At 37.7% G+C, this 64,632-nt stretch overlaps 4 protein-coding genes across 7 annotated transcripts; 3 read left to right on the forward strand and 1 right to left on the reverse strand.

Annotated features, from left to right (window-relative positions):
* The first annotated feature begins 2,802 nt into the window (after positions 1-2,802).
* On the forward strand, positions 2,803-4,972 carry LOC141607242 (uncharacterized). Its single transcript, XM_074426603.1, has 2 exons — positions 2,803-2,983; positions 3,432-4,972. Exons 1-2 carry the CDS (start codon positions 2,803-2,805, stop codon positions 4,970-4,972), a joined length of 1,722 nt encoding a protein of 573 aa, XP_074282704.1.
* An 11,189-nt stretch (positions 4,973-16,161) lies between these two features.
* On the forward strand, positions 16,162-17,560 carry LOC141605312 (putative clathrin assembly protein At4g40080). Its single transcript, XM_074424020.1, has one exon. The coding sequence runs from the start codon at positions 16,400-16,402 to the stop codon at positions 17,342-17,344; it is 945 nt and encodes a 314-aa protein (XP_074280121.1). The 5' UTR covers positions 16,162-16,399; the 3' UTR covers positions 17,345-17,560.
* Positions 17,561-21,770: 4,210 nt separating this feature from the next.
* LOC141605313 (uncharacterized) lies at positions 21,771-29,875 on the forward strand. Of its 3 annotated transcripts, none has more exons than XR_012526319.1 (8): positions 21,836-22,344; positions 25,058-25,200; positions 25,340-25,611; positions 26,442-26,596; positions 27,099-27,361; positions 28,485-28,547; positions 29,141-29,450; positions 29,789-29,875. XR_012526319.1 is itself a non-coding variant. In XM_074424022.1 (8 exons), the coding sequence occupies exons 3-8, from the start codon at positions 25,075-25,077 to the stop codon at positions 29,390-29,392; spliced, it is 1,131 nt and encodes a 376-aa protein (XP_074280123.1). In that variant the 5' UTR covers positions 21,851-22,412; positions 22,457-22,710; positions 22,923-25,074; the 3' UTR covers positions 29,393-29,655. The 3 variants fall into 3 exon arrangements, 2 of the variants coding, with proteins under 2 accessions (XP_074280122.1, XP_074280123.1); XM_074424022.1 differs by lacking the exon at positions 29,789-29,875 and adding an exon at positions 22,457-22,710 and having other exon boundaries at positions 21,851-22,412; positions 22,923-25,200; positions 29,141-29,655; XM_074424021.1 differs by lacking the exon at positions 29,789-29,875 and having other exon boundaries at positions 21,771-22,344; positions 29,141-29,655.
* A 728-nt stretch (positions 29,876-30,603) lies between these two features.
* LOC141605314 (uncharacterized) lies at positions 30,604-37,774 on the reverse strand. 2 transcript variants are annotated; one of them, XM_074424023.1, is made up of 5 exons: positions 37,393-37,752; positions 34,470-34,873; positions 32,034-32,065; positions 30,993-31,917; positions 30,604-30,902 (listed from the first exon to the last, which is right to left on the reverse strand). In XM_074424023.1, the coding sequence occupies exons 2-4, from the start codon at positions 34,795-34,797 to the stop codon at positions 31,012-31,014; spliced, it is 1,266 nt and encodes a 421-aa protein (XP_074280124.1). In that variant the 5' UTR covers positions 34,798-34,873; positions 37,393-37,752; the 3' UTR covers positions 30,604-30,902; positions 30,993-31,011. The 2 variants fall into 2 exon arrangements, with proteins under 2 accessions (XP_074280124.1, XP_074280125.1); XM_074424024.1 differs by having other exon boundaries at positions 30,604-31,917; positions 37,393-37,774.
* Positions 37,775-64,632: the final 26,858 nt, after the last annotated feature.

Below are 64,632 nucleotides of genomic sequence, written 5' to 3' on the forward strand. Positions count from 1 at the left end.
CTATTGTTCATGGAGTACAAGAAAATTAACTTTATCGTCCAATCAAATTCCAAAGAAAATAATGATCGTGGTCGAGCTAAAATGAAATCCTCACTTCTTTATGCATATTAATACCTAGATAGCTATATAATCAATGATTTGAATCAACTCTTACGAATAATGCAATACTATAAAAAGTTACTATGGATTAAGAAAGTATATGAGTCATGATAGTTAAGTAATACTCCGTATATGAGAAATTACTCCCTTTTAATTTGAACATAAACCTAATTCAAATAGTTCATGGCAGTGTCATAAACTTATGAGTCTTTGAAGTTTATTATGGAAAACTTTAAGATGACAGGTAGGAAATGATAGTAGAATTAATATTAGGTCTGATAATTGAATTTTTCCTTATCTTCTTTACCTCTTTTACTATTAATAATATATTGATGTTTATTGTATCCATGCATGATCATCTTTTTGTTGGAGATTTCATGACCCTGATAAGCAGTCGGATGTTTGTTAGCAGTCGGATGTTTGTAAATTATCCACCATAGTGAATAGTGATATGGTCAATCAGATAACTAATATTTATTTGATCGTGACCGAAAAATTTAAGAAAGCTTATAAATTGAAATTATTGGCTTTGTCATGTAAAAATTATATTCAATAAAATACAATTTTAGTTCCACCCCTTCTCTCAAAGCAAAATATAATGATAAAAAATGCGAATAATTAACGAGTTAGCAATTTTACATAAGTAATACTCCCTCCAAGTCTCTCATTTCTTCCCAATTTTATTTTATTTTTCATTCAAGTCAAATTTTCTTCCCCCATCCCTTTTTTATTTAGAGAAACTATATTAAAAATAAAAACTTGCATTGCACGAGATTTAAACTTGTGTTTTTTTTTTTTTACAAAGTAAAACCTAAACTAGTTTTGATAGTGTGGATTAAACCTGTCAAACGACTCGGACGGGTCGGGTTATACGGGTCAGATTAGATTACGGGTCGGGTCGAATACGGGTCGGGTTAGGGTTAGAATACAAGTCAAGAAATAATTTCTAACGCCTTTTTTTAACAATTTTTTAGTCAAAAAAATATTTTTAAAAATGTAGAACATATTTAAAATTAAATTTTTAATAATTTTAATGTTCACATTAGTTATATTGACGTAATTATTAAAATAAAGTTTTTTAATAATTATTTTATTATTAAATATTATAAAAGATATACATTTAACTTTTTAATTGTATTTGTATTTTGAATAATAAAAATAATAATTTTTTAAATATAATATATAAATAATATTAATATTTTAATAAAATTCTTACTTGACCTTTGATCCAACGGATTAACCTGTTTGGGATGGGTTTGATCCTAAAATAACGGGTTATTTTGGGTTTGGGTCAAATATGTCGCCGGATCGAAAATTTCGAATCTTAACCCCTATAAAACGAGTTGGGTTGGGTCGTGTTTTTGAGTTGGGCCAGAATTTGACAGGTCTAGACTATGGATTGCATAGTGTTGCTGACCTGCTGCAAACTTGACAGTTGAGTAGTGGACACATTAAGCGGGCCAATGGTGTCATGCTATGGGCTCACGAGCTTGATATGACACCTGCTCTTTAGTAGTAACTCTTGTGATAATTTACCCCAGTTATTTATGGGTCCTGCTATACGTCGTCGACAAATTACTAAATATCGTCGACAATTAACGTAAAATTCCAAGTTTGCCCTCCATATCATGACTCCATATCGGTCTCACCAAAATGCAATTTCCGTCTCAAAACAGAAATGAAATTACCGTCTCACTAAAACACAAGTCACCGTCTCACTAAAATATTTCAAACAAAAAAAAAAAGTCGGGTTTTGTAATTAACAACATGAACGGGAACGATTTTAACAACGATTTCAACAATGAAGATAGTAACGAGGTTAGTTTACGATTTAGTTTTGTTAAAAATTTATGTTTTATTATCGTTTGAATCCCGAATTAGGATAGATGCCATGAATGTAGACGGAATTATGATAGAATTTGTGACGGATTTATATGAAAAAGCAATTAAAAAAAAAAAAAAAAAAAGAAAGAACACGGAACTGGGCTGAGACGATGGAATTCTTCGTCCCTGCACCCAGCCACATTTAATGGGTCATTGTTCGTCTCATATGGCCCATGGACGAAGGATTCCTTCGTGCCTGGGCTTGTGTTGACGAAGGATTCCTTCGTCTCCCCATGTTGTTGTTTTTTTTTTCTTTTTGTTTTAGAGTTTCTCGTTACTTTTTTTTTTTTTTTTTTTTTTTTTTGTTTCCGACTGCTTTTGTATAAAATAATTAATTTCCGTCTTTGTATTAAAAATTTTTATTTTTTATAGTTTCCGACAATTCAAATAATTATAATTAATTTCCGTTATTTCCGACTCGTTGTGTACAATTCAAAAAATAACTTATTACCGTGTTTGTATTAATTTTATATTATTTTATATTTACTTCGACTAGTCCCGTAGCAAATAATTGAATTAATAACTAACTTGTTGAAATGCGTGCGCAGTGATTAACGATGGAGACGGTGTTGATTACTCGAGATCATTTTACGACAACCGATTTTTGCATCTAGTATTGAAGCGTTTAATTGGGCATATGAGATCGGGCTCCGACTCGGGTTTGGTATAAAAAAGCAAGCAACAAGAAAGTTGGTCGTAACACGAATTTGAGACAACGTTATTTTGTTTGTCGGATGGGTGGAAAAGGTCCCGTAAATAAGGATGCCGATTCTTTAATGAGGGTAACACGCTACCGCGTGGTGCAATTGCAAATTTTCAATGAAAGTTGTTGAATTAGAAGAGAATAAGTGGCAGCTTGTGATGAGATCCGGGTTTCATAATCATGGTTTAACGTTGTATTGTGACGGCGACAGATACTTTGCAAAGCTTGATGACGAGGAGTTGGCTTATATCGATGCCCAAGTTAGAGCTCACGTTAGACCGGCAATTATTAGTGCGGGTTTGCATCAGCGGAATCCGGAAAAGTCAAGACCTAATCGGCGACAAATCTACAACCGTTCTCGAAAGTAAGGGCCGAGGAAAGAGAAGGGAGAAACCCGGCACAACAGATGTTAGCACTTGCGGTTCAAAGATAAGTACGTTCATTATTGGGTCACGATCGGAGACCGACGAGCTAACCCACGTGTTCATGTCTCATCCCGAAGCCGTTAAGATGTTTCGATCATACTATTATGTGGTACAGATCGATTCCACGTACAAGACAAATGAATACCGTCTTCCGCTTGTTGAGATGGTTGGAGTCACACCCGTCGGGAAGAGCTTTGTCATCGCATATGCTCTTGTGACGCATGAGTCCGAGGAGAAATATTTGTGGGTCCTACGGAAACCGAAGGCCCCGCTAAATGATGCCGTTCAACCTAATGTTATTGTTACTTGATTGCGAGGAGGGTTGTTGAACGCGATTCCCATTGTTTTTCTGGATTCGTCTCACTTGCTATGTCTTTGGCATATATATTCTAACGTGGAGACGAAAGCACTTGATATCACGGGTCGGGATGGTTGGGCTAAGCACGTAACCTTTACTTTGTTTACTGCGGTTGTCGAGGCGGAAACCGAAGAAAAGTTTAATGTTGCGTGGGGCAAATTGGCAAGGGAATGGGCGGGAGTGGCGGCTTATATTGAGAGGCAATGGTTCCCGCACTTGGAAAAATGGGTCAAGTATAGAACGAACAAGATAAGTCATTTTGGGAATACTTCTACATCCCGGGTTGAGTCGGCTCATGCGAATTTGAAGAGATGGCTGAATAGCGCGAAACTGGCAGTTGATAGCATCTGGATTCGGTTTCATTCTTTGATGGAAACGCAACATGTTGAGATCCGACACTTGTTGGAGTTATCTAGAACGAAGCGGTTGACGGGGATTCAGAGATTATTTTCCAGGCTTTCCTATAAAATATCAAAGAATGCCATCATTGAATTGCGTGAAGAATTCGAAAGGGGTGCCAAGATGACGGAAGATGCCTTGATGATCGATTGCGGTTGTGTAAAGGCTACTACACTTGGTTTGTTATGTGCTTGTTCACTTCATCGCATTGCTAGAAACGGATCTCGGGTTCCTGTTGATGTTTTACATGCATTTTGGAGGAAGTTAGAGTACGATGGTTCGGAGGCAATGCCGACTTGTGACGATGATCGATTGGAGGAGTTATTCGATGAAATTCGGAATGCAGATCCGAGTATGAGATCATCCATGTTCGATGCCCTTTACTCTCAGATACATCCGCAAGAGGAGGATGTAAACGAGCCTCGGGTGAACGAGAACCCTAGAGGACGTCCGAGTAGGGGAACTCGTAGAGATCCGTCCGCCGTTGAGCATGCGCGTGCACGGGTTCGAGTACGTACTCCGTCTTCCCAACGTACTCCGTCTAGTACCCCCCGTTCTACTCCGACGGTTCCTGTTACTCCGTCGTCTACTCCCCGTTCTACTCCGTCGGTTCGTTTTACTCCGTATAGAACCCCCCGGTCCACTCAAACGGGCCCCGGTACACCGTCTACCACTGCTACCACGACTACGGGGAGTTTCGGCACAACGTATTGCGCACCTCTTGAGGTCGACTACACCATTGGTGATTTGAGGTATTTTCCTTATCGTGACTTCCTGCCTTCATTTTTTCACGAGTATGTAGAAGCATGGTTTAATCCTTACGGAGACGGTCATTGTGGTTTTCGAGTTATCTCACATGCTGTTCGGGGTGACCAATCTCATTTCACGATGGCTAGAACAGATTTACTTAGGGAAATTCGTAGTCCCGATTACCGTGATCATATCTATGGCCCAGCGAGATTTGATGCGGAGGTAGCTAGAATTACATTTATGGATCAGATACCGTGTGGCTCGGGTAATTGGATGGACAGTTTCGATCTATATGGTTATGCTACGATGTACAATTGGGTGATATGTTGTATTTACGCATTTGACGATCCGTAAGGTCGGCGACATTGGAATGGTAGTTTTACTTATTTGCCTTTACGAGCCCCCCCCCCGGAGTACGTACCCCATATGGTGTCTTATGGGTATTACATGCGGGAAACCACTATTTGCGGCTCCGGGTACGCCCCTTGTCACCTATGCCTCCATTAGCCCATTGTTGGGTACATGATGCAAGCGTAGATCATTATAATAGCCTGTATCGACATCAGTTTGGTGTATGGCGCGAATTTGCGAGTTCATCTTAGCTTTTATTGTATCTTTTATATTATATATCCGAATATTGTACCTTATATTTTATTTTATTTATCCGATTATTGTAGTTTATTATCTTCTGCATCCGATTAAATGACTTAAAACGTAATTTAATTAAAACATTCCTTAAAACGCGTTTTGACATAATTAAAACATATACCAATAAAAACATAATTAAAACATACCAAACCCTAAATAGCAAACCCTAAACCCTAAACCCCAAACCCTAAATAGCAAACCCTAAACCCTAAACCCCAAATCCCAAACCCTAAACCCTAAACCCCAAACCCTAAACCCTAAACCCTAAACCCCAAACCCCAAACCCCGGACTTAATTATCTTCCGATGATGAAGATGACGATTCCTTATCTTCTTCATGATCTTGAATCTCAATTTCTTCAGGTTGGGTAGACATATATTGAGTCAACAAATCATTCAAGTAGAGATAAAGAATTCCTTGCCCCTGACTCTACCAAAGACATAAGTCCGATAGTCTTGGGTAATCGATCACGGTGAGAATGCGCTCAAAATATGTAAAGATATCACTTTTCAACCTACGAAACTCCCACATCTTCTCGTTTAGTACTTCATCGAAACAACCTCATCTCAGAATCGCTGGAGTTAGAACATGATCCGGGTTTCCTTGTAAAATTATACAAAGGGTCCCAATTGGAGGTTCTTCAAGCATGTGCCATACAGTGTCACTGGGAACCACTGATTCAAGACGCTCAATTAGAATTGGTAAATTTTGAACAATTAAATCGATTCTTATTTGATAAACTCTGGTTTTTTGAGCATTTGTGAGAACCATTTTGGAATTGGATGTTGTGAGTTAATAATTAGTATTGTAGTGAGTGAAGATGATTTGGATGTTGTGATTGAAATTGACATAGAATGGCCTATTTATAACCTATTAATTATAACGGTTAAATTTGAATTATAACGGTAAAATTTGAATTATAACGGCTGTTTTTGAATTGTAACGGTTAAATTTGAATTATAACGGTAAAATTTGAATTATAACGGCTGTTTTTGAATTGTAACGGTTATTTTGAATTATAACGGTAAAATTTGAATTATAACGGCTGTTTTTGAATTGTAACGGTTATTTTGAATTATAACGGTAACATTTGAATTATAACGGTAACATTTGAATTATAACTGTAACATTTGAATTATAACGGCTATTTTGAATTATAACGGTCACATTTTTCCCTATATAAACATCTACATAATGTTGTAATTTTGCACTCATCTTCAACCTTTTCTATTTTCCAATCATCTTCATCATCTTCCATTTTCTTTTTCAAATCTTTACTTATGTCAACATCATCCTCAATGTGGGGAACCCGACCAATTGAAGGCCTTGATTTTAAGAATCAAATTTGCAATCGTTGTAAAAGAAACGCTATCATCATGATTTCCGGACACTACTAATCCGAAGAAAGCTTTTTTTAAGTGCGTACCTTGCGATCGTTTTGTGTCGTGGTTGATCAAGATCATTTAACAATAACAAAAAAGTTGAATATAGCATGTCAAGATGAAGGTGATGATGCATCAAGTGGAAATGTCATGAAAGAGCAAGTGATAGGTATAAAAAAGGAGATTTCGGAAATGACAAGGATGATGAAGTTTTATTTCAAGTGTATCTTGTATTTGTTTGTTTTCATTATGTTGGCCATTGTCATGAAGTAGTTACTATTTCCGAAAATGTATGAATTTGCATCGCTTGTTATGTATTCAAGAAATTTAAGAAATTTCGAAATTTCAATTTAAAACCGTCATGTTTTTTGAAATAAACAACGTTCAAATAGTCAACTAACATAATCATCCAACATAAAAAATGTCTTCAAAACCGTACAACATAAATGAAAACAAACACAAACTAGTTATCATCCTCTTGGTCGCTATCGGTGTACACACCATCCGATCTACGCCGAACAACATCACCGGGTGTTTGACGAGTTTCTCGGCGACGTATGATATCCCCAATCCTCTCAATCAATGGGTCGACGTTCTTCATCATCTTGCGGAGGAAGGCAAGTTGTTTCTTGTCATCCTTAATTTTTTTGGCCTCGTAAAACTGAAACATTACAGCACGTGCAGTCTGCAAATTGACAAGAACAACTAGAACATTATAAACATTATCGAGGAACAGTAAGAAAATTATATCGATTATTACAACAACTGTAAGTAATATTATTACCTCAAAGGGAATATCAAAATCCTCATGTGGCAGGGGGGCATCATGGTGGTCGGGATCAATGATGAACGGGTGAGAATTCCCATTAAACCAAGCCTCATACTGCTCCGTCTCACCCGGAAGCTAATCGGTCTCGATTTACGAGAAAGCCAACCACGTGATCCTGCCAAAGAATCCCAAAGATGATCAGTCTCCCCAACCCCAACACTAACCTCGTACCCTAAACCCGGCGACGATGCGCTGTCAATCTCATAATGGGATTGGGTATGATCTCGCACATACCCAAACCGTCGTAAACACCGATCAGCCGGTACGGCTCCGCTATGTCCATGAAACGAATACAACCGGTATACAAAGTACGAGGATGATACTCCTCCTGACGCAGCCCGTACGGATCCCACCTAATGGAAGCACAAGTAAGCCCATCTAACAACCTCCGATACTCCAACAATTTCTCCGCATTTTGAGCGAAAGGACCAACGGATCTCCAAGAACACGACCGAGGCTGAGTAGGGTCAATTGCCGAAGGTGGACCAGGTCTGAACATAGGAAAATACTCATAGATCCACGATTGCAACAAGGTCAAGCAACCACCAATAGTCTTCACACCAAAGACGTGAAGCCACCCCAACTGTCGGTACATGAAGGCAAGTACACCGGCTCCCCAAGCGTAGTCGTGTACACCATCGATCATACACTAAAGGAAACAACCGAGGACGTAACCTATCACCCGATTTGTCGACAAAAAGTGTCGACCCCAACACCACACCCAAAAACCCCGAGCAAAAACAACATCACAATTAGCTCTCGCCGTTTCACAAACTGCATCTACCAATATACCCCCACTCTTGTAAATAGGGACCTTCTTAGTAGAGTTTAACGGCAACCTCAACTTCTCTGATGAAATCCCAAAGAAGCCACATACATACATAAGGGGATCCGCCAACGTCCCGTCATTACTCTCCACCTTACAACAATTACAAGAACCCGAACGCCTAAGATCTGCGCAACATCGTGAAGGAGTATGGACATCTCCCCAAAAGGCATGTGAAAACTGTTGGTGTCGGGTTGCCATCTCTCAACAAAAGCAGAAATAAGGGGCATGTTATAATTCTCGGCCATGGAATCTAATAGGTGAGAAAGACCAAGATCACATCATAAATAGTCTTAACGGCCGGAGGGAGTGGCCAACAACTCAACAACCTCGTCTTACCAAACCGGTGGTAACCCGTCAAAACTGGTCGACCAACCTCATTAGGAGTCGCCCATATGGTGTTGGCAATGTGGCCCCCGAAGCTAGGAATCACGTGGGGAAAGTCAGGACCACCAGGAACACGATGATCGATCAACCAAGAGACATCCTTACCCGACTTCTTCTTCGGAGCCACCACACTACTAGAACTACCATCCGACCTCCGCTCGAAACGCCCCTCCTCAGTCCGTCTACGTGGCACCCTACGCACTCGCTCAATACCCGCCTCCTCCTCACCTATCACATCACCAGACCGAACTAGCTCCTCCTCCACCCGCTCATCAGTCCACGAATCGGTACTACCATCTCCAACCTCAGACTCAAACTGGAGCCCCTTTCGAGCTCGAACTTGACGGTCATTTCCTCCACCGGCCATCTATTCAAAAAATAAAACAAAGAATTTATAAATATAAGTTTAAGTAAATTAAAAATTTAAAAAAAAAACAAAATAACCCGGAACGGGGTTTATTAATAATAATTAATTAATATTTTACGTAAACTAAACGAGACGCAACAAAAACATATTTACAACAACTTGATTACTTAAATTAATAAAACAAAGAATTTATAAATATAAGTTTATGTAAATTAAAAAATAAATAAAAAAACAAAATATCCCCAAAAGAAGTTTATTAGTGATAATTAATTTATATTTTACATCGACAAAACGAGACGGAAAAAATATATATTTACAACGACTTCGCCACGAACGACAATTATTATTAATAATTTATTACTTTATAACGATAACAAAACAAGACGGAACAAAATTTATTTTAAAAAAAAAAAAAAAAAAAAAAGTAACGACAATTTCTAAAACAAAAAAAAAAAAAAAAAAAAAAAAAAAAAAAACACGTGAAAATGGGCCAGACGTGGGGATTCTTCGTCCACCACCAAGCCCAAACGAAAGGAACTTTCGTCCACAAATATATCGACGAGAAAACCTTCCGTCTGGGCCTGGTCTTGGACGAAGAGGTTCCTCGTCCCAGCCCAGAAACCGTGTTTTTTTTTTTTTTTTTTTTCAATTAATTGTTTCGATTATTCCGTTTGATTTTCGCGTAACACGACTAAATCCGATTGAAATCAAAGCATCTATCCTAATTCCGTCACAACTTTGGCATCTATCCTAATTCCGTCACACATTTACAAACTAAGCAAAATATTACAAAAAAATTTGAATACTAATCACATACCTTGTTGAATGTTTGAATTCGTGACGGAAATGATGCGATCGATACGTTTTTTTGTTGTTATTTGAGTCGGGTTATTTTTTTTCAAAAATTCGAAAGTGAAAGGAAGTTTTTGAATAAAAAGGAAAATATTAGGGGGAGTGTGAGGGAGGGGCAATTTTGGAAGTTCACTAAAATTGTCGACGATATTTAGTAATTTGTCGACGACCTTTAGCAGGCAGGTTATTTATTTATTTTGAAAGTAAATAACAATTCACTAGTTTATGACCCGTGTAAAGTTGTACGGGTATATATAGATAAAATATAAAATTAAGTTTTAGAATTTGTTATACTTAAAACATTGTATATTAATGATTAATGATTAATAATTACCATCGTATCATGAAGACATGCTCAAACTTTTGTCACTTATCATCCGTATACCCATGTTTCATAATTTTGATTTGAGCTTCTACAAACCATAATTTTATCCTATGTGTCATAGCGTATTAATAATTTTAAATGCAAGTAAATTCTACTTATAAATTATACGTATTGAAATGTTTATACATAATTAAAGTTGAAAATAAGCAAATTCTACAAACCATAATCCTTACCCTATGTGTCATACGTATTGAAATGTTACATTCCAAAATGCTAGCCATGATTAATTGAAAAGCAAATTCTCATTTAAGAAGGGTATATACCCATGTGGGAGGAATAAGACAAAATGCATAATACATTGAGAAAACAAAAGATTTGTCTTATATGACCATGTGGGACGATATTTGACCCATTTTGTTTTTAAGACATACTCCATCATAAGGAAGGCTAATTGCATTTCAAGGCAATGAGACGGGGCAAAACAAAATAGATCTTTGGTTAGTAGCTTATCTTGTTAATGGGAAAAATAGATAAAGAATAAGAAGATAAATTAAAATGGGTAAACTCATATTTTGAGAGTCGCAACATAGAAATGTCATCAAAACTCATTCATTTGATAATGTATTTAAGAATAAAAAAATTATTAACAGAGTATAATTTCTCCATTAAATTCAAATTATAATGTTTTAATCACAATAAAATAAAAGTGGTACGCAATTATACGGAGTACAAATACTAACACTTTATGATAAAAAAAAATTCATTAAAATACAGATTTCATGATATACTCAACTTTTTTTATTAGTTTTGTAGTTTAATTTTTTTTTTCTCATATTAAAATATTGAGTTGAAATATAAAAAATTAAGGTATAAATTTAGAATGAATAAATAATACACACTAAAAAGTAAAAACTCTAAAAATACTGCGGATTTATTGCGCGGGATCTATACACACTAAAGAGTAAAAACTCTAATTATTTATGAAGAAGAATAGATAATTAAAACTTGGAAACAATGGAAAATGTAATGAATGATCTAATAATAATGTTACGATCCCAATTAGATGATATTTTATACTTCCTCCGTTCTAAAATAATTGACGTTTTCAATTTACGAGGTGAGCCTTTGAATTCAATTTATACAAAAATATATTGGTCGGAAAATTATAAAAATTACACAATAAAATTCCTTACGAATAGAGCTTTAATATGAGTGTACATTTCAACATATTTAGTCATATATTTTGAGAGATATTGAAGAGAGAAGTGAATGTCTCGAAAAGTGAGAATGACAATTAAAAAAAAACAGAGGGAGTATGAGAAAATATATAAAAAAAAGATGTTAGAAAGAAAATGAAAAAGATTTCATACATGTTTTAGAAAGACGGAGGTCGTATAAAAGGTGATGACGGAAAATGTTATTAAAGTATTAGTATCAGTTTAGGGTTTAAGTTGGCGGAATTTTTTTTAATGTGAGAGTGACATGTGTCATAGGATGATGTCATCAGTTACTCTTTTATAGTTTTAATATAGATATAGATTGACAGAAAGGCATACGACAATTACAAAGGATAGGTATAATCAAAACCAATTTAATGAAAACCGAAGAAAAATAACTTCCTTAACTAGGAATCTCAAAATATGTTCTGACAATTTACAAAGGATAGTTTTAATATAGATATAGATTTGGTGGGTACGACTGCGGTCCCCCACTGGCAGGGTTGGTCCAGTGGACAGTCGGTGACGGAGATTGGTTGGAGTGGGTGTGATTGTGTGTGTGACTGATTGTGCTATGTTGTGTTGATAGATGTTGTTGGTATTGTCATGTCTTATCTCAGTACTGACCTTGTGTGGTTGTCTTATTGTTTTATGTGTCTGCCGTGATCCCTTATGGTGAGCAGTCTGTCTTAGCACGTGTTGATGTCGTTGATAGCTGGAGTCCGGCCGGGGATGAGTCTTCACGAGATTTGATAGTAATAGAGTGTAGCCAATGAGTTGTACCTTTATTTTGTTAAGTTGGTTGTAACGCTTTTAATATAACTATAAATGTTCTTTTATCGACTTTTGATGATTACTTACCTCGGGCAACCGAGATGGTAACGCCCTTATATGCTAAGGAAGGCCTAGTTAAGGCTCCTCTGAATATGGGGGTGTTACAAATGGGTTGAAACTCGAAAGGTTGTCCCTTGAAGGGAGCCCATTTTCTCTCCATTTTTTCAAAAAAAATGGAGAGGCAAGTACCTATTAATGGCCCGGATCGTATATTGACAACATCTAACGATTCTAAATTTACGTATAAAAATAAAGGAAAATGAGGGTGTAAGAGGAAATTATTATTTAAAGAGATTGTGAGAGGAAATGGAGAGCTTGTGAAGTTGTGATGATATTTGAATTGAATTCATCATATGATGAATTGATAATGTGAGACATCAAATTTTTTTTTTTTTTTTTTTTTTTTTTTTTTTTTTTTTTGACAACAATGAACTGCATATATATAAACGTAACCAGAGAGTATACAACTTAGCCAGTGGCCAGACTAACTGACCAGTGAACGTACAAACGAAGGAAACTACGAATTGTGCTCAACGTGTGGCACAATTCGACTGGTACTGGCGTTGTGGAGGCCAGAACTGAGGATAATTTTTTTGATGTAACTCTGAAAGAAACAGAAGTTTGTGAAGTTGAGTGAGCTCTGTACATGGTAAGAAGAAGGCCTTTTGTTGAGGCTGCAAACGCCGTGGGAGCCCTCACATTCCGGACAACTGGATTGCCTGCCATTGTATCCAAGGAAGAAACAGTGTAGCAATCCCTTAGAGTTGACCTGTGAACTGGAATAAAGTATGTTATTACAGGAGAAAACCGAGCACAGTTTAAGACTGGTATTGAAATCTTGATAGAAGATCTAGTAAAGGAAGGCCAAAACACCGACAAACTGAATGAGATGCAAAAAGATAGTCCGACAAATGTAGAACCTGAACCGGATCAAGACTACAGTTATCAAAGACTACCGAATTTCGAACCATCCAAATAGCCTTTATAGTACAAAGAAAACGAAGCAGGCAGCGATCAGCATGCGCAGTGTTTCTGTGGAAAAAAAACAACAAAATCTGCAAGCCATTTTTGCAAACATACCCCTGGGTTAGCAACCGAATCAATACCAAGAGGTGAAGAAAGCCAAACAGAGACATCAAATTTAATGATATAAAAGATTCGCAAAATTGTTTTATCTTATGTTCTAGTGATAGTTATTTCTCAGTTACTCATGGGTCAATGTGTTTATCTTGTGCCACTAAAATACAAATTATGGAAGTTAACATTTGGCATTGGATTGGATCTCTTAATAACAAAGAAAAGCTTAACAAAGGAGCAAGGTCGGCACTCGGCAACATTGAATTTGAATGGGTCCTAGGCGCGGCAGATGAATTTGTCATTTTAACTTGACAAAGCTTCGCATCAATGATAGAGACAGCAAAACAATTCGATTATCGTCGGCCCGTACTAACTATCACATCTCGCAAATTCTCATTTAGAAAGACATATCCGTTATATAATAAAAAAGACCAAGTATTACACCTAAAACAAAAATAAAGTATATTGAGATTAACAAAAGATCAACATATTCCTTTTTAATTTTAAAAAAAGACACATTTGTCTTAAAGAATTGCTATTGCATACATTTGATACATATTTTATCTCACATCAAAAACATTCTAGCCACAATTTATCGTCTGTTCTCCAATTAATTAACACACCCTCCAATAAAGTAGTACCGAGTATGTGAGATTTATGTTTTTTATTTTATTTTAGAGGAGGTTAATTTAATTATCTAAGATAAATTGTGGTTATATTTTTAGAATTAAATAATTGTTTTTTTGTTCAAATGATCAACAATTAAATAATTTTTTAGCAAACCTTTCCACATCATATAAAAACAATACACATGCGCTTATTCTAAAAATATATACTTCATACTAATTAAAATCACGATCAACAATTAAATAATTGTTTTTTTTGTTCAAATGAGGCCGCATGTGAGAATCGAGCCCTCAATTTCATGGTTGGGTACTCTTACCACTTGAGCTAACTCTTGTTATCAACAATAAAATAATTGTGAAAAACACATAAATAGTTTTTCTCATAATATATTTCTTTAATTCTTTCTCAATAAAATAAAGAAAGAATCAAAAAAATATTTCACTAAATATGGAATAAATGTGTTAATACTTTATATTTCTCATGTTATATTTCTTTGATTCTTTATTTATTTAGGTATGTAACATGTATCGATTTTTCTAACTTATGTATCCTAAAGGCACACCTTAAAAGCCTTGACCAAATTTATCATCTTTCCATTGATTTTTACCTCTAAAAGAAATGGGGACCCATCTATGTTAATCTAGTGAATGTAAGGATTTCGATGAAATGGCGCATCGATATCATATGTTCAAATCCTATGATTGATCCACCATGGTTTGGGAGTTGGGTGTCGGAATTATGACATATAGAAAAAGTCATCAAATTAACCCTAAAAAAGTGGGACTAAAGCAATTGAAACGGCTATATATTATCAATATTATCACACTCACCATTGTTTTTTCTCTTTGATCCAACTTTTTCTCGAATCACAAACACACATTTCCCAAACTATTCCTTTGCCCTACTATTCTCTTACTCTTTGGCTATAATTTAATCCCTTTTCATCTCGCTACAAAAATTTCTTAATTATTGTGCAGGGGCGGATCTAGGAATTCAAAGTACAGTGGGCTAGAAAATAAAATGTAAATAAGTCTCTTACAAAAAAAAAAATACAAACTAAGAATCTACGTTGCTAACTAAACTTTACTCTACGAGACCCACTCAATTCAAATTCAACAATCACCTCATTGGTCTCAATATTATCGGCATGTTTTCTTTCAATATAAAGCACCATCAAATCGTTTAGAAACTCGTCGCTCATCTTATTTTGAAGTCTGCTTTTTGTGATCTTCATCGATGAGAACGCTCTTTCCGTTGTCGCGGTGGAAACTGGGAGAGTTAGAATAAGACAAATCAATCGATAAATCATAGGATAGAGTGTTGTGTTACCAACGTCAACCATGCGTCAACACAATTCTGATGCTGAAGGTGTATTTTCTAATCTTGAATGTTTTTGGACATCTTGTGCAAAAAACGTATACTCTAATTCTAGAGCACTCATATCGTGTGATGAAAAGTCTGAAGGATAATACTTCAAAGCAAGGTCGCACACATCTCTACCTTTGAATGCTCGAAAATTATGACGCGGATCAAATGAAGCACTTAGTCGAAGAATCTCAACCGAAGTTTCCGTCCCTTAGGAATATCTTATTTCACTTTCATTTCATATTTAGAATTTGCAATCAATAGAAAAAACAGTTCATATTATTCTAAAACTTTTTTCCTTAAATTTTCAGTTTACTCTTAACCTTTACTACCTACAATTTCACAAACCAAAGAATCTCCGTGTATAAGGTATACATCCCCTTTATTTGAGTTTACATTTACTACCTTCCTTCCAATGATTCTTTAACTTTCTAAAGTGAAATTTGCAAATTTAATATATAAAAAATATACAAACAATCAAGATTATATATAATATTATATCAACAATTTCTATACATTTACATTTATTATTAGAAAAAATCTTTCATAATTTTTCACAAAATATAATAAGGATATATAAATAACAAAAATATATGGTTAAAATCATTACTTTTTTTTTGGTGTTATAATAAGTTTTCCTTTTCAACCGTTGAGATAATCTTCTTCGGGATAAGATGAAGGAATATATACTCGTATATGATAATGGCCAACAAGCGAGTACAAATAAAACCCGAAAATGATATGAAAAATCTTGCCCTCTTTCTACTCAAGACAAAGTAAAGAAGGTGCTCTAGTCTAATCCAACATTTAATTAAAAAAAGAAATAAAACCCCCAATATACAAGTCGACCAAAAATCCCAAATATAAATACCCAAAAATAACCAAAACTTTAACAAACTCTCCCTCACATTCATATTTGAGAGCTTCGTTCCCTCTCTTCTCTATCCCTTCATTCTTTCAATTCCTTAATTAAATTTCCGTCTTTGGAGATCGAAGGAGTTTGTCGAATCTTGGTGGCCTCGAGATCATTCCTTAATTTAATTTTATGGCAAAATCAAAGAGAACGAAAAGCTTATTAGTAGGCATCTTAAAAGACAAAATCTCTCTACTCAAAGCCACTCTCCGTCTCACCACCCCTTCTCTCCACGTCGCCGTCCTACGCGCCACCTCTCATATCCCTGACCACGCGCCGACTCTCACCCTCTCTAACAACGCGCACCTCCCTACTTTACTCCACGCGCTTCTCCACCGCGTCAATCACACCTCCGACGCTTACGTGGCTCTCAAGTCTCTCCTCCTTATCCACCACCTCATCTCCCGCAACCCTGACTCCCTGGGCCCCACCTCCGGCTCTCCTCCTCTGTTCGCACGCCTCTCCACGTTTAGAGACCAATCAGATGATGACACGTGGGAGATTTCGAACTGGATACGGTGGTATGCGGCGGTGCTTGATCAGATAATTTCGCTTTTTTCGAGGAAGACGAAATCTTTGGATATGTTGATTGGTGTGGTTGAGAGTATTTGTTCGTCGCCGGATTCTCTTCATTATCAGAAAATTAGTTTAATTTACGAAGTGATTAAGCTAATCGGAGAGGATTATCGATTAATCATACGAGAAATTTACGCGAAAGTCGAGGAATTGAGTACGAGGATAGAGTCGTTCACGGACGATTCTTTGGATAATTTCTTGGATGATTTGAAAAGAATTGAGAATTGTAAAGAAAAGTTGTTATTAATGTTCTTGAATAAAAAGAAAAATGACGGATTTTGGGAGTTGGTTGAGAAAGTAAAGGGAGATGTTGAAGGAGAGAAACAGAGAAGAGAGAGTATGAAAATTGTGGAGTTTCAGGGGAGCGAGTCGACTCGGAGGAACAAGAACAACCGAGTTGAGAGAGACGAGTCGATGGCTCTGACCGTTATGCCAGTGCCACGTGTGAAAAGGTGGTTGGATGTTGAATGGAATACGTTGGTTGTTTCTACTAATGCGTAAGTGAAATGGAATGTATATTTTCTACCATTTGAAACGGTCATATACTCGTATAGTCGTATGTGATACTGTGTATTCTGCGTATATAGTAGTGGACTTTAGTGGTGGATGCGATTATTTCAGAGTATGTAAGATGTATATTATTGAGAGTATTCATAAGTGTTTTTCATACATACATTAGTCTAATACGAGTAATAAAGGAGTAATAATCAATAAGACGGACTCTACATTGTTTTGTCGGATTATTTTCTTGTCACTTTTCCTTCGTCAAGAAGTTTCGTATTGGAATTGGTCTTACATTCCGTATTTTTATTCTTACTTATGCTGTTTTTTCTTTTCTACTACGAGTATATGAATTAGACAAGGTCATAAGAAGTATATGTAAGACTCAGTTTATCGGGGTCTGAGGAAAAGTATGAGGGCAAGTCGCTACAAGTCTCAACTTGAGACTTGCAGCTTTATCAATAGTTTGAGGGATAAAGTAGCCAGTTGAGTTAGCGTTCGTCTTTGATTTTGAAAACTCTGCTTGAGACTCATAAATAGTAACTGTGTATTATTTTATAAATGGTAACCGTGTATTATTTTATTAGTATCAAATTGTAGATTTTTTTGATAGAATATATATTTGTGATAGTAGATTATGTATTGTTTTTATCAATATAGATAAGATAAAAATCTACTTAATTAATCAATTGAAATGTAGGAAAATAAATCTAATTATAAAATTCCAGGAGCAGGAGAAAAAGAAGGATCTCCGGAACAACCGAAAGAAGTCTTACCAGACAGGGCGGTTTCTAATGATAATGAGGTTGAGGATGAAGCCGCAGATGATGGTGGAGCTTTAGCGGATGTTGGGGAAGAAGGGTCCTTTTCTATATACATAGCATAGACCTGGAAGTGGAAGATTAAACTTATCCTTTCCTTTCGAATAGGGCACCTTATAGCGAAGGTAAAAAAAAAAATTGACTTGTAAAAAAAGTTTATAAATAGCTTTTTATCTTGTATGCTAGTCACATGTATTTCTCAACTTATAGTATAGAACTCTTAATTATCACTACTTAAAGTATTATAGACTTGTAATAATGTAATATTTCTCTCGCAAAATAAAGTAAATAAAAACAATTGACTGAGATAGAGAGAGAGTATAAGCTTATGAAGCCAATAAGTCATAAGCCCAACACAATTTTGTAAACACTAAATTTCTTATTATAATGTTGACAAATTCATGAAATTTGCTTATTGACACTTTAAATTCTAAAATTGCATTTTATGGCTTCATATTTCAATAACGACCTAGCTAGGATGCATCTTGCATGGCATATAATATGATTCATGATGTGGTAAGTGGTAACGGAAAATGATTCTCTAACTAGTGTCTAATAGACGACCATGAGAACAAATATACAAATAAGCAACTATGCTAAATATTATGCATATGTAGTCAATTTTTCCGCGTCTCTGTAATCGTTAGTTCATTAAAATAATAAGTTGACAAAATGCGTATGGTATGTAGAATATTTCACTTTCAAATGTAGAAATTGTTGAATAATAAAGTTTTATGCCTACATTGTTTGGAAGGGGTGCACTCAAACTAAGGTAGAATAATTTTGCTTAAAATTTGGCCCCTACTAGCCTTAGGTAAATTTGTCAGTGTTATAGAAGAGTTTGTATAAAAATGAACTTATTTAACTAAATATAATATTTGTTGCACTCTTTATTTGAGGGGCTAATGTCATTATAATAAAATGCTCTCTTACATAATATTATTATAAACTTCTTACAAAAAAAAAAAAAAACCCACCAATTCCTTTCTTAAATCGTAAATTTGATCAGTCAACATTCAACGCCCAAACTCAAGAAGATTAATAACTCGATAATGTAAGGTCTTTTTTACTTCCAAGTTGCGATTTTAACAGGGTAACAAAATTGTGATTTAATATAAAAGGGTTCAATTGGTGGAACACCCTTTACAATAAGGCCATATTACATTTCATATATACTCATTAAGTCATCGGTTAGCCTTGACTGAACAAATAGTGGAGTTTGCATTGACTTTTTCATATTGACCCAATCAGGGGTGTCTAAGGCCACGGGCAATCACGGGCGTGGGAATCGGGCCTCCGCTTTTGATCACCGTATTATAAGCTTTAATTAATGAAATTCAATACAAATATCGAAGTGTAATATACTTGTGCATTTATTTTGGGGTCTCATTTATCCATGTTGCACTAGGCCTCCATTTTTTTAAGACGCCCCTAAACCAATCATATTCATATTATTGGTTCCTTGGCCTATAATACATGCATCAACTAGCATAAGAATTAAGTAGAGCTGATCAAGTGCGGGCCGACCCGTTCGGCCCGCTAAAATAGCGGGCTTGGTTAAGAAAAATCAAAAATTAAACGGGTAACGGACAAGAAAATTCGGCCCGCTAGAATAAATGGACGGGCTTGGACTAAACAAAATTGCTCATGGGCGGCCCGCTAGGCCCGCTATTATTAGTAACCTCATAAAAGTCCTGAAACCCTCAATCTCAGGCGTTCTCTGCTCATTTCATTTGCAATTTGTACACTCTAAATCAATTAGGTAGCGCAAATGAATACTTATGCCTTACGTATAAATGGAAGATTGTCGGTATTTACACTTGTCGTATAAAGATTCTCTGAGATTGGACATGCTAACGGGATTGTCGTATAAAGATAATACCTTTCAAGTATTTACACGAGAGTGTATGTAACCGCTAACAGTGCCGCACAAATACCGAGACAAAAATGAACTTTTGATATTTGTAGTAGAACATTGCCAAACTTGTGTTTTTTCCAAAATTAGTAAACTTATCTTTTGAAAATTAGTATACTTTTTTAAGAGTAAGCTTTTAAAGATAATTGTTAAGATTTAGGGGGATGTAGTTATAACAAACTCGTGTTTTAATAGAAACACTAACTTTTGTATTTTATTTTAGTCAGGCCCACGGGCCGGCCCGCTCTCTTGAAGTGGGCGGGTACGGACAGTGGAAAATGGCCCACTTAGCGGGCTCGGGCAATTAAATACGGCCCGCCGGGCACTTTTTTAGTAGCTAGGCCCGACCCATGTCTGGCCCAAGCCCGCTTTTGATCAGCTCTAGAATTAAGAGCACTAACACTCAAGTTGCAAGGTTCATTTGGGCAGATAGTTGTAATAAAAAAAACAGCTGATTGGTCAAAGAAAGTGATATTATATAAAAATTGAATAATAATTAGGGTAAATTATCAATTACTACCTTTTAAAATATACTTTTTCAAACTTACTCCCTTTTATAATTTGTTTTAAAAATTACACCCAAAAAATTGTCAAAATTTGTAAATTGCTCCCAAATCTCTATTTTGGTGTTTTTATGACTAAAATACCCCTGATTTCTTTAATTTTCCTATTACTCCTTAACTCAATCCGAATGCCCACGCTTTATCTACCAACCACTACACGACTCCACCACAAACCACCCCAATATATACCTTTCCCAAACTCGAGCACGAAACTCGCCGGAATGCAACAAATTATGGCCTTACTAATAATTGATTACCTCATCTTTCTTTGTTCTATGTGTCAAAACCAAAAACAAACAAATAAACAGAACGGAGGTTAGTTTGTTGGTGAGCAAAATGAACTAACATGAATTAAAACGTTCATGTCCATCTGCAGCCCAATGTAATTAAGGTCTAACTCACGAACTCATTTTACAAAAATTAATTGTTCAAGCCCATAAACTTTAAGGACCCGATAAGCTGTGCTTATCAGACAATATTACCTAGAATTAGCTTTAGTACAACTACTCCGTATATGACTCGATATGGAGAATAGGTAAAAGAAAAGGCCGATGTAATAGATAAAGACGGTTTTTGTTTCCAAAATACTTCCAAAAAAAGTTGCGAAGTGGGGTGGGAAGAAAAAATTCGCGACCAGTAAAATAACATCCACGTCAAATTACATTTTTGGAAAATTATAGAAGAGATTGAATCGTTACAACAAATGAAATTTTAAATGCGAACTATAGTTTCTAGTAACAGTTTTTAGACCTGACAAACAATTCTGATTACCAATTGTTGGTTGGCGTAGTGGTAGCATGGGGCTGCGCTTGGTAGGGAGGTCTGTGGATCGATCCCCCACAACTGCGATTGGGAGGGGTTTAAATACCGTAATCCTTGGACACGCCCCGAAATCCGGATTAGTCGGCCCAATGTGGTTCGGATTACCGGATGGTTTAGACCAAAAAAAAACAAACAATTCTGATTGTTTTGGGTTCGTGTGTGTCACATACTCACATGTAAACGGGTCATGACTCATGAGTCCTTAATCCCAAACCGACCCAATTAAGTTTCGTGTTGTGTTTTCAAATTGTGTTATTTGTTTGCCGACTCTAATCTGAAGCGATTAAGCCGTTTGCGAGGTTATTTCCAATTGGTGTCCTAGTAATGGAAACACAGACGAATGATTGAATGAACACAAGGAGATGAAAACATAAAATCAATAATTGATGACACACTACGAGTAGCGGACGAGCAAAAGAAGCCGAGTAGAAGAAGACACTTTCATTCTCCTTAAAAATCCCCAATTTCCCCAATCAATTTCCAGCACTAAACCCTAGAAAATGAAATCATCCCACTATTCTCCCAATCCCCCAAATCACCACACCTTCTAACAACGATCACTCAAATTCATCTTCATCGAAGCTCCATCAATGGCGAAACAACACTCACATCAGCACACATCAAGCTTTTCAACAATGTCGATCAACCTACAGAAGAAGCAGAAATGGGTTTTAATAATGGTGGCATTACTCTCAATATCAACCCTAATTGTGTTTCTAATGCGCTCCACCATTCCCGATTCTTCATCTTCGTCTTCGCGCTCGGATCGTCTACTCGATCAGCGTAATCAGATTGTTCGCAGTTCTTCGCCTTCGTCACCTCTGTCTTTCATGAAGTCTAAGCTTGTTCTTCTTGTCTCTCATGAACTTTCACTCTCTGGTATGCTATCATTTTCCCCCTTTTTTACTGTTTCTTATGAAACTATGAAACTGTCCTTTGTAGTAATAGTGTTAGAAAGGTTGAGATGTTGTGTTGAAGGAAAAATTCTTAGTGGTTTACCATGTTATGGTACGCCTAACCAATGAGAATGCTTCATTTTTACTTCACTTAGATTCTGCTTTAGCCTTTAGGAGTATTATTTGTAACGGGAGGTGTTAAAAGTTCTAGTTTTTCGCTTGGAATGTACGATGATGTGGTACACACTGGGTGTAACTAAGGATTTATGGGGTTGAGGTATAAATATCTGATCTTTGAATGTGTATAAATTGTGGAAGTAATGCCTATCAGCCTATGTATCATAGCTTTGTTACTCCCTCTGTCCCGATCATTTGTTGTCCTATTCCATTTTTGGGTGTCTCAGTCAATTGTTGTCCTTTCTATTTTAAGAATGAACTTGATGAGCAATTTGATCATTCACACTCAATTTGATCCACTTGTCATTTAGTAATTGACCCCCTCCTCTTTCCTTGGTCTTTGTGCCAAAACCATAGGACAACAATTGACCGGGACGGAGGGAGTATATCGTATGAAATTGTCCTTTTTAGGATTAATGGTCTTATTAGGAATGTTCTGTTAAGTTATATACGAAAGTATTGATGTAAAATAGATTAGTGAGGTTTTTGTTGAAGTATGAATATCTGATTTTTTTCGAGGGATTGTATTAGTTACATGGGTTTAAAGGTCCAGAAATGGACATATTGGGAAATAATAATCTAAGGAAATGTTGGAATATTAAGTCACTTTGACAATTTCACATGAGAATATATTATTGTATCCTAATATATTCATTTTTGCATATTGTAATTTGTGGAAGTTAATGTCTATGTATGTTAGTTTTGTTATATTGTAATCTTTTTTTAGAAGAGAATTGTTTGCCGAGTTTAAGTTGCATAACTAGGAGGGGGTTTAAGTGAGAGGATGATGAATGAATAATTGTTTACCCTCTTTGTTGATTTACACATTTGAAGTTTAAACTTGCGAAGTCCTGCTAAAGTAACACAGCTATACTAGCAAGATATAATGACATTTTTGGTAAATTAGAAGGCGGGGAGTTCATATTTTATTTTAGTTTTTGAATTACGGGAAATATTTCGTGGTATGGAATTTTGGCTGCCCCATTCTGTTTCTTCGATATAGTGGAGTAGTCATTAATGGCTAGATATGCTTTAAATTTGGTTGCGAGGGGGGCATCCTTATGATCGATGGTAAGTGTTCTGAAACTAATTTGTGGCATTCTTTTAATTTGCTAGAGACGCAAATTATCTTGGTAAAATTTATCTTTGAATAAGAAGACGCCTTTTATGGGCTGTGGTATGGGCCTATGGAGTAAAGTGGGGATAAGTAAAATGTATCCAAAGTAGTGTGATAGCTGTAGGCTCTGCTTAGGGAGATTGAGTAAGGTGCTTAAAGTGGTATCCACGATAGGCGTTGTGTATTGATTCCTAGGCTTTTTAGTGAATCCAGTAATTGTGTGATTTCCACCGTCTTGATCAGCTTGACTAGTTCTACTTGTATGACTTGTAAGGGAAAGTGACATCTCATGTGATGGTTCGTATATTTGTGTTATGATGCTGGATATAGTGTTATCATTGTGATCACAATAGTGTATGCTGAACTGCTTAAGCTTGCTGAATCAGTTGAATTTTAAACTCCATTGAGATTCACTATCACGGATCAAATTATCTAAGTTGGTTCTGTTAGTCCTCTTATAATTAATACACCACAAATTCTTTCCTTTAAATTTGGTGATCTTTCTCTATTTTTTTCCCGGTTATTATCAAGCCTAAGACAGAGACTCAATATGGCCAAAGAAATGATTCAGTAGCTTCTCTTATGTGCAGTTAGAATTTTCAGGTCAATCGTTGTTGTGAGACTTGTGATGAGGACTGTGGTTCTATGATTCATTTGAACCTTTTTCCCTGTGGAAGTGTCAAGGGCATATTTTTGGTGTTACCTCAATGATTTTACCCCCCAGAAGTTGTATTTGTGTTTAGGCTTAGGCACAAAGGTTCCTTTTGAGGTCATCAAAAAAGGTGTGCAGGAGCAAATAATTCAGAATTTAGAAGCTTTGATCCATTAATTTTGTTGGAGATCATGTTTACAATGCATATATGAATCTTATGTACCTGGATATTATTCGGGTCTTTTGGGTGCTTGCAGTGATTTTGAAAAGGAAGCAATGTACAATAGGTAATAGTTCGGGTTAGATGTTCCTACTTCTCAAGGACCCGGAGTGTGTATTGGTCTTAAGTTGGTATTTTGTGGCTTTGTTCTTGATCAAATCTTCATATGATTTGGGAGATGATTGTCTATCCTGATAAATTCTTTGTCTTCAAGTATCTATGAATACTTAAGTTTGTGAAACAACCAAATAGTAGAAAATGGAAGGTACTTCTAAGACGGGGGAGTGGATGGTAAAATAAGGAACGTCTTTAAATATTGGATAATTGACGACACGCTCAAAGCTACTACTATGAGTGTATGACAGAGTGTTTCCAGGGCTAAATCTGTTTCTTTTAACATGCTAAACTATTGAAGAAACTATGTTCTCTTGAGCTGCTCCTCAACGGACTCATGAGTCATAACTAGTTATTCCAGCTCCTGCCCATTATCTCTCCTGGGATTCAATTGCATTGCATTTGTTGTGTGCCAGGTGGGCCTTTGTTACTGATGGAGCTGGCATTTCTTTTGAGGGGTGTTGGTGCTGATGTTGTGTGGATTACGTTCCAAAAACCATTAGAAACCGATGAGGTTGTGTACAGCTTGGAGAACAAGATGCTAGACAGAGGTGTACAGGTCAGACATCTCTAGCTCACCCCTCCATCAATGTTCATTAATTTACTTCAATTCTAGCATTACTATTGTGCGCTGTAGATAGAGGTGTACCGTTGAGACATCTCTCCCTCACACCTGCTTTTTAACTTATATGATGCAGGTCTTTTCAGCTAAGGGTCAAAAGGCTATTGATATTGCTCTTAAAGCTGATTTAGTTGTTTTAAACACCGCTGTTGCTGGGAAATGGCTGGATGCAGTACTAAAAGATAATGTTCCTCATGTTCTTCCAAAGATTTTGTGGTGGATTCACGAAATGCGGGGCCATTACTTCAAATTGGATTTTATGAAGCATTTACCATATGTTGCAGGCGCAATGATTGATTCTCACACAACGGCAGAATATTGGAAGAACAGAACAAGAGAACGTTTGGGGTATGTTTCATGGTGGTTACCTTTTTTTTCTATTTTTTTTCAAAGATCTTGTAATTACTTGAATTCCTACTTCCTATTTTTTAATGTTCAATGCCTGATGTTTGTGGGAGTTTATGGAGTAGAAACTATAATCCTGTAGTGTCATGACACAGTATTGTTGGATTTGCTGCTTTACCGTGGAAAATTGGCTTGTACTTCATATGTAATTCTTTGGTTCATATATATCCATCACGGCAGATACAATATTCTTGTGGTCAAACAAAATGCATTAGCTGACAATGAGCATGTGAAAACCCTTGTGAGATGGTTTTACGGTAGTCAAGATCTGACATTTTGTTTAAAGTATGATTTGATGAGAAAACCGGTGAAGAATTGGTCTAATCGAGCTTGATTCCTGATCATTTTTCTTTTGTTTTTCTTTCTTCATCTTTTGATTTTTCTGGAATCGCTTTTGTACTTGCTTCATCATGGTTGTTCATTTATGATACTCTCTTAAACAGCAGTGCCATTTTTATAAACCCAGTAAACCTATGTTGACGTACTCTTTGTTTGGATTGTTGGCAATCTGATCATAAATTGTCAGAAGTTTGTTGGGTGAGGGGAAGTGAAAAGGTGGAGGCTGCCTATGTGGTTAAATTCGAGCTACTAATTACATAGTTGCTCCTTTTATATTTTCAAATTTTAGTGCATTGAAATACAATCACATGTGACTTCAAACTATCAAAGACTTGTTCTCGGCTTCTTGTCTTGGACTATTCACTTTATAAATTTGCTTCTCAGTTATGTCTTTAGCTACTTCTAACTTTTGAAGATGAACACAAATCCTGCAGTATCAATATGCCAGACACTTTTGTTGTACACCTTGGGAATAGCAAAGACCTAATGGAAGTAGCTGAGAACAGCGTAGCCAAACGAGTTCTACGTGAGCATGTTCGAGAAGCACTTGGTGTGCGGAATGACGATCTACTTTTTGCAATTATCAACAGTATGTTTCAAGTTTCATTAAATATATAACCTCGGTTGTTTGTTCCTTTTTTTTGGTTGTGCTGGAGAAGGACAAGAAAGTTTAAGTCATGAGTAGCTCGGGTTATTTGCTAAAAATCCGTGTGTCAGAAGTTTTCACTGTTTGTGATGTAGTGCACGAGAGTTTGTGAGTGCAAAGGTCATCAAAAAGAGAAAGAAGACAGTAGGATTAAACTCAAACGGTCAATGGATCTCAGAATGATGAGGCAACTGTTGTTTTCTGTTTCATGTTCTGTTTCTCTTTTGTTTAGCTTCGTAGCTTGTAGCAACCAACAAAGTGCAATAAATTGGAGTGGAAGATGTAGTACTGAGCTTGTTTGCTTCGTTTGTCCCTTTACTGATTTGGAAAACTAAACCTATGATCTGATAAATTGATCCTTTGTTTTATAGTTTTATGGAGTAGTAATCAAGTGAATACAAAAGGACACATTTTGTTTATAACCAGGACCCGTCTTTGGCTGCAGGTGTTTCTCGTGGCAAAGGACAAGATTTGTTTTTACGCTCGTTCCATGAAAGCCTTCAGATTGTGAAAGAGAAAAAACTCCAGGTGCCTCCAATGCATGCAGTGGTTGTAGGAAGCGATATGAGTGCCCAAACTAAGTTTGAAACAGAACTCCGGAATTTTGTTATAGAGAAGAAGATTCAGGATCGTGTTCATTTTATTAATAAAACCCTAACTGTCGCTCCATACCTTGCCGCAATCGATGTCCTAGTCCAAAACTCACAGGTACTTGTAGTTGATGATTGCTTCTACTTCCTCTGTTCCATTTGATTGTAAACGTATTTCAGAATATGCGAGAAAATATTTGAAATATTTATATTCAAATGGAAGAGGAAGTATCTTTTAATCACATAACTACATGAGTTCAGTTAATTATGTAGTTGCTATGAACATCTTTGTTTTTTCTTATTCTCTGGAGCGTAGTCAAAACTGACACAAACTATCAGCTTAGCCTTATATTCAAAGAATTTTGAGGTTGTCCCATGAAAATATAATGTTTTTTGAATGTTTATTGTCCTGTGTGAGCCATAGTAATTTACATAATTATGTAGCTAAGTCAAAGTAGTATCTTATCCGGGGATCATCGCCGTGTTTCTGATAATGGGTGTCCCATTGTAATTAATTTTCATGACTGCCATTGTTAGTTCTGCATGTTTGTCATGTTATTTTGTATGTCGTGTGTTTGCCTAAATTGTGATACGATGTACTCAGGTTGTTGTTCCTGCCCAGATAGTGTACATTATCTTTTTGAGTCATTTCAACTTTCAACTGGTTAAATATGTTCACTTTCTTACCAAATTAATTTGGCTTACAGTTGGAACCTGGGGGATCCTTTTGTCATACAATAAGTCTCCCTTAAGCGTAAGGCGGAGTACATGTGACCAATTTACAATAAAATGTAACCATTTTTTGATAAAAAGTTACCAGAACAAATTTCTTTCTAAGCTGTAACATTTTGTCGTTAAAATGGTCACATTTTTATCGTTAAAATGGCGACATTTTGCCCCGTCTACAATGAGAATTTGCGCTTGTTATAATACGTAGATCAATTTTGAAACCCTCTCAATTGGAGGATATTTGAAGGGGTTTTTGTTTCCTTTTTTTTTTTTGTGGACTCAATATCCTCTTGTAAACATAGTTTGCTTGTAAACATTATTAACATAGTTTGTTTTCCTTCTCTCAAATTCTGTTATTGTACCGTACTAGTCTCCTGTTCCTCTCCTGTATTGTGCATATGTTCATCTTTATTATCTATTTATATGCTACTCTTGAACGGAGTAGTTGATCATACCCTTAAACTATGTATACTTCTTTTAGTTTGACATGTTATCTTAATTTTTGCATATAGACGCGTGGGGAATGTTTTGGAAGGATAACTATTGAAGCCATGGCCTTCCAGTTACCTGTGCTGGTAAGTATCTACTGGTTTTAGTCTTTGCTTTTTATTGTTCACACTTCACAGTATCTATAACGGTACTGGTACTTATGAGTTATTCCCCAGTCACAGGCAAATGTTACGCTCATTAAATATTTGGTATGTAAAGTTTAATTTAAACATTTTCTTAAGCTTTTGCTAAACAAACCATTTAACCCCCATTGTTTAATAAACTACCATATAAACTTTAATTGTCTACATGTTCCGAGTTGTTTGACCAGAAGTAATGGTAAAACGCCCCTAACAATTTTTTGCTCAGACATGCTATGTCATAGATCGAATATTGTAAAACGGCCCTAACAAATTCAGACGCGAGTGATCAAATATTGCTTATCCTTGATTCTTCACTGATAATTGCATTTATTTGGCCTTTAGTCACAACGGTTCGCTATACTGATTGTGGCATTGTGCTTCTTTTAATGGCTCAGTAAGCTAGCTGCCCAAAAACTTGAATTCATCCTTCATCTAATGAGTCAAGGAGCTGAATGATTTTTACCGTGCTACTTATATTATTGATAATTTTTTCATTCTATATCGTGTTTAATTCGCCTGCCCTTTATCAACATCAGGGGACAGCAGCTGGAGGCACCATGGAGATAGTCGTGAACGAGACAACAGGTTTGTTGCATCCTGTTGGAAAAGAAGGTGTGACCCCTCTTGCAAGGAACATAGTGAAACTAGCAACCCATGTCGAGAGAAGATTAACAATGGGTAAAAAAGGTTACGGAAGGGTGAAAGAGAGGTTTCTTGAGTACCATATGGCTGAGCGAATTGCGTTTGTCCTAAAAGAAGTGTTGAAGAAAGCCAAAAACCATAGTTGATTTGCCAAACAACAACGTTATTGACAGAATGCTAACATAGAAGATGTTCCCGGATCAGGTTTTTGTCATCCTATTTATCTTGAAAAACCTTGTATAATATTTAGGCGAGTATTTTCTAACGTAGAAAGTGTCAGAAATCAGAATGCAGAACTCAAAACTGAGGAGTGATTTTCCAGAAATCAAAATTGTAACTTGTATATGTTGGATTTTTGATATTTTTTCGGTCCAAGGAAATGAAAGGGATATGTTGGTACTTGGTGCAACCTGGAAGCCTAGGAATTTTGTACACACTGATCATACTGAACCATCTGACTGACTGTCACAACATGCCTAGTTCTGGTGAGTTTATTTTCAGAGAGAACTGGCTTTTATACAATTCACGTGTTTTTGTTTCAGATGTGTGTACGACAAATGACCGTACCGGACCATCTAACATGAGATTGTCACAATGTGCCCAATTTGTGAGCAGAGGCAATGTTCTGGTGAAGCACTGGACTTAAGCGCGACTTGTCACAATGTGTCTTCAGACTCTTAACGCATCCGCAGTGGAGCTTCCATGGGTCTACATCTAGTTTATATTACATGCACCAAAGACTAGTAGAGTAGGACTCGCGCAAATGACTGACCGAGTATTATGATTCCTCAGACAAGTTCCTTCCCGATCTTCACTTGATATAGTAGATTATCAGATACATATATGCTCCCTCCGATCCCTTATATGCATTTGTTTTTGGCACAATGCTTCGGGGAAAAAAAACACTGTGAATCTTGTGTGTATTCTTAGGACTTGTGAGTATTTAATCACCGACTAATTTGCTAAATTATGGGAGAAAAGGATATTGCCTTGTCGGTAATGTATAATTAATTAACTAATTATACACTTGTTAAAATAGTAAATGTAAAATACAAAATTAAATTGAGCAAAATAGACCATATAACACGATCTTATGGATAGGAGGAAGTATGTTTTAAAGAAACAAGTGAAAACCCGAAAATATACACAATTACAAATACACGCGACTGCTTTGTGATTCATAGGAAATGCAGTAAATTTGGCATCCCAGTTTTATCCTCAGTTTCCCCAAGTTCCTTCGGAGCGTTCCTCTATTGTCTAATAATTCAACAATTAATATCAAAATAGGAAATTACTAACTTTGTGTGCGTGTCAGAAGTGGCTTGATTTTGTCTAACCATCTAGAAGAACATACACATTTAGTACACCGATTATAATCCGCATCAGAATAGCCAGGAGAACCGCCCCCAAAAAACAAGCGGTACAATTAGAACTATGTAAATATTACAAACCTTGCTATTCTATCACTCCTAAGTGAGCAGATACATAATAGTTGTCCGTAAACAGAATTCACGTCAACAAATAAAACTTAACACGGAAATAAGGAGATTTTTTTGGTTTTCTCTCCTTTGGACTTCAACGCCTTCTCCTGTCAGTGTTGATGAAGATTCTCGACAAAAGCGAGACCAGATTCTATCATTGCACGCCAATCACAATCTAATGAAAGACCAACTCAGAGTAAGAGTAAGAGTAAGACAGCTACAAGATGAACAAAGTAAATCTACTGCATATAATTTATGCACTTACATCGACGATATGAACAATGTCAATCTCTGCGATATCTTGTCCAAAACCCTTTTTTCTTATCCGGCTGATTTTCAGAACTGGATTTACTACGCTTTGATCCAAGTGGAAAATGACGCTTTAAGAAAGGTTTAGCAAAGGAAGTCCTAGAACTGGAACACGACTCCATCTTAGGGAGCTTCCCTTTCGCAGAAGTTTTTTGAAGTTCCGAGTCACCCAATTTACCATCAGCATAGCTATCTACAACACGATTTCTAGATATTTTCAGGAATTTCATTTTCAGATCAGCTTCTGCTTTTAAAGATTCTCTCGACATTTTTGACACTTGCTTCTGCCCAACAGTGCAAATAGGGCAAACTGGATCGTACTTCTCTGCTTCATTAGTCATGGTTTCTAAGCATTCAGAGTGATACACATGGCCACAGACTAGAACAGCAACTACTGAAAATTCGGGCATGACCCTCAAGCAGGCCCCACATGTTTGGAGTTCAAGAGAAGGGGAGTACGAGAATCTGCTGCTTGACCCAGTAAGCTTGTGACGACCAGAACCGAAACGTTCACTGTCAAAAGACCACCTTTCTCTCTGCGAGGAAGCCACAAGTTCAGAAAATGTGCGTAGTGACCATCCATCAGAGGACCCACCTGCTAGGTCATTGCTTAAAGTCGAGAGCACGAAAGAAGGCCTTCCCTCAGAAATTGAATTGCTATTAGGGGACTTCAAACCGAGGATTCTACTATCCGAAATCTGCCTAAGAAGTTGGTGCCCAGGTGAACGCCGTGCCCGTCTTGATGGGGTTGAACAAGGTGGAAGCAGTTGACGCTGCGGTCCCAAGTGCTCACCTGGTGGTGAAAATGTTGAACTTGAAGGCATTGAAAATTGACGACTCACGGGAGCAGCTGAAGTTTCAGGCTTTTCTGCAGTATTCATCTGTTAAACAATGACGCCACCATGTTAAACTACTAACTGAGAAATTGCTGGCATAAGAGGGAAAAATGAAACACATCTTGTTTTCATTTGTTTGAATAATATATGGTATTGTTCACCTTTGAGAAGCGGCTGCTCGCTATAGACATTTCTGAAACAAAAATTGCAAAAGACACATCAGAAAATGCAGCAATCATATAAATTGCGATGAAGATACAAACACAAAGGCCAACTTTCCAGAAAAAGAACCTGTGTTTGTTAAATACATTAACCCTTTGATTGAATGAAAAAGAGGGGAAGGGAGGAGAGGGGGAGTGAGGGGAGGGGGAATGAAGCAAAGGTATTTTCCATCCAAGTCTTTCTTATGTTGGATATATTTGGATTTATAGTACGAGCAAATATAGATCTATCCACTTTCCTCTTACCAATATGCAAGCATCACACTACACATGAAGGAGATGTTCGTTCAAATGAAAAGATCTCGTACGACATTATGAGAGAATGTCAAAGCGATTATATGCTCTTGGGAGGTATGGATGACGTCAATCTCAAGCAAGCATATCTAAATTCCCTTTTCCAAAACCTTTGGGAAATGAGACATCCATACAGTTCTCTCTCAAGAACATATCTCTCAGCACAGCAACCTTAGGAGAGAGAGATCAAACAAGGGAAATTGTATTCCTCCCTCGCCCCCGAAAGCCCTCTATCCAAAGTTCCAAACAATGGGTAAATGATTATTATTAACTACTTCCAGATCGTATCCCATATTCCCATGGCAAAATTGATAGCCGAAGTGTTCAGTGACTTCAATAGTCACATAGCAGACTTTGATGACAGTGGCATTAAATACTGGCGGACTTGTGATGATTCTAAGCTTGCTGAGGCCAATTTATTTCGGATGCATAAAGAATGGTTAACATAGTTCAATATTTTGCCAATACGGTCGATATTTAACTGATACAGCCGATACTTAGCAGAGACATGGCCAATAAAGAAGATATGCTCCTCCCTCCTCCCCCTTTCAAGCGATTTTACCTACCCACTTTACTTATTCGGCTACTTACCCAGCCAAATCTAGCCACTTTTTTTGGGCAAAAACTTAGATCAACTAGTCATGTTGTTAGGATTTAGGATTTCATAATCACATCAAAAATATCGTCAATTAAAATTCACTTAACATTATAATCTACACGATTAACCGAATTATAATGGCCCAATTACTTTACCCCCATCACGCTCTCTTCACCTCATTCGTTACTCTGTAGCCTTCCAAGTCCCACCCAATCAATCATTCACAAATAAGTAAATAATCAAGTCCTTCACTTCAGCAACCCCTCTCCATATGCTGACCACCGTGAAATATTCTGACTGTCGTCTAACTCCAGCTCTCACGACTTTCTCCTCCCCTCTTTTGCAAATCACAACTGACCTCCCCTCCCCTCTTGCTCCGATCAAACCCGACCGACCTCAACCATACCAAACACAGTCCCTCACGCTGCTCCTTCAAAGTCTCTTCTCTTTTCACAGATTTGTTTTTAAATCTTAGATTTCATAGTAAATGTTAAAATCTAGAAAACAAAATAAAGGCATTTGAACCAAAGACTCAGTTTTTCGACGAGATGACTTCGTTGGTGATGCCGGGCAGTGGTGTTGTTAGTTTCAGAGGTTGTTAGTGGTGAAGGATTACTTGGCCAAGCAAAAGTTAAAAAAGTATTCCGCATTTGGGACTAAATGTCTTCCCTTCGTTAAATTTTACAGGTGTTTAATAGTTTCCCTTAAACCCTTGCATTCGTGTAATAGTTTTCATCTCTGATAGGTAATCGTGAATGATCAAGATTTAAAGCCACGATATAATGAAGGTCCATTTTCATTTTAGACGATTAGGAAGACTCATTAGCAAATCATGGCCCATAAGAACAGATTTTTGAATCAAACATGTCCCATCAAATCATGCACATAGACACAGAGGACAGAGAGGTGATGCTCAGGCTACAGGACATAGATTTCGACAGAGCAAAACAGTACTATACAACATTTGAGAAGTTCCCCCTAAAATTTACTTTCTAAAACCGCAAAAAATGATAGCTTGGATCACAAAATCACCAAATACGAAAGTACCAGAGGAAGAGGAAGAGGAAGAGGGAGAGGGAGAGGGATCTATAGCTTGACTGCGCAAGGCACAAGTTTCTTTCTGGAATCATCATTGAGTTGAAATAAAGATTAAACGCAGAAAGCTAATTCATAAAAGCAAAAGGAGAACTTTAGCTAAACATATAATCATACTACTGAGAAACTCGCAAGAAATTAATTTTCAAAAAATAATGATATCAGCTGTTTGCTATCTGATCTCACAACAAAATACTGTTTACGTGAGCAACCCCCTAACCCACTTGGTTAAGGAACCTCTTTGGAGACACAAAGTAAATCATAATAATGACAACGAAGGATATCTGCTAATGAAACAAAATCATATGGTACTGTCTTCAAGTATTGGGTGTACATTACACCCCCATGCTGAAAAGTATGAAGGCTAGTCGGTTATTTAGAAGTTTTACCTGATGGAGACATGCAATTCATGTCAGAGCCTTCATAAGGAGGAGACTTGTGAGAGACGTGTGTACCAAGATTCTCTAAAGGACTACTCCCATCAGAAATAACACCTCCATTTAGACCCACACCATCTTTCACCCCAATCCTAACATCTGTGATTGTTCTGTCACTAAATTGTAATGATGAATTATCAATTTCACCGGCGACACGTCTATAGTTGTCCCACCGACAGCTCCACGGTGGAGAACACCTGTCAGTCCTTTGTGATTCTCCATTTCTACTTTTGATGGACAAAGTTGTATTTCTTGCAGCAACACAACAGGCCGAACCCATGACCAGTTATGAGCAAGTATTAGATAACTTTTCTCAGAAGTGTCAATAGATCCACAACATAATGGTTTTCCACTTCCTGAAATAAGGAATAAGAATTCAGCAGATGAGTCAACGAAGAAAATTAAAGGCCAACATTATAGCAGGTCATTCGAAGGTCTTTGACAGGTATAGGTAGGATTAAGCTCCAACAAATTAATCTTTCAAGGATCCACAAACAGCGATATAGGCAGATAATGTTTACTTTAACAAAAAAAAATAACTCCAAAAACGCAGTGACAGGGTATACTTACTGAAGTCTATTGGACCAAAAAGGTGCTGATAGACTGATCCCAACATGTACAACATTTATTCTCTCTAACTAGGAGAAGAAACAGTGGCAATTGTCGAAGCTAGATTATGCAACTCAGACTGACTCTTTTACTTCAGTCATTTATGTGTTGCCGTGTCTAATACTTGGACACAACTTCATACTTCAATGTAAGCCCAGGAAGAAGAAGAACAAAACACAAATACTGCTTTGCATTTCAACTGCAAGGCTTTCACCACTAATCCACTATGTATTTGATTAGGTTCACAATCCACTCACAAATATGCGAAAAACTGGGAACTAGATAAATAGCTTCTGCAAAGTTACAACCCGTATGTAGAAGCCATAATTACACTGGATCTTATAATACAACTGAGTTTGGAAAAAAACTTTCAAATCAATAAAAAAAATATATTTTGAGACTCCCTCTTTGCTCGTGTAGTCGTGTCTACTGCCAATGTATATCATCCGAGCTCAACTCTAAAAGACCTAATAAAAAAATCAAGACTCCACGCCAACAATTCGATCAGCGTAATAAACCACGTCATTAATCGCAATAGAACGGTCTGGAATCACGGTGGGATACAGTGACAAAGCCGGGTACAACATGTTGCACTTTAGTGCATCTTGTTTTTGTACCAGCTAAATACATGAATGGCATGTATGGCATCCAAGTATCATTTGTCTAGGCCAATATACAATACCATACTACAATGGGTTCACCTAAACAACAATCCACTCCAATCAAGTTTCAAAGATGTTATTCTGCCTCATGTAACACATAAAAATAAAACTAACCCTAAGAAGCTGATAAGAACACCAATATGTTCATTATTCCAGAAAACTAAAAATATAGTCCTCATATAGTCATATATCCCTCAAATTGGCCTTGACCAACCTTTTCAATGTAGTTGTCCCACTTCCACCATGCGCATCAGTACTAAAATCATGCTTTGAGCTGTCCAACTGAGACTGTGGTAAACTCGAATTCCAAAAACCGTCTATGCCTTTTGCCTCCCTCATTCCACTCCTCCTATCTCTCCCTACGCTGGTCGGACAAGAAAGGGGCTTATAGTAGCCGCCAAATCACCAATGAAAGTTAAATCAGTTAAAGAATTGCTGTTCCAGCTTCTTTATGCTCTTCCTCGCAGTATTCAAAATCAAGCACCACCAAACTCACGTGTAAAACCTCTTCATGCTATATAAAACATCATAATATTTGGAGTACGTTTCAATGCACTATCCAGGTCAAGTAGTGGAGCTACAAATGGTTAACCACCACACATATGGCTTAGTTCCAAAGGTTCATCACTTGAGGCTCCATTCCTACACGCAATCATCTTACCAGAACATCCGCACCCAGTCCCTCCACAATCTTCAATCTCACAGTGAACCAAGGCTCCGAAGTGTGAGAAGATATGTCCCATAAACACTACTACCTAGCAAAGTCTGCCTTATATCCTACCTACTCATTACTGTTTCCAAGTCTCTCAGCTGGACTTGCACACAGACCCAACTTAACCAAAAATAGCACCAAAAAAAACCCCTAAACCTCCCGATCATCTAAACTCTACCGCCAAAGAACAAAAATTCTATTCTACACCGCAACCTAATAAACTATCGGTTCAATCCTACCTAATACCAGCAGTGTCCATACAAAATCCACTAACATTATCACCAAATCATTTAACTCTTTCAAGCTCAGTGATTTACTCCAAACATCAGCTCAAAAAGCAAACACAAACAAGATTCAGATACATACGTCCCAACTCTCAACATCTAAACCACAAGTGCATCAAATACTTGCCCGTCTCGAGCATTTGTTTAACCTCAATTAAAGTACCTCTCAATCTCTCATAAATTTAGGAAAAAAAAAATTAATTTTGTATAAGGCAGTTTTAGACAAGATTATCCGAAAACCGCCAATTAATTTTACTCAAATAACCTTACAGAAACTTCTTAATAACTACTCCGTACCATTTACAAGGTTATTATAGTAATTAATACTTTTACGATAATCATTGTGTAAAACCGCCTACACAAAACGATTCACCGGGACGAGGAGAGCAATACGCCGAAAAGGCGAAAAACAATAAAAATCGCCGAAAGTAATCTACATAGATAACAACCAAACAAATTAATGAAAAAATTTAGTCCACTCAAAATCATACAACTAACAACAAAACCAAAACTACAGTGCTTTCATTTACCACAAAATCCATCAACTGCATAAGAAATTACGAACATAAGAAAACCGTAAAATTAGATTAATAACAAAGAAATTATACCTTTATAAGTTAAAATTTAAGGAGAAATGAGCAAACTAAACAGTAACACGTCAACGACGGCTGATTAAGGTGGCGCGACGGCGGAATCACGGTGGCGACGGCGGTAGTACGGTGGAGGAAGAATGGAGTTTTAGCGAAGGGGAAAAGAGAGGGAAAAATGAGGAAAGTGAATGATAAGGGGGTTTAGAGAGAGAGTAAATATTTATGACGAAAATGACCTTACCTTGGAAATTGTGCGTTGGTGGGACCTTACTTTAGGACGTTCTTTTCACTCACTCTCCACTTTTGTTTATTTTTTTTAGTATTTTATTTGGGGTTTTCTGATTATTACATTTTCTTTTCTTTATTTTTGGTTTGTGCGAATAAATGGTGTGTTGGTTGTGTCGGCTTTGTTTTGTGAGATACTGTGAGACTTGAGAGGAGTGTGTGTCACGCTTTTTGCCCCCCACTTGCGTGCATTACTATACTTGTTTTCCATCGGAATCTGTTTAAAGCCATTTAAATTTTAAGCTACGGTTATTTGTTGTCCTATTTTATTTTAAGTGTCCTAAATCATATTCTTTTGAACTGAAACTGATCTGAATTTATAGGAGTTAAAGCTGAATTGAACTGAACTGAATGAACTTATAAGATCAGAACTAAACTGAACTTATAGAATCTGAACTGAACTGAACTTATAGGATTTGAACTCAACTGAAATTAAGTGACGTACAGGATCTGAACTGAACTTATAGGATCTGAACTGAACTTATAGGATCTAAAGTGAATTTAAATTAAGTGACGTATAAGATTTGAACTGAACTTATAGGATCTGAACTGAACTGAACTTATAGAATCTGAACTGAATTGAACTTATAACTGAACTGAACTTATAGGATCTGAACTAAACTGAACTTATAGGATTTGAAGTGAACTTAAATTTAGTGATTTTAAGGCACAAATAATGAACCTCGGGGATACGGGATACCATAGACACATTCTTAAAATAATAGGTCTTACTTGTGACGGATATATCCAACACAAACTTGTGACGGGTCAAATATCACCCACATGGGTAGATAAGACAAAAAGTAGAATGCATAAGGAATCACAATGACTTGTCTTTATCCTCCCATGTGGGTTTTATTTGACCCATCACAAGATTGTGATGGATATCGACCGTCACAAATGAGAATTTGTGTTCTTAAAAATAGGGGTACCACGGACAAAGTGACAAACCACATGGATACTATACTACTATGGGAAAAATCCAAAGATAATTTAATCGTTTTTGTTTATTAATTATCGTTTATTAATATACGAAAATCAACGTTACTAAAATACGTAAAGAACTAAAAATGATATGTGAGATATTGATTTTTGTAAGCGGTTCTGATTTTGTTAAATTTTGCAGCGAGTTTTTAAAATTTTGAAATCGGAATTTGAAATGAGAAAAAACAAGGAAATAATTTATAAAGGAGTTTTAATAACTCAAGGACAATAAAGTAATATGTTAGGGGCGAAATAAGTAAAACGAGGGACAAAATATCGCAAACCCCTTTTAAATTTGTGACATTGAAATGTGATGAATTAATGCGAATGTAATTTTGTTCCTTTGTTCCACTAATTTGCCTCTTCTCTTTTCTAAACTATTTGTTTTTTTATCTCATGTGTTTGCAAATTTATCCTATTCTTTATTCCATTAACTTTCCTCGTCTTTCTCAATTTGGTTTTTCTATTTTAACCTTTGGTTTTTAACCTAATTTTATATTAAGTCCTTTTTTGGTTGCCTTTGATGGGAATGGGAAAATCCTTGAATTACAAAATAGAGAGAATGTTTGGTTGCCAATTATTTGGCAAAATGTAGGCATTTAATTTTCCTAAGAGTTTCGAATGCCTACATAATGTGGGAATTGGATTACCTACTCCCTATAATACTACGGTTTTATGAGTCTCTGGGTACTCTATCGAGTGGGCCTTACTCTGTCGAATAAGGGTGTTTTGGGTTTTTAAAACAGTTTCTGTCTGTAGGGTACTCGATCGAGTAGCCTTGGTACTCGATCGAGTAGGGGGCACTCGATCGAGTACGTTGGACACTCGATCGAGTGGCTCGGTTTACGGGTAATGTTTTGTCGGGTTTTGTTAATAATGCGAATTAATATATAAACCTTTCTGTAACACCCCCATACTCCAAGTGCCTTACCAGGACCACTCAGGTATAAGGATGCTACAATCTCGGTTACCCGAGGCAATGATAATCAAATAGACAATAACGAAACAACATTTAAATAGTAATACTTTAGCGAAAGGTTACAATCCAAAACCAAAACCAAAATACGAATACAAGTTCTCAAACCAACTGTCTAGCAACTAACTGAAATGTTTATTAAACTTCTAAAGCTACAGCGGAAGACTTCTATCATCGAGATGGTGGCACATCCCGGCTATCCCAAAAGAATCGACTCATACCTGCTCAATAACTGTTCACCATCCCCGAATGGATCACCACGATTTTAAAACATTAAACGGGGTCGGTACTAATCACACAATTTATATAAACCAACAACACAAGAAAAAAAACAACTCAATCATCACGGATATTCTCCGAACTCCAACCCAACTCCACTCCCGACTACACACTAAAGTGTGTAGCCCCGCTGAGTGCCCATCGCAACAGTCACTCCTCGCCGCCAGGGGGACCGCAGCCCGTTCCCACCTAAGCCCCGCTCATCTCCATCGAGCGATAAACCCAAATCCATTAATGTGCACATCCCTCCTGTGGCGGGTTCCACAGAAGGCGAATCATGGGCGTGAAGCCACTCCCGCAAGTGACTCCACTCAGCCAGGGACGCACCCCGAAGAACACAGACAGATACAATCAATCACAGCTACAACCAACAATCAAAGCCAACAACCGTCACAATACGAGTATGATAATATTCAACAATCACAAACACCGACCAACACATCATGGGACTAATACTGAGTAGGGAAACCCTACCCGGAAAGCACAACACAATCAGACGGTCTCACAGCTGATATCAAAAAGCTTCCTCTACAAATCCCCCTCCTAACATACAAACATACAATCACTACCAATCACAAAATACAACAAAACCCCCAAATCCCCATATTAGGGTTTAACCAACTTTAACGAAATACTATAAAAACGGTACGTAGATCTTACCCTCGACGCAAGGATCACAATGGTATAAAGAAAGGTAAAATCCGACCTTCCAAGCTCCGGGATTTGCCAACAATGCGATTGATGCGAAGAACGTAGTTCGATTTCTCTTTTTGAAAGTAATTAGGTTTTAAAAGCGTTTAAAGAAAAGTGACGGAAGTTATTATATACTTAATCGCATTATTAACAAAACCCGAGAAATCATCCCCAGTAAACCGGCTACTCGATCGAGTAGCTGAGGTACTCGATCGAGTGCCCCCTTACTCGATCGAGTATCTACGTTACTCGATCGAGTACCCAACAGGTCTGAAACTATTTTAAAACGCAACACACCCTTACTCGACAAAGTAAGGTCTACTCGATAGAGTACCCAGAGACTCATAAATACGTAGTATTACAGTCTTCCCTCAATAAAAAGAACTTTGTCCCTGAAGTTCAAACCACAACAAAACAAAGACACACACTACACACTCCCGACTCAACAACCAAAACAAAACTCAACATAAAACATGTTACTAACTCAAACTCAACCCGACTCAACCACAACAAACATACCGACGTAACATAAAAAGGGTATAAAAACTCTTAAAAACTCTTTGCGATCACCTCCTACCCCCCTAAAAGAAACAAGGTTACGTCCTCGTAACCATACATACCTGATCAAAAAGGAAAGGGTAACGCTCTCTCATGGCCTCCTCTGCCTCCCATGTAGCTTCCTCAGTCTCGTGGTTAGACCAACGGATCTTAAGCAAAACTGTCTCACCACTCCTAGTCTTCCTAACCTTCCGGTCAAGAATCTGTTTAGGTACCTCAAGATATGATAAAGACTCATCTAACTCTAAGCTCTCTGCCTCTAACATATGTGATGGGTCACTCACATACTTCCGCAGCAGAGATACATGAAACACATTATGCACTCTCTCTAACGCAGCTGATAAAGCCAGACGATATGCAACCTCTCCAACCCGCTCTAAGATCTCATAAGGTCCGATGAACTTCTGACTCAGCTTGCCCTTCTTCCCAAATCTCATAACCCCACGCATAGGAGATACTTTCAGAAGAACCTTATCCCCAACCTGAAACTCTATATCCCGGCGATGTAGATCTGCATAACTCTTTTGCCTATCCTTAGCTGCTCTCATCCGTTCCCTGATCATCTTAATCTGTTCAACCATCTCATGTACCATCTCTGGTCCTAAAACCACTGCCTCAGCACTGTCGTCCCAACAAATCGGACTCCTGCATCTCCTCCCATATAAAGCCTCAAACGGTGCCATGACAATGCTAGTGTGATAGCTGTTGTTGTAAGAAAACTCTATCAAATCCAACCTCTGTTCCCAGCTACCACCAAAGTCCATCACACAAGCTCGTAACATATCCTCAAGAGTTTTGATCGTTCTCTCAGTCGACCGTCTGTCGCATGATGAAATGGCTGTACTCATCTTCAAAGTTGTTCCCAAAGATTCCTGCAACTCTTTCCAAAACCTTGAGATAAACCTCGCATCTCTGTCAGATACTATGTCCTTAGGGACTCCATGTAACTTAAGCACATTCTTCCGATAAGCCATAGCTAATTGTGCTTTAGTCCATGTATCTTTCATTGGCACAAAGTGAGCTGACTTGGTCAGTCGATCCACTATTACTCAAATCATGTTGTTACCCTGTTGACTCTTTGGCAAACCCACGATAAAATCCATAGAAATGGATTCCCACTTCCACTCAGGTACCTCTAAAGACTGAATCTTACCTTGTGGTCGTCGCTGTTCCCCTTTAACTCTCTGGCATGTCAAACAACGGGCCACAAACTCAGCTATTTCTTTCTTCATCCCAGGCCACCAAAACGTGTTCTTCAAGTCCTTGTACAACTTGTCACCACCTGGATGTACTGAATATGGTGTACAATGTGCCTCTGTCATGATAGTCTTTTTCAGCTCCTCATCATTAGGGACACACCACCTACCATCAAACCTCAAACTACCATCTGTATGAATAGAGAACCGAGACACTGTCCCTTTCTCTACTCCAGCTCTCCACTCAATCATCTTAGGATCCAACGCCTGTTTACCTCGAATATCATCATAAAGATCAGGCTGTACTGTCAGATCTCCCACGGCATCCCCTCTCTGCATCATATGTATCCCAAACTTCCCCACCTAATCTCTCAACCTCATCAAAGATAGAGCTGTACACAAGGAATGTACACTCTTCCTACTCAAAGTATCTGCAACAACATTGGCTTTCCCTTCATGGTAGATAATATCCATGTCATAATCGTCAATCAGCTCCATCCACCTCCTCTGTCTCATGTTCAACTCTTTTTGAGTGAAGATGTACTTGAGACTCTTTTGATCCGAAAATACCTTAAAGGTCGCCCCATAAAGGTAATGTCTCCAAATCTTGAGAGCAAACACCACTGCACCCAACTCTAGATCATGAGTAGGGTAGTTCTCCTCATACGGCTTCAATTGCCTAGAAACATAGGCAATCACCTTACCGTTCTGCATCAACACACATCCCAACCCATTCTTTAAGGCATTTGTATAAACTTCAAAGTTCTCGATCCCTTCAGGCAATGCTAAGATAGGAGCTGTGGTCAAACGCTCCTTTAATGTTTAGAACGCCGTCTCACAACTCTCATCCCAACGAAACCTGTTCTCCTTCCTCATCAAAGCTGTCATAGGTCTAGCTATCTTGGAGAAATCTTTCACGAACCGTCTGTAGTATCCAGCTAAACCAAGGAAACTCCTGATCTCAGCAACATTCTTTGGTGCTTCCCACTTTGTCACTGCCTCAATCTTTGTCGGATCCACAGCTACTCCCTCCTTAGAGATCACATGCCCCAGAAAAGCAACTTTCTCTAACCAAAACTCACACTTAGACAGCTTAGCATATAACTCATGCTCCCTCAAAGTCCGCAACACAATCCTCAGATGCTCCTCATGCTCCTCCTTAGTCTTGGAGTAGACTAAGATGTCATCGATAAACACCACCACAAACTTGTCTAAAAACTGTCTGAATATTCTGTTCATCAAATCCATAAACACAGCCGGTGCATTAGATAACCCAAACGGCATCACCACATACTCATAATGACCATACCTCGACGTGAAAGCTGTTTTTGGTATGTCCACCTCTCTAATCTTCACCTGATGGTACCTCGACCTCAAATCAATCTTGGAAAAGACTGATGCACCACTCAACTGATCAAACAGGTCATCTATCCTTGGCAAAGGATACTTGTTCTTCACCGTCACTCGGTTCAGCTCTCTGTAGTCTATGCACAACCTCAAACTCCCATCTTTCTTCTTCACAAAAAGGACTGGTGCTCCCCACGGTGATACACTAGGTCTAATGTACCCCTTCTCTATTAGATCATCTAACTGTTTCCTGAGCTCCTTCATCTCCTTGGGACCCATCCGGTACGGTGCCTTAGAGATTGGTCCCGTCCCCGGTTTCAACTCAACTGTGAAATCTATCTCCCTCTTCGGTGGCAACCCCGGAATCTCCTCTGGAAAAACATCTGCAAACTCTCCCACCACTGGTATCTGATCAACTGTCGGATTCTCTATCCGGTCATCTCTCACATGACACAAGATCAAAGGGCATCCCTTCCTCAGATAAGACTTCAAGGTGACAGCGGCAATCAACTTAACTTTGGGTTTGACCACAAACCCACGATAAGACACACTAACACCCTTAGGACCTCTCAAAGACACTTTCTTTTGATGACAGTCTATCTTAGCTTTATACTTTCCCAACCAATCCATCCCGACTATCATCTCAAAATCGTCAAAAGGAAACTCTAGCAAATCCACAGGTAGATCAACTTGCCCAACTATCATAGACACATCTGTATACAACCTCCCACATGATAGACTCACCCGAAGGTATAAAAACTTTTTCACTTACAGACTCATATACCCTCAAACCCAACCGTTTAACATGACTCGAAGATACAAACGACTGAGATGCCCCCGAATCAAACAATACAAAGGTATGAATACCGTTAACAAGAAAAGTACCAGTGATAACATGCGCATCATCCTCAGCTGCTTTCTTGTCCATCATGAACAGCTTTCCACTGGTCTTCTGTCCACCTCCCTAGACAGTACTGGCTGATGTGGTCGGCTTAGCACCCGACCCCTGGTTGTTGTTGTTGTTGTTCGTAGCTGGTTTCTGATAAGAATTACCGCCATTGCGGTTACCTCCACCCTGATAGCCCTGACTTCCCCGGTTAGACCACGACCCGGACGGTCTATTGCTCGCATAACTCTGTGCAGGTCCCTGAGAATAGCTCCCCCGAGCCGATCCCTGAAAAGCTCCCGGTACACTCGTGCACTCATGTCTCGTGTGGCCTACACCGCCACAGCCAAAGTAAGTCATCCCCCAACTACCACTACTACTCACACGACCATGCCCAAAGGAAGCCCCAGCACTGAACCCTGACCTAGCAGAAAACCCTCTAGCTTGATTGTGGTTGCCTTTCTTGTGACTAGATTGGCCACCACCCTCACTCTCAGCCTTTCTTTTCTCAACACCCACTCTCTCCTGAGCCATCTCCACCAACCTCTCAGCTCTCCCAACCCTCTCATAAGCTTCCTTAACGTCAGTAAGGACTCCCACAGGTAGCTTATCCATGATCTTAGGGGTCAACCCCCTCTCAAACCTCAGCGTCAGGTTCTCCTCACTCAAACCCATATCCTCAACATACTTAGACTTCTCATTAAACTGCTTGTAGTACTCAGCAACTGACATATCAGATGTCATCTTAAACCCATCAAACTCCTCTCTCAGCTTACTCCTCACATGTTCCGGTACAAACTCTTTCCTCATAGCCCTCCGAAACTCTTCCCAAGGTATAGCAGGTAAGCCCTGGTTCGCATACATCTCCCTAACACTCACCTTCACCTTATCCCACCACTCGCCAGCTGCTTCCCTCAGGTAGAACGCAGCTTGTTCTACTCTCATCTCATCAGGACAGTGAACCAGGTCTAGTATGTTCTCCATCTCACGATGCCAGTTGTCAAGAAGGTTTGGTTCCCCGGTCCCCTTGTACTCTTTTAAGTTAAACCTCGCTATATAAAGTTTGATCTTAGAGTGATCAACCTCCTTGTCCTTTCCCACTTTCTTTAAGGCCTTTGTAAGAGCATCCTGATGCTCCAACATCTTAACGATATCATCTATGTTCATGGTCTCAGCTCTCGCATACAAAGCGTTTCTCTTGGGCGGCATCTTGAAACTATATAAGAAAGGGTAGATATAAACATACGTACTAAAACCTCAAAACACGAAAACAGGTTGCCCAGAACACACTCGATCGAGTGCCTAAACCTACTCAATCGAGTAGAGGATACTCGATCGAGTGCCCAATATACTCGATCGAGTGCCTCGACATCAGACCCCAAACAGACCTTCTGACCTCTAACATACTCGACCGAGATCGAGTGACCCCCTACTCGATCGAGTGCCCTATGTACTCGATCGAGTACCCAAAAACTACGATTCTGGTTGTAAAAACATCAAATACCCACTCGATCGAGTCAGACCCACTCGATCGAGTATCTCACCTACTCGATCGAGTACCCCCTTACTCGATCGAGTCATGCTGACTCGTAAATACTACCCGCATGTTATCTCACATATCCCAACATATTCTATGCAACTTTATAAACTCGACATATAATATAGTTAAGCATGCAATTCTACCAAGCTTTTCATACGATCAACAAAACAACTATATCATATTATCAAACGCCACATAGTGAACATCCAACATGCTTCTTGTTCAAATAACAGTTCTATATATTTCACCAACCTTTCATGCACAAACTCAACCTTCTACTCCAAACATCCAACAATTACAGCATACATCACCACATTCACATACCAACTAACAAACATCACATACGACCTTGACATATACTCCCCATGTGACCGGTTCAAAATTGTAGGGCGAGTTCGCGACTTTAGGACGTCTCCCCAGCCTTTGCATTAGCTCCTACAACCTTTACCCCGAGTTCATTTTAATTGACTCCCTACGTTCATTAGATTCATTGGTTACAGGTTTCAGGATCGTCGCTCTGATACCATTTTGTAACACCCCCATACTCCAAGTGCCTTACCAAGACCACTCAGGTATAAGGATGCTACAATCTCGGTTACCCGAGGCAATGATAATCAAATAGACAATAACGAAACAACATTTAAATAGTAATACTTTAGCGAAAGGTTACAATCCAAAACCAAAACCAAAATACGAATACAAGTTCTCAAACCAACTGTCTAGCAACTAACTGAAATGTTTATTAAACTTCTAAAGCTACAGCGGAAGACTTCTATCATCAGATGGTGGCACATCCCAGCTATCCCAGTAACTCGACTCATACCTGCTCAATAACTGTTCACCATCCCCGAATTGATCACCACAGTTTTTAAAACATTAAACGGGGTCAGTACTAATCACACAATTTATATAAACCAACAACACAGTAAAACAAACAGCTCAATCATCACAGATATTCTTCGAACTCCAACCCAACTCCACAATCCTGACTACACACTAAAGTGTGTAGCCCTGCCAGAGTGCCCATCGCAACAGGTCACTCCTCGCCGCCAGCGGGGGACCGCAGCCGTTCCCACCTAAGCCCCGCTCATCTCCATCGAGCGATAAACCCAAATCCATTAATGTGCACATCCCTCCTGTGGCGGGTTCCACAGAAGGCGAATCATGGGCGTGAAGCCACTCCCGCAAGTGACTCCACTCAGCCAGGGACGCACCCCGAAGAACACAGATAGATACAATCAATCACAGCTACAACCAACAATCAAAGCCAACAACCGTCACAATACGAGTATGATAATATTCAACAATCACAAACACCAACCAACACATCATGGGACTAATACTGAGTAGGGAAACCCTACCTGAAAAGCACAACACAATCAGACGGTCTCACAGCTGATATCAAAAAACTTCCTCTACGAATCCTCCTCCTAACATACAAACATACAATCACTACCAATCACAAAATACAACAAAACCCCCAAATCCCCATATTAGGGTTTAACCAACTTTAACGAAATACTATAAAAACGGTACGTAGATCTTACCCTCGACACAAGGATCACAACGGTATAAAGAAAGGTAAAATCCGACCTTCCAAGCTTCGGGATTTGCCAACAATGCGATTGATGCGAAGAACGTAGTTCGATTTCTCTTTTTGAAAGTAATTAGGTTTTAAAAGCGTTTAAAGAAAAGTGACGGAAGTTATTATATACTTAATCGCATTATTAACAAAACCCGAGAAATCATCCCCCGTAAACCGGCTACTCGATCGAGTAGCTGAGGTACTCGATCGAGTGCCCCCTTACTCGATCGAGTATCTACGTTACTCGATCGAGTATCTACGTTACTCGATCGAGTACCTAACAGGTCAGAAACTATTTTAAAACGCAACACACCCTTACTCGACAGAGTAAGGCCTACTCGATAGAGTACCCAGAGACTCATAAATACGTAGTATTACACTTTCCGTCACTTTCATAATACACTTTTATCAAACCTAATTACTTCAAAAGAGATTCCAAACTACGTTTTTCGCATCGTTCGCATTATTGACAAATCCCGGAGCTTGGGAGGTCGGAATCTATCATTCTTTACGCCCTTGTGATCCTTGCGTCGAGGGTAAGATCTATGTACCGATTTTATAGTATTTTGTTAAGGTTGTTTAAACCCTAATTTGGGGATTTGGGGGTTTTGTTGGTTTTTATGATTGTTAGTAATTATGTGATCATATGTTAGGAGGAGAATTCGTAGAGGAGGCTTTTTGATAACAAATTTGTTGAGATCGTCGATTGTTTTGCATTCCGGTAGGATTTCCTACTCGCATTATTCACATATGTGTTGGTTGTGATCTATGTTTGTTGAGTATTATCATATGAGTATTGTGACGGTTGTTGGAATTGTTTACTTCTTTGGTAGTTATGATTGGTTGTATCTCATCTGTGGTATTCGGGTGCGTCCCCTGGCCGAGTGGGGTCACTTGCGGGAGTGGCTTCAAGCCCATTATTCGCCTTACGTGGAATCCGCCACGAAGGGATGTGCACATTAATGGATTTGGGTTATTCGCTCTATGGTATGAGTGGGGCTTAAGTGGGTACGGCCGGTCCCCCATGGAGTGGAGTAACTGTTGCGACGGCGGGTACTGGCGACTACACACTTTAGTGTGTAGTCGGTGATGAGGAGTTGATTGTGGAGTTTGGGTTATGTGACGGTTGAGATGTGTTGGTTTCTGTCTTATAGTAGTTGTATATGTATGATTGTGTGAATAGTACTAACCCCGTTTTATTGTTTTAAAAACTGTGGTGATCCATTCGGGGATGGTGAGCAGTTGTTGAGCAGGTATGAGTCGAGACATATGGGCTAGCTGGGATGTGTCACCTTCAGATGATAGAGTCTTCCGCTGTAGCTTGAGTAGTTTATCAGGCATTTGTTTAGTTGTTTAGACAGTTTGGTTTTGGATTGTATTCACTTTAAACTTTTATACTATTTAAACGTTGTTTCTTTATTGTCTTTTTATTATCATTGCCTCGGGAAACCGAGATGGTAACAGCTTTATACCTGAGTGGTCCTGGTAAGGCACTTGGAGTATGGGGGTGTTACAAAATGGTATCAGAGCGACGATCCTGAAACCTGTAACTAATGAATCTAATGATAACTAATGAATCTAATGAACATAGGGAGTCAAATAAAATGAACCGGGGGTAAAATTTGTAGGAGCTAATGTAAAGGCTTGGGAGACGTCCTAAAGTCGCGAACTCGCCCTACAATTTTGAACCGGTCATATGGGGGGTATATGTCGGAGTCGTGTGTGCTATCTTTTGGTTTGTGTGTGTACGTAATGATATATGTTGAGAATCATTGGATGTTGGAAATGGAGGATTGGGTGTGTGGTTAAAAGTTGAAGAGGTGTGTTTTATATGTGGAATTAAATGAAAGGCATGTTAACTGTTTATAATGTGGCACTTGATAACATGAAGTAGATTATTTTTGTTGATTGTATGAGGAATTGCGTAGATTTGCATGCGTAGTTGTTGTTATAATGTTAAGATAATAATGAATGCAAAGTACATTGGGGTATGCGAGATAACATGCGGGTAATATTCACGAGTCTGCATGACTCGTTCGAGTAGGGGGCACTCGATCGAGTGGGTGAGGTACCCGACCGAGTGGGTCTGACTCGATCGAGTGGGTATTTGTCGTTTTCATGATCAGAACCGTGTTTTTGGGTACTCGATCGAGTACATAGGGGCACTCGATCGAGTGGCCTGTCAGCTAGATCGGGTAGGTTAGAGATCAGAAGGTCTGTTTGGGGTCTGGAGTCGGGGTACTCGATCGAGTACGTGGGGCACTCGATCGAGTAGCCTCCACTCGATCGAGTAGGTTTGGGCACTCGATCGAGTGGGTTCTGGGCAGGCTGTTTTCGTGTTTTGAGTTATAGTACGTATGTTTATATCTACCTTTTCTTATATAGTTTCAAGATGCCACCAAAGAAAACCGCTTTGTATGCGAGAGCTGAGAGCATGAACGTAGATGACATAGTTAAGATGTTGGAGCATCAAGATGCTCTTACAGAGGCCCTTAAGAGAGTGGGAAAGGATAAGGAGGTTGATCACTCTATGATCAGCCTGTACATAACAAGGTTTAACCCAAAAGAGTATAAGGGGACCGGGGAGCCAATTCTTCTTGACAATTGGTATAGGGAGATGGAGAACATTCTGGATTTAGTGCATTGTCCGGATGAGATGAGGGTAGAACAAGCTGCTTTCTACTTGAGGGAGGCAGCAGGAGAGTGGTGGGACAAGGTGAAAGTGAGTGCTAGAGAGATGTATGAGAAGCAGGGGCTGCCTGCTATTCCTTGGGAAGAGTTTAGGAAAGCTATGAAGAGGGATTCATGCCGGAACATGTGAGGAGTAAGCTGAGGGAGGAGTTTGATGGGTTCAAGATGACCTCTGAGATGTCTGTGGCTGAGTACTATAAGCAGTTTAATGAGAAGTCTAGATATGCTGAGGATATGGGACTGAGTGAGGAGAACCTAGCTCTGAGGTTCGAGAAGAGGTTGACCCCCAAGATAATGGATAAGTTACCCGTGAGAGTCCTTACTAATGTTAAGGAAGCTTATGAGAGGGCTGAGAGAGCTGAGAGGTTGGTAGAGATGGCCCGGGAGAGAGGTGCTGAGAAAAGAAAGGCTGAGAGCGAGGGTGGTGGCCAATCTAACTACAAGAAAAGCAACCACAATCAGGCTAGAGCGTATTCTTCTGGTTCAGGGTTTAGTGCTGGGGCTTCATACGGGCGTGGCCATGGTAGTAGTGGTGGTAGTTGGGGTATGACCTGCTTTAACTGTGGCGGTGTAGGCCACAAAAGACATGAGTGCACCAGTGCGGCGAACGGGGGTTACCAGAGATCGGGACAGGGGAGTTTTTCTCAGGGGCCGGCACAGAGTTTTGCGAGTAACAGACCAGTTGGGTCATGGAGCAACCGGGGAGGTTAGAGCAACAACGGTGTAGGTAACCGCAATGGCGGTAATTCTTATCAGAAACCAGTTACCAACACCAACAACAACCAGGGGTCGGGTGCTAAGCCGACTACTTCAAACCAAGATCTTGTCCGGGGAGGTGGGCGGAAGACCGATGAAAGTCGTTTATGATGGACAAACAAGCAGCTGAGGACGACGCACATGTTATCACTAGTACCTTTCTTGTTAGTGGTGTTCACACCTTTTTTTGTTTGATTTAGGGGCGTCTCAGTCGTTTGTATCTTCGAGTCATGTTAAACAGTTGGGCTTGAGAGAGTATGAGTCTGTAAGTGAGAAAGTTTTTATACCTTCGGGAGAGTCTGTAACATGTGGGAGGTTGTTTAGGGATGTATCTTTGATAGTTGGGCAAATTGATCTACCTGTAGACTTGCTTGAGTTTCCTTTAAACGGTTTTGAGATGATAGTCGGGATGGATTGGTTAGAAAAGTATAAAGCAAAGATAGACTGTCATCAAAAGAAAGTGTCTCTGAGTGGTCCTAAGGGCATTAGTGTGTCTTATCGTGGGTTTGTTGGCAAACCCAAAGTTAAGTTGATTGCAGCTGTGACCTTGAAATCCTATCTGAGGAAGGGGTGCCCGTTGATCTTGTGCCATGTGAGAGATGACCGGATAGAGAGTCCGACAGTTGATCAGTTACCAATTGTGGGGGAGTTTTCAGATGTCTTTCCAGAGGAGATTCCGGGGTTGCCGCCGAAGAGGGAGATAGATTTCACGGCTGAGTTAAAACCGGGGACGGGGCCAATCTCTAAGGCACCGTACCGGATGGGTCCTAAGCAGTTGAACGAACTGATAGAGAAGGGATACATTAGACCAAGTGTATCACCGTGGGGAGCACCAGTTCTTTTCGTGAAGAAGAAAGATGGGAACTTGAGGTTGTGCATAGATTAACGGGAGTTGAACCGAGTGACGGTAAAGAAAAAGTATCATTTGCCAAGGATAGATGACCTATTTGATCATTTGAGTGACGCATCAGTCTTTTCCAAGATTGATTTGAGGTCGGGATACCATCAGGTGAAGATTAGGGAGGTGGACATACCAAAGACAACTTTCACGTCGAGGTATGGCCATTATGAGTATCTGGTGATGCCTTTTGGGTTATCTAATGCACCGGTTGTGTTTATGGATTTGATGAACAGAGTTTTCAGTCAGTTTCTGGACAAGTTTGTGGTGATTTTCATCGATGACATCTTAGTCTATTCCAAGACTAAGGAGGAGCATGAGGAACATCTGAGGATCGTGTTGCAGACCTTGAGGGAACACGAGTTGTATGCTAAGTTGTCCAAGTGTGAGTTTTGGTTAGAGAAAGTTGTTTTTCTGGGGCATGTGATCTCTAAGGATGGGGTAGCTGTGGATCCGTCAAAGATTGAGGCAGTGACCAAGTGGAAAGCACCAAAGAATGTAGCTGAGATTCGGAATTTCTTGGGTTTAGCTGGATACTACAGACGGTTCGTGAAGGATTTCTCCAAGATTGCTAGACCTATGATAACTTTGATGAGGAAAGAGAACAGGTTTCGTTGGGATGAGAGTTGTGAGACGGCGTTCCAAACATTAAAGGAGCGTTTGACCACACCTCCAATCTTAGCATTGCCTGAAGGGAGTGAGAACTTTGAGGTTTATACAGATGCCTCAAATAATGGGTTGGGATGTGTGTTGATGCAGAACGGTAAAGTAATTGCCTATGCTTCTAGGCAATTGAAGCCTTATGAGGAGAATTATCCTACACACGACCTAAAATTGGGTGCAGTGGTGTTTGCTCTCAAGATTTGGAGACATTACCTTTATGGGGCGACCTTTAAGGTATTTTCAGATCACAAGAGTCTCAAGTACATCTTCACTCAAAAGGAGTTGAACATGAGATAGAGGAGGTGGATGGAGTTGATTGGCGATTATGACATGGATATTATCTACCATGAAGGGAAAGCCAATGTTGTTGCAGATGCTTTGAGCAGGAAGAGTGTACATTCTTTATGTACAGCTATATCTTTGATGAGGTTGAGAGATGAGGTGGGGAAGTTTGGGATACATATGATGCAAGAGAGGGGATGCCATGGGAGATTTGACAGTGCAGCCTGATCTTTATGATGATATACGAGGTAAACAGGCTTTGGATCCTAAGATGGTAGAGTGGAGAGTTGGAGTAGAGAAAGGGACAACGTCTAGATTCTCTTTCATTCAGATAGTAGTTTGAGGTTTGATGGGAGGTGGTGTGTCCCTAATGATGAGGAGCTAAAAAAGACAATCATGACAGAGGCACATTGTACACCGTATTCGGTACATCCAGGTGGAGACAAGCTGTACAAAGATTTAAAGAACACGTTCTGGTGGCCTAGGATGAAGAAAGAAACAACTGAGTTTGTGGCCCGTTGTTTGACATTCCAGAGAGTTAAAGGGGAACATCGACGACCACAAGGTAAGATTCAGTCTCTTGAGGTCCCTGAGTGGAAGTGGGAATCCATTTCTATGGATTTTATCATGGGTTTGCCAAAGAGTCAACAGGGTAAGAACATGATATGGATTATAGTGGACCGACTGACCAAGTCAGCTCATTTTGTGCCAATGAAAGATACATGGACTAAAACACAACTAGTTATGGCTTATCGGAAGAATGTGCTAAAGTTACACGGGGTGCCTAAAGACATAGTATCTGACAGAGATGCGAGGTTTATCTCCAAGTTTTAGAAAGAGTTACAGGAATCTTTGGGAACACCATTGAAGATGAGTACAACATTTCATCCTGCAACAGATGGTCAGACAGAGAGAACAATCAAGACTCTTGAGGATATATTACGAGCTTGTGTGATGGACTTTGGTGGTAGCTGGGAACAGAGGTTGGATTTGATAGAGTTTTCTTACAACAACAGCTATCACACTAGTATTGGCATGACACCGTTTGAGGCCTTATATGGGAGGAGATGTAGGAGTCCGATCTGTTGGGACGACAGTGCTGAGGCAGTGGTTTTAGGACCAGCGATGGTACATGACATGGTTGAGCAGATTAGGATGATCAGGGAGAGGATGAGAGTAGCTCAGGATAGGCAAAAGAGTTATGCAGATCTACATCGCCGAGATATCGAGTTTCAGGTTGGGGACAAGGTTCTTCTGAAAGTGTCACCTATGCGTGAGGTTATGAGATTTGGAAAGAAAGGCAAGCTGAGTCAGAAGTTCATAGGGCCATATGAGATCCTAGACATGGTTGGATAGGTTGCTTACCGTTTGGCTTTACCGTCTTCTTTGGATAGGGTGCAGAATGTGTTTCATGTATCTCAGTTGCAGAAGTATGTGAGTGATCCGTCACATGTGTTAGAGGCAGAGAGCATAGAGCTAGATGAGTCCTTGTCTTATCTTGAGGTGTCTAAGCAAATTCTTGACCGGAAGGTTAGGAAGACTAGGAGTGGTGAGACAGTTTTGCTTAAGATCCTTTGGTTTAATCATGAGGTAGAGGAAGCTACATGGGAGGCAGAGGAGGCTATGAGAGAGTGTTACCCTTTCCTTTTTTATCAGGTATGTATAGTTACGGGGACGTAACCTTGTTTCTTTTAGGGGTTAGGAGATGATCGCAAAGAGTTTTACACCCTTTTTGTGTTGTGTCGGTTTGTTTTGTAGTGGTTTGAGTCGGGTTGAGTTTGGTTGGTAACATGTTTTTATGTTAAGTTTTATGTTGGTTGTTGTGGCGGGAGTGTGGTAGTATGTTTTTGTTTTGTTGTGGTTTGAACTTCGGGGCCGAAGTTCTTTTTAAGGAGAGAAGACTGTAATACTACGGTTTTATGAGTCTCTGAGTACTCTATCGAGTGGGTCTTACTCTATCGAGTAAGGGTGTTTTGGGTTTTTAAAACAGTTTCTGTCTGTAGGGTACTCGATCGAGTAGCGTTGGTACTCGATCAAGTAAGGGGCACTCGATCGAGTACGTTGGGCACTCGATCGAGTGGCTCGGTTTACGGATAATGTTTTGTCGGATTTTGTTAATAATGCGAATTAATATATAAACCTTTCCGTCACTTTCATAATACACTTTTATCAAACCTAATTATTTCAAAAGAGATTCCAAACTACGTTCTTCGCATCGTTCGCATTATTGACAAATCCTGGAGCTTGGGAGGTCGGAATTTATCGTTCTTTACGTCCTTGTGATCCTTGCGTCGAGGGTAAGATCTACGTTCCGATTTTATAGTATTTTGTTAAGGTTGTTTAAACCCTAATTTGGGGATTTGGGGGTTTTGTTGGTTTTTATGATTGTTAGTAATTATGTGATCATATGTTAGGAGGAGAATTCGTAGAGGAGGCTTTATGATAACAGCTGTTGAGATCGTCTGATTGTTTTGCATTCCAGGTAGAGTTTCCCTACTCAGTATTATTCACATATGTGTTGGTTGTGATCTATGTTTGTTGAGTATTATCATACGAGTATTGTGACGGTTGTTGGAATTGTTTACTGCTGGTAGTTATGATTGGTTGTATCTGTCTGTGGTATTCGGGGTGCGTTCCTGGCTGAGTGAGGTCACTTGCGGGAGTGGCTTCACGCCCATTATTCGCCTTCTGTGGAACCCGCCACGGAAGGGATGTGCACATCAATGGATTTGGGTTATTCACTCTATGGTATGAGCGGGGCTTAGGTGGGTACGGCTGCGGTCCCCCACTGGCGGAGTGGAGTAACCTGTTGCGAGGGTTACTCTGGCAGGACTACACACTTTAGTGTGTAGTCGGTGATGAGGAGTTGATTGTGGAGTTTGGGTTATGTGACGGTTGAGATGTGTTGGTTTCTGTCTTATAGTAGTTGTATATGTATGATTGTGTGAATATTACTGACCTCGTTTTATTGTTTTAAAAACTGTGGTGATCCATTCGGGGATGGTGAGCAGTTGTTGAGCAGGTATGAGTCGAGACTTATGGGCTAGCTAGGATGTGTCACCTTCAGATGATAGAGTCTTCCGCTGTAGCTTGAGTAGTTTATCAGGCATTTGTTTAGTTGTTTAGACAGTTTGGTTTTGGATTGTATTCACTTTAAACTTTATACTATTTAAACGTTGTTTCTTTATTGTCTTTTGATTATCATTGCCTCAGGAAACCGAGATGGTAACAGCTTTATACCTGAGTGATCATGGTAAGGCACTTGGAGTATAAGGGTGTTACACTCCCCTCTAGGTAGTTGACAATTACGGTGGAATTCAACTCCTACATGTGATAACTACTTTATCACCCTACAATTTTGACCAAAACCCCTTCACTTTATCTCAATTTTAATGCACTCATATGCTAATTAGCCTTACTCCATGATAAATTTGTATTTACCTACTTTACACATTGCCTTGCAAGATTATTGTAATACTTCGCGCTTTTCTAGGTGAAGTAAGAAGTCGTTTGGAGGCCGGAACTAATTGCAAGAAGAGAAGCGGATATTTGAAGTCGTCTTGAAGCCTTTCTAAGCCTTGTGGGTGTAAAAACTTCAGCCAAGGTGCAAAGGAACCTCATGGGGTGTATTGAATAAGCCTTGTTGGTGTATATTCCAGAGCCTGGGCGTATCTCCCTCCGTCCGGCGTAAAAATGGTGCGGCCGATGTTTGGAACGCCGGATGGAGGGTCTTTGGGCCTAATTTCAGTTTCGACCCCTGTAATTGTGTTGTTGGACCTCTTTGTATAAATAGCTAGACCTATTACTTGAGAACACAATTGGACACACTTGTTTTTAGATCAAAATTGAGTAGTTGGTGAAAATATTGGGGAAGAAATTGGATCTCATATTCTTCAATTATTCAAGCAATTAATTCAATCAAGTTTATTTATCTTCATCTTTATTGGTATATTTTCTTTACTACTCTTTAGGCTCTGTTTGGCACGACACTTCAGGTAGCTTATTTGATCAAAGTAACTTATTTGACCAAAATTTCAGCTACCTGATTTTTTTGCAAGTGTTTGGCAAATAGCTTATTTGGTCAAATAAGGTACCTGAAATGAAATGCTACCTCAGGTAGCATTTGAGAAATTAGGTACCTGAAATGACTTATTTTCCATTTTGTACCCCTTTATTCTATAATATTAAATAATTTTCATATCCTTTTACGTCATTTTACCAAAATTAGCTACCTTTTCAGCTAGTTTGCCAAACACATTTTTATATAATCAGTTACCTTATCAACTCCTAATTTTCAGCTACCTTATCAGTTAGCTTTTCAGGTTTCAGTTAGTTTTTCAGTGTTCAGCTACTTTTTCAGGTTTCAGCTACCTTTTCAGGTAGTTTTGTCAAACAGAGCCTTAGGCTATGTTTGGTAAGACATTTCAGGTACCTGATTTGACCACGCAACCTAATTTGACTAATATTTCAGGTAGTTGTTTTACCTAGTGTTGTTTGGTAAAGTCATTTCAGGTACCTGAAATGACTTTTCAGGTACCTGAAATGAAAAGCTACTCCAGGTAGCTTTTTAAAGTTCCAGGTAGCTGAAATGTTCTACTTTACATATTCACCCTTTATTTAAATTAATTTATTATAATTATTAATGTCCTTTTATTTCATTTTACAAAAAATCAGTTACCTTTTCAGTTAGTTTACCAAACACTTTACAATTAATCAGCTACCTTATCAGTTTCCAATTTTCAGCTAGCTTTTCAGGTACCTTTTTAATTTCAGTCACCTTATCAGGTTTCAGGTACCTTTTCAGGTTTCAGGTACCTTTTCAGTCAGTTTTACCAAACAGAGCCTATTAATTCCTTATTTTATTTAGCAATTTCACGTTGCTTGTAGTTAAAATTACCACCTTTTTGCTTGACTCCACTTTAATTAAGGTTTAATTAGTTTATCATCGTCATTATTGTTACCAATTGCATGACTAGTTGTAGAAAATCAAATTAATACCATGATAATGGCTAAAGTGTCAACCTTTATCATTTTTGTTGTATTAATTAATATGAATAGTGAGTAGTCCTTTAACTAGGACTCGATTATCCCCGACATGAGTATTCTATTTGTTTAAGACCCATCTAATTGGTCATTTATTAGGTCATTTTAGGTGGTGGAAATGGTGAATTAAGGGGATTGACTTGTGTTGTTGGCTTGTTGGAATTTTTTTCTTATCTTTGACCCTTGACCATTGGTGAAAATCAATTAGGTGGAGGATTGGGTGATTTTAGCTTGTCTTTTGTTAACCTTGATTGAGACCGAAAAGGAGAACCTTGGGAGAATACCCCTAATTTATCGACCCTCTCTAGGAGTGGGATGACTCGGATTTGTGACGCGTAATTAATGAACCTAAATCTATTTTTAAACTACCCTTGAGATAACGCGTGATTCTGGGGGATCGGAGTTGGAAATCGGAATTAGGTACTCGACCTTCAAACCCGAGAGGGAGGGGGGGGGGAGGGTTGGAAGGGCTTGCTAGGTCCACTCATGAGACTGAAAGGGAGGTGTTTGGCGACCTAAAGTTGTCTTCCTTCTTAACACTACTTAATTGACCACTTAACGGGAAATTAAACTTTTAGGAGCAATTGTCGGTGGAGAAATCGGGTCCTAGGCCTTCCTTATTATTGAATCACATCTTTTACATTTACTCCGTAGTTGCTCATTTTCAATATCTAATTAGCTTGTTTTTTATTTTATTTTAATTAGATTAGTTGTTAGTTAAAATACCAAACCATTTCTTGCCGACTTAGCTAAACAAAAGATTAAAAACGATTAGTAATCTCCCTCGCTCCTTGTGGATTCGACCCACATAATGTGCAACGACAACCGTGCACTTGTGAGGTTAAACTTAGAACCATCAACACGCGTAACCAAATGAGTTTTCCGAATTCATGTGAATTTGCATATAGGAAAATAATTCACACGAATTGAATTTTTCTGTGTCAATTCAATTCCGGGATCAACCAAACGAGGCCTAAGTTTATGTTTTAATTTTATACCATTGCATTGGTTTTTCTCAATTTTACATATATTATTCTTTTTTCCTCTATTTAATGTCATTTTCTCATTGTTCTCTCTTATTTTATCTCTCTAACTAGGTTTGTGACCCGTGAAATTCACGGGTTTATCTGTTTTAATTTTGATATTTTTATCGTATTGTTAATATTTGTTCGAGCAATTAGTTGTTGATCCATTTAAAAATATACAGTCTTGAAATATATAGAAATTAGTTAGTTAATACCTTATTTCTTTGACAACTTTGGTTTCTTTTTTTAAATCAAATCCTGCAAGTGACAATGTAGTAGCTACTAATTTTGAGAAACTTGACAACGGAGCAATGACAAAGAGACTCATTATATATAAGTGTGTTTTACTCCGCAACCTAATAAAGTGAGTTTTTTAAATATTAAAAGTTGAAACCATCCGTATATAATAAATTTTGTATGGAAAAATCTTCAATGACGCCTTATAAGGTTGGAAACTTAATACCTCAGTATAGCCATCTCCAAATTATTTCCAGACCTCTCCATCAACCCTCCCATAGAAATATCTTTGAAGTCTTATCACCACGTGCATGCTTCAAATATTATTTACATCCGAAAAATATTAGATATGATTCAATGGTATGGTCGGTATCTACTCCATGTATTACGAATTAAATTTTCATTTCAATTGCTCAATAATCTAAAAAACTATATTCCCTAAATTTGAATTCCAAAAGGTTCATAAAATTTTTTAAGTTCCTTATTACTATTTCAAGAATTTGATCCATCTCTTGTTATACTTATGTCCACGATCCTATATAAAAATAAAAATAGTACTAAAAACTATAAAATAATCTATTCCGGTTTTGAAAAAAAAAACACATAAACTTAAAAATATACGGATTAGAATTTAGAAACCATACTATTTAATATTTATCTGAAGGTTCAATTTCACTTCCTTTTAGTACATGCCTTGATAATAGTTCATATGAAATGAAAAAAAAAAATATATGTTAGAGATGATTATACTCATGAATACAAAAATACAAATTCAAATAGGTTGGTCGAAAAAGCATAATAGTAAAATTACATAACAATATACGCTTAATAACAAATTTAAAGAAATATTATAAGATCTCCATTTTGAGATCAACGATCATCTTATAATGGTTAAAAAAACATAAACCACTTTAAAAGTAAAGTAAATTTTATAGAAAAACAATCAAAACGTGGGAGTTGGAGAAAACTTAAATTGGAAGAGGAAATGACATAATTAAAATGATTAATTATTGTCATAATGGTTCAAAAAGTAAATTGTGAAATTTTAAAGATATTTTATTCAGTTATTTGTATTTATTTACCATTAATTATGAGAGTAGTTTTTTTTTAGGAAAATATGAGAGTAAGTTTTTTGTATTATTCATGTTTTGACAAAAAAAAAAACACATAAACTTAAAAACATACGATACGAAGTAGAATTTAGAAATCATACTATTTAATATTTACCCGAAGGTTCATTTTCGCTTCCTTTTATTACATGCCTTGATAATAGTTCATATAAAATGAAAAAGAAAAATATATGTTAGAGATGATTATACTCGTTAATACAAAAATACAAATTTAAATAGGTTGATCAGGAAAGTATAATAGTAAAAATACACCACAATATACGTTTAATAACAAATTAAAAGTAATATTATAAGACTTCTATTTTGAGACCAACAATCATCCATTACTTATCAGTTTCTACCTAATGTTTTTTTACCTTTAATTTTACCTCAGTTTCGTGTCTTTTATATTTCTTCCTCTTCAGATTACCCACGTGATGGTTTACCTTATCTGCATTCACATACGTTTCATGGTGTTTTAAAGTTATATAAAAAATACATTGACCAAAAGATAAAACATCAACCTGGAAAAAACTTGACAAATGAATCAAAACATTGTCACATATAAGTCACTTAAATTAAACCAACTGGAAAACATGAATTCAAATATAAAGAAAATAATTCATAAAACCAACAGCATAACAAATAAAAATATACTTTATTGGACACAAAAACAACAACAACAACAACAACAACAACATCAACAACAACAACAACAACAACAACAACAACAACAACAACAACAACAACAACAAGAACAACACTCACAATAATACTCAATATATTCAATATAATCAATATAATCAAATAAATAAATTTAACCACAAAATAATACAATCCACAACATAGAAACTCATGATAAATGGGCATATATTAAATAATTAATGTGAATAGAAACTATTATAGGTATTGTAGGTTTCATAGTCATTACATAACCATAAATTCTCATATTTTAATTTAATTTTTAATTTATTTTGTGGTATTATTAAATTAGATAATTGATTGCCGAGGACCTCAAAAGATGAATTTAATAGAACAAAATATTAATGAAAGTTATGGGTGTTGAGTAATATAAGGAGTTTTAATAAAATTATTAACATATTATGTTACAAAAATTAAATAAATAGGAAAAACTTTTAATTAATTTGGTGTGTGTTAAGTATTATGAAGAGTTTTAATCAATTTATTACCATGTTTAATTAAAAAAAAAAGGAAAATGTTAATAATGGTGGGTGTTCAGTAATATGAAGAGGTTTAATTAATTTATTAACAGGTTTTATTAAAAAAATTTAAAAACAATGAATTAAATAGGAAAATATTAATAATGGTGAGTGTTTAGTAATATGAAGAGGTTTAATTAATTCCTTAACATGTTTTATTACAAAAATTTCAATTAAAATTTCAATTTCAATTATAAATTATGAAATTTATTAACATGTTTTATTACAAAATTTCAATTAAAATGTCAATATTAATTATAAATTATTAAATTTGATATAAATTTGTAAGGGTTATATAAATTTTGAAAGACAATATATTTAATATACAAAATTAATTTGAGAATAATGATAATATCCTTTCATATTATAGATATAAGTGAATTAAATTAATTTATAGATAAATGATTTAAATTAATGTCATGTAATAATAAATTGATAATCCATGTCACATTAATTCGCCATCTCATATTAAAAATATGCAACATCACATTTAAATATGCCACGTTACATTAAATTTTAATCTAGATGGCTTCTTGGATTCTACGTAGCTTTGTCTAGATGACGTTTATTTGTCATTTTAGGGTAGCCTTTTAATTATATTTTATAGATTTAATTTTTTGCATTCTCCTTTCTAATTTGTATATTTATTTCACAAAATATGAATTTGTTATGTTCCAATTTTTATTTGTTTTCTTTTCCTATGTCATTTGTTACTTTACCAAATTTCTTTTATCTTCTTTATTATAACCGCAAGTCAATAATATGACAACTTAATTGGGAGCGATATTATAAGAGACAAACTGATAGTCAAACATTTATTTGTGAGTAAATAAAGGGAATATGATTATTTATTACCAAGAACAATTAGGGAGTAAAATAAGGAATGTGGATAATATATTTAAAGGTAAAAAAAATTAGATTTATACTTGGGAGAAAAAATAAAATTGGGGAAAAAAATGGTTATGTAATTTTGTGAAAAAAAAAATCAAATTAGTAAGTTCAAGACAAAAAGAAGTTAGGTAGTTTTTTTGTTCCAAAACAAAAGCAAGTCAACACCAAAATCTTGAATTTTTTCACTGGAAAAGTGCCTTTGGCTGTATTTGACAAAAGACTATAAATATTAGGTAGTTTAACGAAAAAAATAAAATGTTATTCTGTCCCAGTGAGATGTTTACACTTGCTTTATTGTGTGAGGGAGTAGTATTTTTGTAAAAGAAGTAAATGTTAGGGAGTGTCTAAAAATAATTTCTTTTTAAAAGATAATGAATAAGAAACTCCTACAGAGGAGTGTCTCTTAACCCTAAGTTTTGGTGGATTTGGATTTTGTAGTTATTCAAACCATTCGATTGTCTTTGGCCCATTTAGACGAATTTGACCAATTGACCTGTTTTAGCACTTTAATGAACCGAACTCGACTACAATAATTAAAACGGATTACTTAGTTTAATGTCTTCCAAATTAGTTGAATCTTTTTGCACCACATTTAACGGGTTAACATTTTGGAGTCGTTTGGTTCACCATAGGAAGAAAAATTTTCGGGATGATTAAATTCATATGAACTTGAAAATCACGTGAATTGTGTAGAAGGTTGTTTGATTGAATGTTGGAACTTCAATTCATGTGGGACCTCTCACTTACCTAGAGGGTTAGGTAAGTGACTTCCTAAATTATGTAGGCATGAATTGATACAACTGGATGTAGGATCCTATTTGTGCATGAATTGGGCAACCAAACAAGACTCCATTTAGCCACTTTCCATGATTTTAAAAGGCAACCAAACAAATCCGTTACTTTTGATATCAAACACGACTCTTATATAAACTAGTTGGTTGCACCGTGCGCAACGCGCACGGTCCCCCAAGATATTTCAATTATTTATGTTACATGTGCATGTTAGTGTATCCTGATTTGTTTTGGCTTTGTATATTTTTTTGTTGCGATTTCAACAAATCTTTTTTTAGCGTTGTATTGTTGTGATTGTTGAATCGATTGCAAATAAGATGACAAGCATACGTAAAGATCTAGTATCTATATTTGTTAGGGATTTAGGGGTATTAATGTTGTACTATAACCGCCTTTTTGCTTAGATAGTTAATTCGCTCTATGTTTGCAATTTGATTTATAGCTTATATCCTGTTTTTGGGCAGCTATATTCATTAGGAATGTGGTTATCCTTAGCTATTCAAACTATGATAGTATTTATAGAATAATTCGTATATGACTTGCTCTCTCCCTTGTACTCCTCTTTCTCTCTTCCTTGTATCCTCAATCACCCCATCTCCTTTCTCTTCATATAACTTGTCCTTCTCCACTTACTCCTTCCTACTCTTCCTCTTCCTCCTCCTCTTCCCCCACCTTTCTCAATCTCTCTCCCCCTCTCCCCGGCTACCCTTTTTCTCTCCCCTTTTTTCTCTAAAACGTCGCTACATTCTAAGTCACCCCATTTTCATCATCGTGGTCCTCCTCTTCCCCTTTCCCTTTCATCCTCCCTTGTACCTTAGATGTCTCATATCCTCATCCTTTATATCTTCTATCCCCCCTCATTATCCAGTTTTAGTCAAATTACTCCTTCTCCCTTTTTTCCTCGTACTACTCCTCTATATCTTCCCACATCTCCTCCTTGCCCTACCTCTTTTTCTTTTCTCTTATCGTCCGCATCCTTCTATATTTTTTCCTCTCCGGTCCTTCTCTTTTTTTCCCTTATTCTTTAGCTGAACCTCCATCCTTTTTTGGTACGTGTCGTTAAGCGTATACAAATTAATAATTTATAAACCTATCTTAACCTCAAAAATAACAACGTAGTAAAGGATAAGTAGGGTCGATCCCACGGAGAGACTGGAAAAACTAATTAACTATATAGTACTATTATTCACTAACTTACGTATATACCATTTATTTACATATTTACGGCTATTGACATTATTTACGATTAGGGGGGTTTCATTTGTGATTTTAACTAAACTCACCGAACTAAACACTAAAACGAAATCAAACATTTAAAACCG

Source organism: Silene latifolia, chromosome 10 (assembly GCF_048544455.1).
Source record: "Silene latifolia isolate original U9 population chromosome 10, ASM4854445v1, whole genome shotgun sequence".
NCBI lineage: Eukaryota > Viridiplantae > Streptophyta > Magnoliopsida > Caryophyllales > Caryophyllaceae > Silene > Silene latifolia.

Coding starts and splice junctions, on each gene's coding strand:
- LOC141605314 (XM_074424024.1), bottom strand. CDS start 34,797: ATGGGTTCGGCCTGTTGTGTTGCTGCAAGAAATACAACTTTGTCCATC. Junction 32,066..34,469: donor GAATTGCATGTCTCCATCAG/GTAAAACTTCTA, acceptor TTTTTGTTTCAG/AAATGTCTATAGCGAGCAGC. Junction 31,918..32,033: donor CGAGCAGCCGCTTCTCAAAG/GTGAACAATACC, acceptor ATTGTTTAACAG/ATGAATACTGCAGAAAAGCC.
- LOC141605312 (XM_074424020.1), top strand. CDS start 16,400: ATGGCAAAATCAAAGAGAACGAAAAGCTTATTAGTAGGCATCTTAAAA.
- LOC141607242 (XM_074426603.1), top strand. CDS start 2,803: ATGAAAGTTGTTGAATTAGAAGAGAATAAGTGGCAGCTTGTGATGAGA. Junction 2,984..3,431: donor ACCGGCAATTATTAGTGCGG/GTTTGCATCAGC, acceptor GATTGCGAGGAG/GGTTGTTGAACGCGATTCCC.
- LOC141605313 (XM_074424021.1), top strand. CDS start 22,056: ATGGCGAAACAACACTCACATCAGCACACATCAAGCTTTTCAACAATG. Junction 25,612..26,441: donor AGAACAAGAGAACGTTTGGG/GTATGTTTCATG, acceptor CAAATCCTGCAG/TATCAATATGCCAGACACTT. Junction 27,362..28,484: donor TCCTAGTCCAAAACTCACAG/GTACTTGTAGTT, acceptor TTTTGCATATAG/ACGCGTGGGGAATGTTTTGG.